This window comes from Cricetulus griseus (assembly GCF_003668045.3).
Source record: "Cricetulus griseus strain 17A/GY chromosome 1 unlocalized genomic scaffold, alternate assembly CriGri-PICRH-1.0 chr1_0, whole genome shotgun sequence".
Lineage (NCBI taxonomy): Eukaryota > Metazoa > Chordata > Mammalia > Rodentia > Cricetidae > Cricetulus > Cricetulus griseus.
The window spans coordinates 231,879,983-231,951,073 of NW_023276806.1; the positions used below are offsets into that span (position 1 = coordinate 231,879,983).

General features: G+C 47.3%; 2 protein-coding genes, 1 non-coding gene and 2 pseudogenes across 4 annotated transcripts; 4 read left to right on the plus strand and 1 right to left on the minus strand.

Annotated features, from left to right (window-relative positions):
* The first annotated feature begins 6,630 nt into the window (after positions 1–6,630).
* LOC103158895 (H-2 class I histocompatibility antigen, Q10 alpha chain-like) lies at positions 6,631–10,529 on the plus strand. 2 transcript variants are annotated; one of them, XM_027391811.2, is made up of 8 exons: positions 6,631–6,784; positions 6,990–7,259; positions 7,490–7,765; positions 9,163–9,438; positions 9,564–9,677; positions 9,850–9,882; positions 10,030–10,077; positions 10,223–10,529. In XM_027391811.2, exons 1-8 carry the CDS (start codon positions 6,712–6,714, stop codon positions 10,225–10,227), a joined length of 1,095 nt encoding a protein of 364 aa, XP_027247612.1. In that variant the 5' UTR covers positions 6,631–6,711; the 3' UTR covers positions 10,228–10,529. The 2 variants fall into 2 exon arrangements, with proteins under 2 accessions (XP_027247612.1, XP_027247613.1); XM_027391812.2 differs by lacking the exon at positions 10,030–10,077.
* Positions 10,530–29,322: 18,793 nt separating this feature from the next.
* Positions 29,323–30,740, minus strand: LOC100770417 (annotated as a pseudogene).
* An 899-nt stretch (positions 30,741–31,639) lies between these two features.
* LOC100770697 lies at positions 31,640–33,467 on the plus strand (annotated as a pseudogene).
* Positions 33,468–56,170: 22,703 nt separating this feature from the next.
* On the plus strand, positions 56,171–70,600 carry LOC100752504 (spliceosome RNA helicase DDX39B). Its single transcript, XM_035451249.1, is given in 10 exon segments — positions 56,171–56,296; positions 56,506–56,598; positions 56,853–57,036; positions 65,380–65,400; positions 65,403–65,497; positions 67,857–67,988; positions 69,394–69,503; positions 69,593–69,737; positions 69,860–69,998; positions 70,502–70,600. Coding segments are annotated over 10 exon segments (1,029 nt in total). The 5' UTR covers positions 56,171–56,203; the 3' UTR covers positions 70,519–70,600.
* LOC113832913 lies at positions 57,091–57,167 on the plus strand. Its single transcript, XR_003480406.1, has one exon. It is a non-coding gene; the product is annotated as a small nucleolar RNA SNORD83 (small nucleolar RNA).
* Positions 70,601–71,091: the final 491 nt, after the last annotated feature.

Genomic DNA, 71,091 nt, shown 5'->3' on the forward strand with positions numbered 1-71,091 from the left:
CATTTTTTGAGACAAAGTTCTGTGTAGCCACAGTTGTCCTGGAACTCCCTGTGTAGACCAGGGTGGCCTAGAGCTCACAAAGACCTGCCTGCCTCTGCCTCCCCGGTGCTCCACCCCAGTACTGAGATTAAAGGCATGGGCCGAGGTTGTAATAAAACTGACACCGGCTTTAATAATATTCTAACAGTTCTCGACCCTGACCTAGAATTCCTCAAATTGATCGTAACAATTTTCAAATGTCATGAAAGAGGCACAAATCATGTAGGTATACCTCTGTGACCAAGTCCCACAGACCAGGAGAGAGCCCCCTGCAGGCCGCCTGTGGAAATCCAGCCGCATTTGCAGACCTGTGAGGCAGCCCCCTGACACTCTGAAGGGCAGTGTTGAGGAAGCAAAGACAGTAACGACCAAAACCAGGGAAGCATGGAAGAGTGGTCATGATGTGATGTGACTGGGCCTATCACAGCAATACCCTACCCCTGGGACCAACTTCTGTCTTAGGGTTTTCTATTTTCTTTATTTAAAGATTGTTATTTATTTTTTATGTATACAACATTCTGCTTCCATGTGTATCTGCACACCAGAAGAGGGCACAAGATCTCATAAGCGATGGTTGTGAGCCACCATGTGGTTTCTGGGAATTGAACTCCGGACCTCTGGAAGAGCAGTCAGTGCTCTTAACCTCTGAGCCATCTCTCCAGCCCAGGTTTCCTTTCTTTTTTCTTTGTTTTTCTGAGACAGGGTTTCTCTGTGTATCCTGGGCTGTCTTGGAACTTGCTCAGTAAACCAAGCTGGCCTTGAAATCACAGATCGGCCTATCCGTGCCTCTGAAGTGCTGGAATTAAAGGTGTGTGCCACAACTGACTGGCTTAGTTAGGGTTTCTGTTGTTAAGAGACATCATGACCAGCACAACTCTGGGGTCAGACAGGAAAATCCCACTACAGAGTACTAGGGACTCACAGAAAAGGGTGTGTGTGGAAAGGAACAGAGGAACGAGGAGAAACATGACTGAGCACATTATATGCATAGGTGACAAGGTCACATGACGCTACTCTGCACAATATGCTAATGAGAGCAAATGCAGAGCAGAGCTGATGACCCTTGTGGTCACGAGCCTCATTCTCAAGTCTTAGGCTGTCATGAGTAGCAGGGCTGTTTTTCTCTCTTAACCTAGCTCATCCTAGAGCACAGGTTGAGGGTAATTTTCTCTATGGCATGGTCTTTATCAAGTTCTCACCGTGAAATGAGCTCCCTGCCCAAATTTCCCATCTGCTGGGCCAGGCTTCCCTGTGCTTTGGGTCTGAGGGAATCCACTCTGCATGTGCTCACATCCAGACCACACACTGGGCAGAAACGACACTGGTGGTCACAAGGCCAGAAAGGGTGCATACAGGTCATGGTATAGACTCAGTTGTTTTTCAGGCAACACTAACATCACCAGCGTCTTCAGACAAGGGAAGTTTTGGTTAATCCAAGGCTCTGGGCTTTCATCAGCTGCAAGAAACCACAGTGTAGAGGATGAAGAGTGTTTGTAAGGTTTTCAACAGTGCTGTGTGGCCAAGGCTTTAATAGAACTTGGCTTTCTGTCTTCTTACACTGACACCCTCTCAACCATGGGGACTCTGCTCATGGAGAATTGGATTTTGCCGATTAAAACATTTGGTATTTTATTTTAGGGGGCAGGACTGTAACTTTGGGAATTTTATGCTTTGGAGAGCTTGGTCTTGAGAGATTTCAATATTTGAGTCTCTAGTGTTCAGAAATGGGGCTCAGGATTATGAGTGTAGCATCCCACACTGTGCTCACACAGTCTGGGACTCTGCTTGCAGACACTTTATTGTAAAGCACATGAGAGGACACAGGACAGACTTATGACACCCCAGTGGTGGAGATGGGACTTGGGTCACAGCAGTCAGTGAATGGAGGGTTGGTGTTTACTGAGAACAGCTCTCCAGGAGCTCTCTTCCCCCACAGGACATCCCAGGGTTTCCTCAGCCTTTCCTGGGTCACTGTCACAGTCAGGATTCTCTAGCACAACAAAATTTATACACTGAATCTATCTAGATATGTATCCATCTGTGCATCTATGTATCCATCTGTGCACTATGTATCCATCTGTGCATCTATGTGTCCATCTGTGCATCTATGTGTCCATCTGTGCATCTATGTGTCCATCTGTGCATCTATGTGTCTATCTGTGCATCTATGTGTCCATCTGTGCATCTATGTGTCCATCTGTGCATCTATGTGTCCATCTGTGCATCTATGTGTCCATCTGTGCATCTATGTGTCCATCTGTGCATCTATGTGTCCATCTGTGCATCTATGTGTCCATCTGTGCATCTATGTGTCCATCTGTGCATCTATGTGTCCATCTGTGCATCTATGTATCCATCTGTACATCTATGTGTCCATCTGTGCATCTATGTATCCATCTGTGCATCTATGTATCCATCTGTGCATCTGTGTGTCCATCTATGCATCTATGTATCCATCTGTGCATCTGTGTGTCCATCTGTGCATCTATGTATCCATCTGTGCATCTATGTATCTCTCTGTGTATCTATGTATCTGTCTATGCATCTATGTATCCATCTGCAATTCTATGTATCTGTCTGTGCATCTATGTATCTATCTATAGAAAGGGGATTAATTAGAATAACTCACAGGCTGTGGTCCATCAAATCCAACAATGTCTGACTATAAAAAAAAAGTCCAAAAATCAAGTAGTTGCTCAGTCAGTCCACCAGGCTGGATGTCTCAGGTCTTAAGTATATGCTGGAATCCTGAAGAAGTCGGCTCTAATGCCAGGGAAGGAATGGACTTGCTAGTGAGGTAAGTTCTAGGCGGCCAAGAGAAAAATCTTGCTTCTTTCACGTCCTTGTATAGACTTCCAGCAGGTGTGGCCCAGATTAGAGGTGGCTTTCTCCAGCTCAAATGTTCTGGATTAGGGGTGTGTCTTCCCACCTCAAAGATCCAGATCAGAAATTGACCTTCTGACTTCAAATTAAGCAAACGTCCCTCACAGGGGTGTCCTCCATTTATTAGTGTTAGTTACTTTCACATGTGCTCAGGTTGACAACCAAGAATAGATGTCCTATTTTGTTTCAGAGTTCTGGAAACTTCCCTGGTTCCAAGCTTTTTAGGTCCTTTTGGCCCTCATGGCTCTGCCTCCTCCCTACCCTCTTTCAAGAAGTTTTCTCTCACGGGTGGAAAAGGATGGAAAGTTCCATCTGGCTGTAAGTTTGACAAGGGCAGGACAGCCTCAGACCCAAGACCCTTGGAGTTGTATAGACAGGAGCCTGTGGCAGCTCAGACACACATGGTCCTCCTTTAGCTTTATCTCATGTGGGCCCAGATCAGTCCTGTTTTTACCCAGTCCTGTTTTTTCCTGTTTCTATTGCCCTAGACTCTAAGGCTTCTCTTTCTTCTTAGAAAGGAGAGATACTGGATGGGCTGAAATGGGAGAGAAGATGAGGACGGGGACATCACTAGCTACAGGAACTTTCCGGATGTTCGGAATGTCGTAATCTGTTACAATTAGCATTCAAGTGACTGACTGGAGTTTGTCTTGTTCAGCAGCAATTAAAAACCAACTCAAGGCTCAAGTGCAAAGAGGAGCACATACGGTGTCTTCTTCCTGGAATGGGGTTGTGATTCACTGTGCACAGTAGGTCCATAAAATGACATCTTTCTGGGTTTTTAATTTTATACTATGTCCCGCGCGCGCGCGTGCTCTGTATTTCTCGCCAGCAAGAAATCATACACGGGACACTCGGATCCTTCTGCAGACAAGCTTTAATGCATCTTGAGAGGAGAGCATAAGCTTCCCAGAGCAGAGACTGAGCGGAGACACTAAACTAAGAAAACCATCCCTTATAAAGGCTGACCAGCCGCCTGGGACGTGTTACCCTATGAATGGCTTCAGCTCCTCAGGCAAAAATGAGCCACGGGATAGGCAGAGATCAAAGGAATGGAGATTACCCAGCGCCTGTGAAGTAATTTACAACTTGGTGTCTTCCGGCACCTATTATAGTAATGGATAATGTAGGAACCGGCTTCCTACAGCACAGTAGGTCCATAAAATGACATCTTTCTGGGTTTTTAATTTTATACTGTTTTGCTATTTTCATTTCAGGACAGTCTATTTCAGTCATCAGTGTCTGTCCTGTTCCAGCTGTGACTTCACTAACAGGTGATTCAATGTTGACTAAACAGGACTGTGCCCTCAGCCTGGGTGTCACACTCCAGACGTGTAGGAGAGGGAGAGGGAGCCATTGCAGCACTTTTCAAAATGTATTTTTAATTTATATTTTTATTAGGGGTGTGTGTGTGTGTGTGGTGTGTGTGTGTATGCAGGTGCACCAGGCACTGGATCCCATGGAACTGGAGTCACTGATGGTTGTGAAGCACCTCGTGGGTGATGGGAACTGAACCTGGATCCTGTAAACAGCAACAGTGCTCTTAACTCTAAGCCACCTCTCCAGCCCCTATTGGAATTTCACAGAAGGAAACCACACAGCCTGGCTCACAGCAAGATGGCTGACAAGATGGCTGATGACAGAACCTGGATGCAAAGGAAGAGACAGAGTCAGTGCAGAGCCAGAGTGAGAGGTGCTGGGCACTGAAGCATGAGGCCTGAGGAGACAGAGAAGGGCAGAGCAGGAGGTGACAGAATAAAGGGGGATCCTAATGGCCCTGCAGGGCATCTCACATTCCACACTGAATACTGTGATGTTTGAATGAGAAGGGCCACACAGGATCAGAGGTTCAGATACCTCAGTTCTAGTCAATGGAACTGTTTGGGGAGGATCAGGAGGTGTGGCCTTGCTGGAGGAGGTGTGTTGATGAGGAGCAAGTGAGATAGGTTATTAGCTGGTAATTTATTGGGGAGTTATCCTCACAGGAGGAGTCAGTAACCAGATTTGGCACTCTGAGAAGTCTGGTCCCAGATGCTTCCAAAGGCTGGCTGAACCCCGAGAGACAGGGAGCCCGGCTCTTCCTCACCCTTTATGCTACACCCTTCTACATACCTGGGAGCACACCTAGCCAGGTGTGGTCATCGGTACACGTATGGGTTCTCTTCCTACAGTGTGTCACTGAGGCTGGGCATTGAGGTTTTAATAAACTCCCACTATTCTCCATGTCTCTGACACTTGCAGATCAAGATGTGAGCTCTCAGCTGTTCCTGCCCCCACTCCTTTCCTCTGCCAAAATAGACTCAAACACTCTTAAAACTTAAGAACAAATTCATCGCTTCATCTTATATGTTTCTGGGGTCACAGTGTCTTATCACAGCCATAGGAAAGGAACTAAAGCCAGGTGTGGTGACAAAAACGTTTAATCCAATGACATGGGATGCAAATACAGGTGGATCTCTGTGAGTTCAAGGCCAGCCTGGTCTACACAGTAAGTTTCAGGACAGCCAGAGTGAAGAAGCCTGACCTTGTCTCAAACACAAAACAAAAACACCAGGAGAGATCCAAAGCCCAAAACAATTTATCCTCTCCTCATACTTCCTCTTCCTTCTTTTCTGAAGTCAGACCCTGGTTTCTTCTCAAATAAAGTCACTTTCAGGAATACAATGGCAACACTGGTGAGAGATGTTTCTCTTTAAGCAGAGGCTCTGGCTGGCAACCACCACACAGACTCCCATAGACACCAGGCTCCTGTGTCCACCTGCTGGGGTCCCAAACTGCCAAGCCTGATGCTCAGGCATCTCCTCTGTAAACAGAGACTTTGCTCTTCACTCAGGATCCTGTCTTCACAGCCTTGAGCTTACACTCAGACTCCTGGTGTTTCTTCCCAGATGACCATCTGCGGCTCCAGGTGGTTGTGTTTTTACACAGATCTTCATTCCATAGTCCTGAGATTGTCTGTGTGGACCTGGGTCATCGTCTCAGCACAGTGAACCCCTTCTCCACTGGGGAGAGACTAAGTGGAGAACGAAAACAGCAGGACACTGATCCTGTCTACACTCCATGTTTCCTGTGTCACACACTTCCATGGCACAGTTGCTTTAGTGAATAAACACAGTAAGAGAGGAACTGTAACTAACTATAAAGAAGAATAGTGATGTGTGGAATAAAACCAAACTTATAATTCTGTTGTTTCTGTGCATTTTGATTTGTGTCACAAATACAAGCCACACATAACTGAAGTAGAAAGTGAAAGCAGAGGGGAGTAGGGACTGCTTCCTGCACGGAGAGTCACATATGACACAGTGTGTCAGAAGGACTTGACCAGAGCTGTAAAACTCCAGTCACCTCCATGCAGTGTCCACGGCGGCCCCACGCACTCACCGGGACTGTGACAGCATCTGTTTCCGTGAACATTCATTTTAAGTTTGCGTGTATTTTACCGGAATCCTCAAGCTCTCAGGTTTCATCCTGACGAACCTGACCAGCATTGGCCTTGGGCGGTTCAGAGACACCGGGACAAACCGCGCTGTGTCCGCAGCACAGGGTCAGACAAAGTCTTAGTCCCAGGCGGTGAGGTCCGGGGTGGGGACGCCCAGCGCCAGGATCCCCTGTCCCCAGTTTCACTTCTCCAGCTCCTGACCTGTGTCAGCTCCTTCTGCCCGGACATTGATGACGACAACTAGGAGGTGCTCACCCCATTGGGTGTCGGGATCCCGGGGAACCAATCAGCGTCCGCGGGCACCGGGTATAAAGTCCGCAGACCGTGGAACAGGGACGCCCAGATCCGAGATGGGGGCGGTGGCCCCGCGCACGCTGCTCCTGCTGCTGGCGGCCGCCCTGGCCCCGACCCAGACCCGCGCGGGTGAGAGCGGGGTCGGGAGGGAAATGGGCTCTGCGGGGAGGGCGGGGGCGGCACCGGGGAAGCCGCGTCCCCGCATCGCCCAGCCGGACCCTCCCGCCCCGTCCCCACCCGCGTCCCGAGCCCCGCGCCCTGCTCCCCTCCCGGCCCGAGCGCCCGCCCGGGGTCCCGGGAGGAGGGTCGGGGTCTCATCGCGTGCCGCCCCCAGGCTCGCACTCGCTGAGGTATTTCTACACCACCGTGTTCCGGCCCGGCCTCGGGGAGCCCCGGTTCATCTATGTCGGCTACGTGGACGACACGCAGTTCGTGCGCTTCGACAGCGACGCCGAGAATCCGAGTATGGAGCCGCGGGCGCCGTGGATGGAGCGGGAGGGGCCGGAGTATTGGCAGAGGGAGACGCGGATCGCCAAGGACAGAGAGCAGATTTACCGAGTGAACCTGAGGACCCTGCTCGGCTACTACAACCAGAGCGAGGACAGTGAGTGACCCCGGGGCGGAGGTCACGACCTTCACGTCCCTACGCACGGGCCGGGGTCGCTTCGGGTCCCAAGTCCAAGGTCCGGGAGGAGGAGAGCTGGGACCTGGATTCGGTTTCCCTTTCGCTTTAGAGGATGCGGGGTGGGCGGGGCCGCGGGTGGGCGGAGCCTTAGAGCGGGACGGGTGACTAATCAGGTGGGCGGGGCTGACGGCGGGTTTCCCCCCCCCCAGGCTCTCACACCATCCAGAGTATGTACGGCTGTCACGTGGGGTCGGACGGGCGCCTCCTCCGCGGGTACAGTCAGATCGCCTACGATGGCAACGATTACATCGCCCTGAACGAGGACCTGAGGACGTGGACGGCGGCGGACACGGCGGCGCAGATCACCCAGCGCAAGTGGGAGCAGGCTGGTGATGCAGACAGATACAGGGCCTACCTGGAGGGCACGTGCGTGGAGTGGCTCCGCAGATACCTGGAGCACGGGAAGGACCAGCTGCTGCGCACAGGTGCAGGGGCCGCGGGCATCTCCTCCCTCTGCCCTCGGGCTGGGCTCAGTCCTGAGGAAGAAGAGACCCTCAGCTGGGGTCACGCCCCTGTCTCTGAGGGGACACAGTGTCCCTGGGGCTCCTGATCCAGCCTGGCAGGGGCTGCACTCATCTCCCAGGGCTCAGCCTTCTCCCTGGACGGTTCCAGATCTGTCTCAGGAGGGCGGGAGAGAAGATGCCCACATCCCCAGCAGTGGCTCCTCAGTCTGCAGCCCTCTGTCAGCCATGGCCTCTGCCAGGCCGGGTTCTCTGTCCACACCCGGTGACTGAGTGCGTCAGCCTTACACACCAGGACCGGAAGTCTCCTGTACCTGATGGAGACGTGGATGCCCCGACCCTAGGGTGGTCTCCCAGTTTCTAGAACTTTCCACAGAATACAATCTCCCAGATTCCTGTGGGTGAGGTTTGCATCCCTCCCTCACCCCAATTCTGTCTCTTCCTAGAGTGGTCTCGTGACACTCTTGGGGTGCCCTGAAAAACACTCGAAATTATAGGATTTTTTTCCTTTTTATCTTTTTCTTTTTTTGAGTTGTCATTTTCTTCTTCCCTGGGCGACTGCTAATCTGGATAATCACAGAAGTCAGTGTTCCCTTAAAGGAAAGAGTCCCATGAGCTTAGACTATTTTCTGCCAGAATTAACCATCCAAACCCCCACTGCTCTCCCTCTGCTGGAACAAGTTGCAGTGTTGCTCCTAGTGAATTAGGAGTTGAATTTTCTTGACTGATAAGAAAAATCCACACACCCCTGTGAGCACCGATTTCCCAGTGAGTGCTGCACTGGGCTCCACAGCTATTTCCAGGGATCCTGGGTGACAACACCTTGTATCTTGGCCCCCAGAGGCTGGGGTTAGGGAGTCCTTTTCTCTGGCTGAGTGTCAGAGTTTCACACCATTCCTGCTGCTCACTTTGGTGATGGCTGTTCACTTGGACAGACAGTTATGCTGGTCAGCAAGATGGCCACAGTGGTTGTACCTCAATGGTGGCAGCAGTAGTTGGTGGCACCCTTCATGTATGCCGTTCCTCTTAATTTCTTACTTTGATATGCATTTAATCATGTTTATAAATAAATTATTTTTCATTCCTTCTTCAATACTTTTACCACCTAACTTATGCTATACAACATCACATAGGGAAGACCATGTGACCTGCTGGTTCCTGAGATTCCCTCTTAGCTTCTGGGTCCCCCTGGAAAATGTACAGATCAGTGATGAGGGGGACCAGCGCCCCCTGCAGGTCACTAGTGTGATGACAGTCGGAAGTGTTCAGACGCACAGTTCAGTGTCATCATTGATTTAACTTTGTCTTTGCAGATTTCAGTTTACCTTGTTCTTGTGGGATTTCTTAAATCTTCCACACAGATCCCCCAAAGGCACATGTGACCCATCATCCTGGATCTAAAGGTGATGTCACCCTGAGGTGCTGGGCCCTGGGCTTCTACCCTGCTGACATCACCCTGACCTGGCAGAGGGAGGAGGAAGAACAGACTCAGGACATGGAGCTGGTGGAGACCAGACCTTCTGGGGATGGAACCTTCCAGAAGTGGGCATCTCTGGTGGTGCCTTCTGGGGAGGAGCAGAAATACACATGCCATTTGCACCATGAGGGGCTGCCTGAGCCCCTCACCCTGAGATGGGGTAAGGAGGGAGGGGTGCAGAGCTGGGGTCAGGGAAAGCTGGAGCCTTCTGCAGAGCCTGAGCAGGGTCAGGGCTGAGAGCTGGGGTCATGACCCTCACCTCCCTTCCCGTCCTTCCCTTCCCAGAGCCTCCTCCTCAGTCCACTGTCCTCATCATGGCAGTCATTGCTGCTCTGGTTCTCATTGGAGCTGTGATCATTGGAGCTGTGGTGTTTTTTGTGAGGAAGAGGAGAAACTCAGGTAGGAAAGGGCAGGGTCTGAGTTCTCTCTCAGCCATTTTAGAAGTGTGCTCTGCCTCATGGAAACACATCCACACCCCATAGCTCCTGTCTCTAACCTGGGTCTGCTGTTGGTTCAGGAAAAGTTCTAGGGTTGGCTCCTCCCTGGTCTCTCACAGCTTTTCTTCTTACAGGTGGAAAAGGAGGGAACTATGCTCCAACTCCAGGTAAGTGTGGGGAGCAGGATTGTCCCTGAGACCTGTGGGGTAAAGCTGGAGTAATTGGGGATCTGTAAATCCATAATATCACCTGCAGCAAAATCTTCTAGGGGCCATGTTTTTATCTTCCTATGAAAGTATATTTTTTAACCCTAGGCAGGGACAGTTCCCAGAGCTCGGATGTGTCTCTCTCAGATTGTAAAGGTGACACTCTGGGACCTGATTTGGGATGGGGGGGGGCAAAGTGGTCATGATTGGGTTTTAGGGATTCCCAGAATCACCTGTGAGTCAGTGGTGGGTTGTTGGGATGTTGTTTTCACAGTGATTGTTCATGACTCTTGTTCTGTAGCATGAAGACAGCTGTCTGGCATGGATGGAGTGACAAAGTGTTCAGCCCTCTCCTGTGACATCCACTGATGACTCTCAGCAACAGTGTCTGATGTTCCCTGTGATCCAATGGGCTCAATGTGAAGAACTGAGGAGCCCAGCCCAGCCCTGCACACCAGGACCCTGTCCCTGCACTGCCTGTGTTCCCTTCCATGGCCAACCCTTCCTGTTCCAGCAGACAGGAGGGGACATCTCTATCCTGTCACCTCCATGCTGCCCTGAGCTGCAGCCCCTGACTTCCCCTCTGTAAATAAGGATCTCAATTTGAACTTGATTGTTCTCATCCTTGATCTGACAGGTTGATTGTCTGTTAAATAAATTATTGAGATACTTAAGAGTTTGTGGAGGAAATAAGTGATAGTGTGGAGAATCTTCCAGAATCTGTGTTCATTGTGCTGTGTCCATCTTGGGATAGGATGGGATTGTAGGAGCTGAGTGAGAACAGGGCTGTGTCCAGGTGGAGCTCAGTCCATTGTTGGCTGTGACATGGTCACTCCTCAGCTCTGTGACCTCCAGGCTCTCTTCTCTTCATCACTTCAAACCACATGCTGAGATCTGTGGTCACAGAGACACAGGCATGGCCAGAGCAAAGTCCTGTCCCCAGAATTGTGAACAGCCAAGGTTACTGTGACAGGTCAGCCTGGGCTCTGACCTGGCTGTAGCTCTTTACGCCATATTCCCTGTTTATTGTTGACTTTTTAGTTTGTATGGAAGAATAGGCCTTTTTTGTTCCTGAGAGTGGAGCCTGCCTCCTTATATCTTGGTCTCCCTGAGTGACAGCATTAAAATCTGTTTTTTCATCCTTGTCCCCTCAAGGCCCCTGCACTCAGGAGACTGTAGGATGAGAACATGAACTTCAGTCTCCTGTGCTCCTGTCTCCTTTCAGGCCCCTCCCTGGAGGTTCTTTCTTTTCCCACCTTTTGAATCTAACCCGGGTTGTAGGATGGCAGAGAGGAGGGATCCACAGAGTCTCATCTCATATCTGTCCTGTTGGATCTGTATTTTGCCCAAGGTTCCCTCTTCCTCCCTGGCTCTGGGAATCCTGGTGCTGCCTCCAGTGGTGACTCCCGGATTTAAAGGCTGAGTCTACTTTGGATTTGTGTTTACTTAAAAGACATGATCCAGGGACTGGAGATGGCTCAGGGGTTGGGAGCACTTGCTGCTCTGGCAGAGGCACCAGGCTCTGATATCACCACCCACATGGTGGCTCACAGACATCCCTAATTCCTTTTCCATGGCTTCCAATACCCCCCAACACCGGAGAGATACCTGGTGCAAATACATACAGGCAAGAAAACACACAGATATAAAGTTAATTCTCTTAAAAATTGGTTGTGGGAACACCTGAGATGGAAATTACTTCATGCCCTGCTCCAGGTTCTGGCCCCTGTGTTTTCTCTTCTAGCCTTGTGACTTGAGTCAGGAGCTCCAAGAGCCTTAGCAGAGATGTCTGATGACCAAGGAGGTGATCATCTCTGTCATGATGCAGCCAACTTTGTCTTGTGAGGGATGATGACTTCCAGTGCCAGGAACTCTGAAAACATTCATACCCAATAGATGTTTGATGGATGAATTTTAAAAAAGATCATGGACCACAGACAGAAAGGCAGGTGGGGAGATGGAGGGAGGGCTTTGCTGAGGGGAAAGCTCAGGTGACCCTGACCTCAGTGTGAGGGGACCTGGGGCTGCACTTGACACACCAGCACTTGGCCTGAGGTTGTTTTAACAAAGGGAGCTGCTGTAGAAGAGGGAGGTGATGGTGTGAATTTCCCTCTAGACTGAAGGAGCGTCCCTGCTGGAGCCAGGAGGAGGATGATGAGGCTCATGAAACACAGGAAGCTACAGGTTCACAGAGCTGACACAATGTAGCACTTCCCTCTCAGGGTTAAACCAGCTGTGGTTCCTGAGGTAGAGGAAACTGTTGAGTGGAGCTGCTGGGAGCTGTGCTGGGGACTGCAGTGATACAGCTGTGTGAGTGACATGCACACTGGGGTGGGGTGTCAGTGGTTATCCCCGGACTCACCCGGGATCCTGTGATGACCAGTGAGCTCCGGGCTCACCAAGCTGGCCATGAATAGATGTTTTCCTTGGTCTGCTGTCACTGTCTCCATCAGCAGTGGAGGAAATCCACTCCTCAAGCAGGTAACATAGCTATGTGAAGTGTTATCTAAATTGTTCTATTATTAATAAGAACATGGGAGTCAGATATTGGGGTAAAAACCTGATAGATTATAAAAATAATAAATAAAGGAGTAACAAAGTGCTGACCCTCTCTCTCCATTCCTCCCAGATCACAAAGGACCATGGATCTTTCTAAACCGCTCCCTACTGTTTTCTGTGCCTCTCTATCACAAAGTATCCTGGGTCCTCCAAAACCCTTATGACTAATTCCAGTCACCTAGTTGTTGCCTCTGCCCCCTAATTCAAGGACAACATTATTAACAGTCTCAGGGTTAGGTGTCACAGAGATACTTAGAGTTTGAGATACTCAGAGTGTGGGGAGGAAATAAATGACAATATGGAGAACTCCCCAGAATCTGTGTTCAAATCCTGCAACATTTCCCCTTTTGTCTAAATAAGAAGGAAAGTTTTTAACTCTGACACAGTAAAACTATATAATGAGACCAATTACCAGGTGGTGGTGCACGCCTTAATTCCCATCACTCAGGGAGGCAGAGGCAGGGTGAGTTCCAGGACAACCAGGGTATACAAAGAAATCCTGTCTCAAAAAAAATTACAGGTATTGTCTAAATAAAAGGAAAGGTTTTAACTCTAACACAGTAAAAGCATATACAGTAAAATCAATTATCAGGGCCTGGAAAGATGGCTCAGAGGTTAAGAGCACTGATTGCTCTTTCAGAGATCCTGAGTTCAATTCCCAGCAACCACATGGTGGCTCACAACCATCCATTATGAGATCTAGTGCCCTCTTCTGCTGTGCAGATATACATGGGAGCAGAATGTTGTATACATAATAAGTAAATAAATAAATAATTTTTAATAAAACAATCAATTATCAGGTAAGAATTATATTCACCATGTCCAGTCCATTTGTATTTGTTAAATTTGGAGAATTGACTGTATTATCTATCCTTTCTTGATGAATCCAAAGTTTTATAGCAAACCACTTTCTGTCAAAACTTGTATAACTATTCTAAAAGTATCTTTTTAGACCTTAAAACATTTTCTTAGATAAACACCTTAAGCTTTTATGTCTCTCAACCTTACAGATTTTACATCTCATTTTAAGTTTCTTTTCTGAATTTGGTAACAAAGAAAATGGTATAACTATCAGGTCTTCAACCCCATCAGAGACCCAAGAAGGAAAAAACAATACCTGAGTATACAGGAAGTGCAGAGCAAACAACTTCCAAAACTCTACAAATGACAGAGACCTCTGACTGCCTGGACAGTCACCCAAGGTTCCTGCACAATTTTGGGGCATCCAACTTCAGCCTACAGGCCTAGCATATCTGACAGACATTTTTGTGAAGCAGGAATTTTGAAGGATTTGAGGTCAAGCCATGCAAAGAAGATAAAGGAAAATGTTAAAGTATTTTATGTATTTATTGTGTACTGTTATGTATTTGATGGGCAAATGAAGCATGACCCAGCCATGGTGTGTGTGTGTGTGTGTGTGTGTGTGTGTGTGTGTGTGTGTAAGACAGAAGAGTACTTTGGGGAGCCAGTTCTCTCTTCCCACTGTGGATTCTGGAGACTGAACTCACGTGGTCAAACTCGGTGACAAGCTCCTCTAACTACAGAGCCGACCCACCTGCCTGTCCTGTGTGCCACCACACTAGTTGTGGAGATGTTGAGAAATCGTACCCAGGCCTGGGGTGTACAAGGTGAGCACTCTGTTCACTGTGTAACATTCCCAGTGTGGGGAGAAAATCTCAAAGGACAGGGTTTGCTGTTATTTCAAAGGCTAGTACTAAAGCTTTGGGATAAAGACGTAATCAGAGGCTACACATTAAAAACAGGCACGGGTAGAGTGTAAGAAGCACTTTGACAACACACCCAGTTGATTTGGGGACCATCCAGGAGAAACTGTTGGTCTGGAAAGTTCCATGTGTGAGCTGTGTTAATGCTGTGTTTGTGTGGAGGACATGGGACCTTCCTGTTGAGTGTGACAGTAGGGACAGATGGGGAAACTCCTTCTCTTTGATCAGTGTGTACATGGCTTGCACTCTGTGACCCTGAGACCCCAGAGCTTCTGTTCAAACCCTCTCTGCAGGGGGCAAGGGTGGGTGGTGGCTCAGGTTCCGGGTGAGGCCCTGTGCTGCAGAGAAAAGAACCCCAGAAAACTCAGCATTAAAACAAAGCTGGTGTCACTTCCAGGACAAGCATGGAGCTGGAGAGATTGCTCAGGGCTGAAGAGCACTCATTGCTCTTCCAGAGGACCTGGTTTCGGTTCCCAGCTACACCCACCTGTAACTCCAGTCCATTCCACCCCACACCACACCGGCCCGGGATAGGGGATAGGCTGCCCTCTTCAGGCTGCCCTCGGCACTGCATTCACATGGTGCAGGGACATAACACCCTGGCCAAACACCCTTACACATAAAAATAAATATTTTTAAAAGAAAGGAAAATAAATGGAGGACAATAAGATTTCTGTAACAAACAAGATCCCTGAACAGTGTTGGGGGTCATTACAGCACGAGGGGATCTCCAAGGCCCTCCTACACCACTCTAGGGTCCCCTGCACTAGTGCACACTAGTGCAGGGGACTAGTACAGGGGTGAGTGAGGGAAGGAAAATTGACACAACTTCCCCTACAGAGTGGCCCCGGATGCTGCTGTAGGCTGTGAAGCCTGTGTGTTCATTTATGCTGTTTGTTTTATCTTGTTGTAGCCCTGGTTGGCCTTGATTCTTGATACTTCTGTCTCCTCTCAGCATGTCAAGTGCCAGATTGTGTGTGTGTGTGTGTGTGTGAGAGAGAGAGAGAGAGAGAGAGAGAGAGAGAGAGAGAGAGAGAGAGAGAGGAGAGAGAGAGGAAAAAGAGAGAGGAGAGGAAAGAGAGAGAGGAGAGGAAAGAGAGAGAGGAGAGGAAAGAGAGAGAGGGGGGAGAGAGACAGGAGAGAGGAGAGGAAAGAGAGAGGGGGGAGAGAGACAGGAGAGAGACAGGAGAGAGATAGAGAGAGAGAGAGAGAGAGAGAGGAGAGAGAGGAGGAGAGAGAGAGAGGGAGAGGAGAGAGAGAGAGAGAGAGAGAGAGAGAGAGAGAGAGAGAGAGAGAGAGAGAGAGAGAGAGAGAGAGAGACCACAATTGGAGAGAGTTCAGTAACAATTGAGGGAGGACCTTGAAATAGATCTTCCTCGCATCAGCCCGGGGATCGCAGGTCCCGTGCACACTGCAAAGCAGAGGCTCCAGGGCTGAAGAGAAAATCTCTCGCTGATTTGGGATGACGTGGACACAGGTGACAGCTCCCTGCCTTCCCCAGTTCACAGCAGCTCTGGTGAGCAGGGGCTCTGATCAGCTCCCACCCCTGGGTCCTGCAGCCCCCTGGCGGCCATCAGCGGCCTCGCGGCTTCCAAGGGTCCGGGATGGACAGGGAGCGCACAGTTAATTAATTTTCCATCAGACCGCAGGCTGCAGGGTTCTGGAGCCGCCCAGGCTGTCTGGGCCACACTGAGGAACCGCTGTCCCCTGCACAGCCCCTCACATCACAGCGTCAGTTCCCTTTCCTTCAGTTGCTGACGTTGCCCGGGATTTCATCCAGAGCTTCCTGTGTGTCGAGCATGTCCTGACTGACCACACCTCAGCCCCACTAGCTTAGTTTGGTGTAACCCACGCAAAGAAAGGCCCCGGTGTCTTTGAGACACCTGTAATCCCAGCCCTCAGCAGGCAGAGGCGGGGATCTCTGAGTTCCTGAGCACATAGCAAGTCCCAGGACAGCCGGGGTGTGAGGTGTGACCAGAACACGGGGATTCCTAAGACTGACACTGGAGGGGCGGTGCAGTAGGGGGTAAGGTGTGTCAGGACGGAAAGGGCCATGAAGGAGTCCCAGGCCGGGACTGGGGTGAGCCTGTGGCCACCGCCTAGAAGTGAGCCAGGTGAGCCTCAGGGAACCTGGAGCCAGAGCGAGCCTGGAAAAGCTGGAACTTGGCCCAAGGAGGAGAAAATAGCAGTGGACTGGGCGAGCTCCATAGGACAGCACTTGACCCCGCCCACAAGACCTATGGCCCAATTAAGAGCGGCTTTCAGAGTCTCCCTCCTTCTCTCCCTTCTCTGGGCTTCAACATGCCAGATCCTCAGGTGCTCGGCAAAGATGCCACTGGCCACGTACCTGAGAGTGAATGGGGTGGAGGAGATGACCTCAGGTGTGTATGTGTGTGTGAATGTGTGTGTGTGTGTGTGTGTGTGTGTGTGTGTGTGTGTCTGTGTGTGTGTGTGTGTGTGTCTGTGTGAATGTGTGAATGTGTGTGAATGTGTGTGTGTGAATGTGTGTGTGTCAATGTATGTGAGTGTGTGTGTCAATGTATGTGAGTGTGTGTGTCTGTGAATATGTGTGTGTGTGTATCTGTGTGTGTGTGTGCGTGTGTCTGTGTGTGTGAATGTGTGGGGTGTGTGTGTGTGTGTGTGTGTGAATGTGTCTGTGTGAATGTGTGTGAATGTGTGTGTGTGTGTGAATGTGCGTGTGAATCTGTGTGTGTGTGTGTGTGTGTGTGAATGTGTGTGTGTGTGTGTGGTGTGTGGATAGCACCTGAAATTTTCCCCCACATTGTGAACAGAACCTAGGGACTGCCATTCCACCTTGCAAGTTTCCTGCCTCTGAACTATGCTCCGCCCCTTTACTTTTTTTTCCTTTTTTAGATTTATTTAAGTATATAGTGTTCTATCTACATTCACACCTGCAGGCCAGAAGACGGCACCAGATCCTATTACAGATGGTTGTGAGCCCTCATGTGATGCTGGGAATAGAACTCAGGACCTCTGGAAAAGCAGCCAGTGCTCTTAATCCCTGAGCCCTCTCTCCAGCCCTCTCATGCCGCCCCCACCCCCCAGTGCCCTTTACTTTTAAGAACTGGTCCACGCTGGCCTTGAAAGTATTCTGTAACCCAAGCAGGCTCTCCATCCTGTGCCTCAGTCTCCCAATTAGCTGGGATTTCAGGTCTATAAACCATACTGGCTTTTAAGACTTGGCCAAGGTTGCTGGGTGGTGGTGGTGCACCCCTTTAATCCCAGCACTCAGGAGGCAGAGGCAGGAGGATCTCTGTGAGTTTGAGACCAGCCTGGTCTCCAGAGTGAGTGCCAGAACAGCCAGGGCTCCACACAGAAATCCTGGAACTGCTCCCCACCCCCCCTGCCCCAAAGGACTTGTTCCTTCACTCTAGAGCACTGGTTCTCAACCTGTGGGTCACAACCCCTTTGGGGGTTGAAGGACCCTTTCATATGGGTTGCTTAAAACCATCAGAAAACAGAGACATTTACATTATGATTCATAACAGTAGCAAAATTACAATTATGGAGTGGCAATGAAAATAACTTTATGGCTGGGGTCACCACAGCATGAGGAAATGTATTAAAGGGTGGCAGCATCAGAAAGGTTGAGAACCACTGCTCTTCAGTCTTCACTGGGCACATAAGCAGGGCCGCATGAAGGGTCTGAGTCAAATGTAAATGACAAGGTATGTGTTTTAGAGACAGTCTCACCCATCCCAATGTCTGGGTGCAGGTGTTGCAGGCCCTCCGTCCTCAGAGGAGTTGTGACAACCACTTAGAGGCTGAGACAGACAATCTCAGTCATGTGGTGTTTTCCCACGGTAACCCTCGGGGCAGGGCCCAAAGCTGTCCATGTTTCCAGGTCTGGTGACATGTGCCACCTTCCTGGAGAGCTACAAAGCAGTCCCCTCCCTAAGCAACCTAGCCACTGTTGGGTCAGAGCAGCGAGAGACCATAGGTTACCACCCTGCCTCCTTCCTGGAGTCCACCAGGGTGGGAACCAGAGAGGTCGACAGTAAGGAAATGCTGGAGAACTCAAAGGCCCCAGGACAAAGGAGAGGAAGCTGTCACAGCACATTAAGTACTTGTTATTGCCTACAGACAGACAGACAGACAGAGTGAGGTGATGGGTTAGTGTTCAAGTGGAGACTGCAGACCACCAAGCTACAGGAGAGTGGAGGCCGCCTCCACAGCTCTTCTAAGAGTTGAGACTCAGTCAGAGATGAAGCAGTGGGGGCTCTCACAGGTGTGAACCAACAGGGTGGCGGTGACAGGGATGGGAAAGTCACAAAGTCGCCTCAGAGGTCCAGGAAGAAGTGGCCTTGGACACACTCTCTTGAGGCTGAGTCCTGCAATGGAGGCCGGAGGAGGACTGTGGAAGCCTCAGGAAGGGAAGGGGACCTCATAATCTTTTTTAAAAAGACTTATTTACTTACTTACTTATGTATTTGACTGCTCTGTTGATTTTTTTTGCTATAGATCCCACTATAGATGGCTGTGAGACACCATGTGTTTGCTGGGAATTGAACTCAGGACCTCTGGAAGGACAGCCAGTGCTCTTAACCTCAGAGCCATCTCTCCAGTCCAACTATCATAATCTTATTGACTCAAAACATTTTAAATAACTGACCGAGTTTGCCATAGGGATAAGAGCACAATCCTATTCAGGAGTTTCTATTCATAATTAGGATTTATGACCTCGATGTTGGATCAGGAAATCCCAATGATACAGCAGTTAATAAGGTTCATTTGTTCAACATAAGAGGCCCCAAAATTTTATTAGGGAATGCCTACAGCTGAAAGACACCTTCAGTGATTGGCTGGATACAAGACTAAGAACAAAAAATCGGTAGCCCTCCTAAATACAATGACAAACACATTGTATTTAAAAACACATTGTATGAAAAAATCAGGAAAATGGCATCCTTCATAACAGCCTCAGAGAATATAAAATGTTTTGGGATAATTCTAACCAAGCAAGTGAAAGACTTGAGTGACAAAACTTCAAGTGTCTGAGGAAAAAGATTGGAGAAGATATCTGAAGATCTCCCATGCTCTTGGATAGGTAGGATTAACATAGTAAAAGTGGCCATGCTACCAGAAGCAATCTACAGATTCAATGACATCTCCATCAAAATTCCAACACAGGTATATACAGGCCTTGAAAGAAAACAACTCAACTTCAAATGAAGAAACAACAAATCCACCATAGCTAAGACTATTCTGAATGGGTTGGAGAGATGGCCCAGAGGTTAAGAGCACTGACTGCTTTTCCAGAGGTCCTGAGTTCAATTCCCAGCAACCACCTGGTGGCTCACAACCATCCGTTACAAGCTTCTGGTGTGCAGATATACATGGAAGCAGAACGTTGTATACATAATAAATAAATAAAATATTTTTTAAAAAGACTATTCTGAACAATAAAAGAACTTTGCTGAGGTATCACCATCTCTGATTTCAAGCTGTACTGCAGAGTTGTAATAATAACAACCACATGGTATTGTCATAAAAGCAAACACATTGATCCATGGAGTTGAATCAAAGCCCTAGACATAAATCCACACACCTATGGACACCTGCTTTTGATAAAGAAGCCAGAAATACACAATAAGAAAAAAAAAGCATCTTCAACAAATAGTGTTGGTCTAACTGCAGGTCTGCATGTAGAAGAATGCAAATAGATCCATAACTATCACCCTGCACAAAACTCAAGTCCAAGTAAAACAAAGACCTCAACGTTAAACCAGACACACTGAGCCTGACAGAAGAGAAAGTAGGGAAAGCCTTGTATGCATTTGAACAGGAGATACCTTCCTGAAGAGAACACTGACAGCCCAGGCACTAAGATCAACAATTAGTAAATGGGACCTCATGAAACCAAAAATCTTCTGTAAGGCAAAGGACACCATCATGAGGACAAAGCAACAACCCACAGAATGGGAAAAGATTATTATCAACTCAACATTCATAGAAGGCTATTATCCAAAATATATAAAGAACTCAGGATACTAGATATCAGAAAACCAAATAATCCAATCTTAAAAATGAGAGACATATTGAAACAGAATTCTCAGCAGAGGAATCTCACATGACTAAGGAGCACTTAAAGAAATGTTCAACGTCCTTAGCCATCAGGCATATGCAAATCAGAAGGATTCTGAGATGCCATCTTACACCTGTCAGTGTGGCCAGGATCAAAACCACAAGTGACAGCTCCTGCTGGAGAGGATGTGGAGCCAGGGGAACACTCCTCCATTGCTGATGGAAATGCAAACTTGTACAGCCACTATGGAAATCAATGGGGTTGTTCCCCAGAAAATAGGGAATCCATTTAACTCAAGACCCAGTTATGCCACTCTGGGCACATATCCAAGAGATGCCCCCATCCTACCCCAAGGACACTTGCTCAACTGTATTCATAGTGGCTTATTCATAACAATCAGAAACTGAGAACAACCAAGGTATCCCTTATCCAAAGAATGGATTTAAAAAAAACCTGATATATTTACACAATGGAGTCTTACACAGCTGTTAGAAAAAAATGACATCATGAAAATATTCCGAAAAATTCATGGAACTAGAAAAAAACATCATCCTGAATGTGGTATTCGAAACCCAGAAAAACAGACACATACTCACTCATAAATGGATATTAACTGTAAAGCAAAGGACAGCCATGCTACCATGCACAGTCCAAGAGAGGCTGAGTGCAGGAGGGGTCTGGGGGCAGCATGGATCTCCTTGGGAAGGGGAAACAGAACAGATCTTGTGTGTGGACAGGGTATGGTGGCAATGGGAAGAGGGGGGTCAGGTGGGGCAGGGAGGACTTGTGGAACTTTATTTTTACTGTGCAAAGTTGTTTCACATTTGTTTATGCTGTGGTATATCACTTTAACTGCATAAAGGCGTGTTACATTTCTTTATGCTGCATTGGTTTAACAATGTAAGGATGTGTGTTTAATTATTTAAAGATGTGTTACATTTGTTTCCTCTTGTCTGTCCAAGGCACCTGATTGGTCTAATGAAGATCTGAACAGCCAATAGCCAGGCAGAGGAGGGACAGGTGAGGCAGGCAGGCAGAGAGAGTAAATAGAAGGGAGAAGAAGAGGAAAGAATGAGAGAGAAAGGGAGGGACATGCCTGGGGCCAGAAGCCAGGCAGCTGCCAGCCAGACACGAGAAGCAATGAAACTAAGATATACAGAAAGAAATAAAAGGTCAAAAGCCCCGAGGTAAAAGGTAGATAAAGAGAAATAGGTTAATTTAAGTTAAAAGAGCTAGCCAGAAACAAGCCTAAGCTGGGCTAAGCATTCATAACTAATAAGAAGTCTCTGTGTTGTGATTTGGGAGCTGGTTGGTGGCCCCAAAAGACAATGCCTGGTAAATGGAGGGATGGAGGGAGCGAGAACTGGAAGAGACAACTGGAAGGAGGGCATTTGTAGGGCAAACTGTGGAAACATAGTGCAGTGGAAACTTCCTGGAACCTCTGAGGGTGACCCAAGCAAGGACTCCAAGTAACGGAGGATACGGAGCCTGAACCAGCCATCTTCAGTCACCTGACAAGGCTCCCAGTAGTGGGACCAGTAAACCAACTCAGCCACAAAACCTTTGTCTCACACCTATCCTGCCTGCAAGGTGTGCTGTGGCAATGGTGGCTCAGAGCTTATGGGAGTGGCCTAACTTGAGGCCCAGGTCACAAGAGGGAACCTAATGAGGAACACGACTGCAACCCAAGATAGGTTATTAACTGGTAACTTATTGGGAAATATGTAGTCACATGAGGAAGCAATAACCAGATTTGGCACTCTTAGAAGTCTGGTCTCAGATGCTTCCAAAGCTGGCTCTACCCGAGAGAGAGCAAACCTGGCTCTCTCGCCTTTTTCTACAACCTTCTAAGTACTTGTGACCATACCCACATGGGTGGGGTCACCAGGACAGGTAATCAGGGTCTCTCCCTACAAGAACCCATGTCTACCAATTCCCCGATGGCCAACCACCGGAAGCTGGATGACTCAGACCAGACCCCCGCCCCCCAAAAAAAGTCAATGGAAAGATTCCTAATGACATTCGGCTATACTCACAGCTCTGTGCTGAGTCCAGTCATCATCAGAGAGGCTTCATCCAGCATCCGATGGGAGCAGATACAGAGACCCACACCCAAACATTGTGCCAAGTTTGGGGACTCCTATGGAAGAGGGTCAGGTAGATTGCAGGAGCCAGAGGGGTGAAGACGACAAGAGAACACGGCCCACAGAATCAACTAAGCAGGGCTCATGGGGCTCCCGGAGACTGAAGTGACAATAATAGGGCCTCCTTGTGTCTGCACTAACTAGGTCCTCTGCATATAGTCTGTGATTGTTTGGCTTGGGGTTTTGTGACATCCTAACAGTGGGAGTGAGGTTGTCTCTGACTCCTGCCTGATCTTAGGATACTTTTCCTCCTACTGGGTCCTCCAGCCTTGAGAAGAGTGTTTGTGCCTGGTCTTATTGCATCTTGTTATGCCCTGTTTGGTTGATATCCCTGGGAGGCTGCTCTTTTTTGAGAGAAACAGAGGACCTGTGGGAGAAAGGGAACTGGGAGGGAGAGAGGCTGCAGTTTGGGTGTACTATATGAGAGAAGAATTAATTAAATACAGTAATTTTTAAAAGAAGAAGAATCATTCTCGAGGCTGTTGAACCAAGTTCCCTCCAGGCTGTGGGTGATGCAATCAGATGTGCTGAGGCAGGAGCATGGCTGTGTGTTCTGAGAAGAATCAGGAAGCAGATGCCTGGAGCAGAGCCACAGGCTGTCTGCACCATGAGGCCATGGAGAATGCTGGAACCCTCCAACTGTTCCATAGTAGTACCTGCTGAGTTGAAACCTTCCCTCTTGGAGGGAGAGGGAGGCCATGACACTCAGGAGGTAACACAAGGTCATGTGTCTGGGAGAACAGAAGTTGGAAGAGGGGCTGGAGAGCTGGCTCAGCAGGGAAGAGCACTGGCTGCTCTTCCAGAGCACAGGGTTTGATTCCCAGCTTCCAGGTGTCTGTAATGCCAGTTCTAGGGGATTCAAGCCCTTCCCTCACCTCAGCGGGCACTGCACACACATGGTGCAATACATACATGAACACCCAGGCATGTAAAATAAAATAATTTTATATAAAGAAACTCTGACTACTCTCTAGGAATCTTCCACAGCTGTGTGACAAGGAGTAACATGTCCTGGGGAAGCACCCTGACCATCCAGCTGTGGAGAGAATTCTCTGACCTTCCAGCTGTCCGGAAGCTGTGCAGAGAGCTCCAAGGAGGAAGTTCCAGGAGTTGTTTCCTGTCTTGGGATGGGCTTTTCAGTGATGCTGTCTGTGGGCTGTCAGTTATTCCTGCCCCTGTGAGTTACCCCTCTCCCACACTCCTGCTGGTGACCCCAATACAACTCACTGGCTCACCAGGCTGCGCACTGATGCAAAGGTTTCTTTCACAGCTGTGAGTTCCCTAACTGTGGTGAACTGGTGTGTGTGTGTGTGTGTGTGTGTGTGTGTGTGTGTGTGTGTGTGTGTGTGTGTGTGTCTTTCCAGGGAAAGTCTGTCACACAACACAGACCTGTCCTCACAGTGTGACAGGAGTTAGAGCAGTTGAACAGAGGCAACAGAGGCACAATTTCTTTTCTAACAGGATCTGCTGGAGGGAACTGTAGCAGGGGAGGAGCCGGGCAGACAGTGGGGACCTGGGGAAACCAGTGTCCTGCTCCTGAAGCACACTCCAGTGTCCTCCCCTGTGAGGTCTGGGGGATGGGAAGTGTGGCATCCTGGGTCCTCTCTGCAGATGACATCACAGCCCTTCCTCCTGGACTAACTGTGGGTGTGACAGGGAGGGGCTGGAGCAGCAGGCAGCACTGCAGACTGTCCTGGAGGAAGACAGAGTGGCCATAGGTGAGGAAGAGGAGGACTGTCAGGGATGCATGAGGAGGGCCGTGGAAGCCTCGGTAGGCGATGCTGAGCTGAGATGCCCACTAGAGATGCAGGGTGGGTGGGTTCTCAGACAGAGGGACAAAGGGGGACACTCTGAGGACATCTTTGTGCTGGAGAAGTCAGTGGGAGGTGACATCAGAGTCATAGTCTTTGAGAACTGATGAAGCACCCAGGATATGAGGGTCCAAGAGGATGGGGTCAAGTGTAACTGAGAGAGGCATTGGATGGTTTAATGATTTCTTCTCTTTTTGAGATGGGATCTCACTGTGTAGCCCAGGCTGGACTGGAACTCACTATGTAGACAAGGCTGGCCTCAAACATACAGGAACCTGCCTGTCTCTGCCTCCAGAGTACTGGGGATTAAAGGTGTGTGCCACCATTCCTGACTTATAATGTTAAATTATATGCATATATGGCCTGTGTGGGTGTGTGCCTGAGAATGCACGGATGTGGAGGCCAGAACATGGCATCACAGACCATTGTGAGTCACCTGACAGCTGACACTGAACACATGCTCTTAAGCAGAGTGGCCTCTCAGGCACCAGGAATTCATTGTGTTTCTTCTTTAAAATAAATTATCACTGTGTGTCATGTAGGCATGCGGCACACATGTGTTATGGCATGTTCATGGATGTCAGAGGACAACGTGTGGTAGTTGGCTCTCTCCTTCCCACAGGTGGGTTCCAGGGATGACACTCAGGGGTCAGGCCTGTGCAGCAAGTGTGTTAGCTGAAAAAGTGGGAAGAGGCCGGCAGAGGGCAGCAGAGAGCAGCAATGGCTTTGGCCCTCATCAGAGTTCTCCCAGGGACTCCCTGAAGGAATCCTCCCACAGCTTCCCTAGGATAGAGATGTCACCTCAGAACAAGGCCTTAGAATATCCAAGGAGCATCCAAGTCCACGTGACACAGAGAAAGGGAAGCTATGGAGAGCCAGACGAGCTTCTGACTTGGACATAGTTGGCTCCTCCTGCCCTTGGAAAGGCTTTTTAGTGACAGCACAAACAGATGAACAACAAACAGTCATGGCTGGCCGTGGGTGACACATGCCTTTAATACCAGAGCTCAGGAGGAAGAGGCAAGTGGAACTCTGTGAGTTCTAGTCCAACATGGTCTACAAAGTGAATTCTAGGACAACCAGAACTACAATAAGACCCTGTCTCAACCAAAACAAAATAATAGTCCTGATCCTAGAGAATGGGACACTTGAAATAAACCCTGGACGGAAGGGCAGGATCCCAAACCACTGACAAACCAAGGGTTTCATCAGGGTCGACACCCCCCGCCCCAGAAGTCATGCACAGCTCTTCAGGACAAACTCAGAGTGACCTGGCCCACTCCCAACCTCAGAGGGACTGTTTCCATTAGGTCAGGTCACAGAGTGGGGTTGATAAGGGAAGAAAGATTCCTGCCCTCTGGACAGCCCAAGCCAAGCTCTGCCCTCCTGGTGTCTCTCCTCCCTGGGGGACTTCCCAGTGTGACCAGCTCCGGAGACCCTGCTCCTGTCACCCCAAAGAAGACTTGTCCCACTGGAGTGTTGCACACAGGCTTTCTTCTTTTTCATAGAGAGCACCCAAAAGAGAAAACCCTAGGTGGAGTCACAGGTTTTAGGGTGCAGCTGGGGCTCCCTGGAATCTGCAGTTGGCATCACTCATTCACCAAGCCTTCAAGGCACCCCTAGCTTCCCTCCTGCTCTGACCTTAAATTCCTTTTCTTCCCTCCACTGTCCTTCCAGGATGACTGGTGCCACTGTGGATGCAGTAAAGACACAGAAACTCTGAGCCCCTGCAGAAGTGGCCAGGGAGGCGCCCAAAACCCCAGAGCTTCTCAGAGTCTGAATGTCCTGGGGTAACTTCAAGGGTGAGGGTCACAGACCTCATGACCCTGTACAGATCAAAGTGAAAGTCCTGGGTGGGACATGAATGGGGAGCACCTTCAAGCTTGGTTCTCACCCCTAGGGCAGCAGCTGTGAGCTTTGCACACAGTGGGTCAGCAGGTTCTGAAGTCTGAGACGGTCCCTGCACCATCCCTGCCTCATCACTAACCATGTAGCCCAGGGGAACCCTACCCATGCCAAATGCCATCCAGGGCTCAGGTTCTGAAAAATTCCATGCAGGGCTCAGGGTTAGCAGTAGAGGGAGCAGCTGCAGCTGACAGGAACCAATGGAGGAAAGAGACTCAACTGCAGGCATTGCAGGAGGAGGCTGATGTTGGCCCAAGTGTGACAGATCCATGGAACCAACCACAGATCCATCCTGTGATTCAGAAAATACTGAGTAAAGTCCTCAGCCTGTTTTTGGATTGACAGAGAGAGTAGAATATTACACCACAGGGTGTAGTAATACTTTGTTTATGACTAACAAATAAAGCTCATTTGAAGATCAGATTGCAGAGCTAAGCAACTAGTTAGCCATAGAGGCCAGGCAGTGGGGCACACACCTTTAATCCCAGCACACAGCACTAAGGCAGACAGAGCTCTGTGAGTTCAAAGCCACCCTGGGCTTCATGTATTTTAATCTGTCTAAAAGAGAAACAGAGCTCACACAAAGGTGATCCCAGCACTTGGGATGACACGCCTTTAATCCCAGCTCTAGAGAGGTAGAGACAGGAGGATACAGCTGGGCAAAGAGCAGAATATAAGGCAGGAGACAGGCAGTGTGAGGATGCAGTGTGAGGATGCAGTGTGAGGATGGAGTGTGAGGGTGCAGTGTGAGGGTGCAGTGTGAGAGTGCAGTGTGAGGGTGCAGTGTGAGGATGGAGTGTGAGGATGCAGTGTGAGGGTGCAGTGTGAGGTGCAGTGTGAGGATGCAGTGTCAGAATGCAGTGTGAGGATGCAGTGTGAGGGTGCAGTGTGAGGATGCAGTGTCAGAATGCTTTGTGAGGATGCAGTCTGAGGGTGCAGTGTGAGGATGGAGTGTGAGGATGGAGTGTGAGGGTGCAGTGTGAGGATGCAGAGTGAGGTGCAGTGTGAGGGTGCAGTGTGAGGATGCAGTGTGAGGGTGCAGTGTGAGGATGCAGTGTGAGGGTGCAGTGTGAGGGTGCAGTGTCAGAATGCAGTGTGAGGATGCAGTGTGAGGGTGCAGTGTGAGGGTGCAGTGTGAGGGTGCAGTGTGAGGATGGAGTGTGAGGATGCAGTGTGAGGGTGCAGTGTGAGGATGCAGTGTCAGATTGCAGTGTGAGGATGCAGTCTGAGGGTGCAGTGTGAGGATGCAGTGTGAGGGTGCAGTGTGAGGGTGCAGTGTGAGGGTGCAGTGTGAGGATGCAGTGTGAGGTGCAGTGTGAGGATGCAGTGTGAGGGTGCAGTGTGAGGGTGCAGTGTGAGGATGCAGTGTGAGGTGCAGTGTGAGGGTGCAGTGTGAGGATGCAGTGTGAGGATGGAGTGTGAGGGTGCAGTCTGAGGGTGCAGTGTGAGGATGCAGTGTCAGAATGCAGTGTGAGGATGCAATCTGAGGGTGCAGTGTGAGGATGCAGTGTGAGGGTGCAGTGTGAGGATGCAGTGTGAGGATGCAGTGTCAGAATGCAGTGTGAGGGTGCAGTGTGAGGGTGCAGTGTGAGGGTGCAGTGTGAGGGTGCAGTGTGAGGGTGCAGTGTGAGGGTGCAGTGTGAGGGTGCAGTGTGAAGTTTTGTAGAGAGAGCATTCAGTCTGAGTATTCATGGAGACAGGATCGCCCATTTGGTCTGAGGCAGAGGTAAGAGGTAAGAGGTAGTGACTGGCTGCTTTTGCTTCTCTAATTTTTCAGCTTTCATCCCCTAATATCTGCCACTGGGTTTTTATTATTAAGACCTATTAGATCATGTACTACAATAGGGAGCTGTCAGAAAAAATCACATCCTATCATCTGTGCCATCGTCACTGCAGGTGGCAATCTTGGTCTCAGTGATGTGAGCCAGGCACAGGAGCCATGGGGAACAGGAGGAGGTGACTTGGTCCCAGCACAGGGTCCAGGTTCCCCCTGTCACATTGTAGATCTGCATTTCTCCTAGGTTGGCCTTGGGGACTGTGTCATGGGTTCTTCACTCCTAGAGCTGGGGACATGCTGGGCACAGGGCTGGATGGGATAGTGATTCCTGTCTCAGGACATTTGGACTTGTAAAATTCCCAGATTCAAGGACATTGGTGCCTGCATTGATTAATATAGTGATATATTGACTGACTGACTGACTGATTGATAGATTGACTGACTGGTTGATTGATTGATTGCTTTACTATGACAGGGTCTCTCTGTGTAGTCATGGCTGCCTTGAATCTCTTTGTAGATCCAGCTCACCATGGACCTACACAGATCCACCTGCCTCTGCCTCCTGAGAGCTGGGATTTAAGAAAGCACCAACATGTCCTGCGCAGGTCCAAGGATTTTATAGACACATCTACAGAGTTTGGCAGAACAGCTTCCCCTTGTTATCTGACACATCTGTGGAGCAGCCTAAAGGTCACACTGCCAAGTTTCCCAGTAAACTGCGCAGAGCTTTGTGTAAACAGTTCATGGGAACAGGTAGTGCCTGAGTCCTGGTGAGGGTGGTAAACAGCTGAGGACTGCTGCAGGGTGACTGAATTAAAGTTCCTCCTTCTTATCTTAAAGCTTGCAGAGACACGCCATGCTGCCCTGGGACTCTGTGTGTTAGCTCTCTCTTATCAGAGGGTATATATTTCTACAGTTTAGTGACTTTAGTTAAGAAAGAAGCAAACATTGCAGGAAAAAATGACATACATGTTTTTTTTTCAGGAAATGTTATTGCATTTATTGAAAGACATGTAATTTAATTATATAAATTAAATGGCACATGACTAAGATTAAATTAAATTAATCTGAATTTATATGTACATTTTCATTTTCAGTCCAGAGCATTACATTCATGCAGTGGTACGAAGCACTGATTTTTTTTCAAATGTCCATCCTCTTGAGAAATACAAGAGTGTTCAGCTGAAGTTGTTACTTACTGTTTGAATTTATGTTGCCATAACAATTTAAGAAAGCCAAAGCCTAGGGAATTTAAATGTTATTTGTGATATATAAAACATATACAAATATATATACTAACGTGTGTGTATTAGTATTATATGTGTGTGTTTATTGTATGTAGTAGTTATATCTGGTTTTTGCCTATCTTTGAAACTTTCCAACATTTTGAACTGTCCAGATCTTGAGCCTATACACAAAGAGGATTGTGGCAACTTTAAGAGTCCGTTGATGTGTCAGGGGGCTCCTGCTCTTCTTGGATGTCAACTGTGGCATCTTCACACAGTTTGGCTGTAGAAAGTGTATCCCGTGAAGTAAGTGTGTCTTCTGAGTCTTCTTGTTGGCCTGCATCAGAAGGCTGCTGCTCTTCTGGGACATCAATCATGACGTCTTCACACAGCTTGGATGCAGCAGCCACATTCTGTGGAGTGAGCCTGTGTCCAAAGCCCTGATACTGGCCCAGGCGGGGGACGGCTTTGAACCTGCAGAAACTGCATCTTGTAACAATGGGAAAGCAGGCTTGCGTGTTCAGTGTGCTCCGGGTCTTCAGGAAAACATTTTTTTTTTCCAGATAATCTCGCATTGTTCTCCCAACGAATCTTACTTGTTCAGAAATATCATCTCTGATATCAGACACATCCCACAGAGCGAGGAAAGAGTCAAAGCATGAGCCTTCCTCTGCCTCCTGCACGCAGGGTTTATAGGAGGAGGGGTGATAGGCTATCACCGCAAAGAACACTTCCATGCGGATGAGGAAACCCTGCAAGCCTGTGGCCACCGCGTCTGCACTTTGCCATTCCCACGTACGCTTTTCTGAAATAACGCCAACCTTAACCAACAAAGCTGTAAGTACTGCTTGCCAGAATGAGACAAAGACCAAGAGTTTGATACAAAGAAATTTGCCAACGGGTTGTAGAGGGCTGAGTTCTTCCTTTAGCACTTTGTAAAACAGCAGGAGGCAGTACATGGCAAACAGTTGTGACAAATTATTTATTATAACCAAGTAAGTCCAAGCGTTGGAGAAACTAAAGTTCCCTTCATCGTAGACACCAACAATCTCACATATCAATGCTGTCACAGTGGCAATTGGTCTGACCACAGTGTACTGCAATACTCCTAGCTTGCAGCGAAGGAGCAGCATTTCTCCCATAGCCCACGGCGGACAGCAGCATAGTGGAGGGAGATGCTGTTGCTTGTCTTTAGCTTCCAGGTGTGACATCACGTTTGGGAATCGGATGGTTAGGTAGTTGTGAAGGAATACCATAAAGTTATAAATGATGTATCCTTCATAACACTCCCTCCAGGTATCCACGTATATGGCAATTTTGGGGTATTTCAAAGACAACCAACTATCCAAACTGTATTGGGACCATCCAAAGAATCCTTAAATAGGTTTTTGAAGTTTGGGTGGTGTGTCGTGCACCAAATGTTGCAGAATCCCCCAGAGGGACACAAGTATCGTCAACAGCAGAAAGATACCAGCAATAAACCATGCTTTAGTGTGTATTCCAACCTTCAGTTCTGAAGTTCCCCAATACACTAGGGAACAGAGATCAGGATGGAAACTACATAAATAAGTACGAGCAGGGGTCGGATCGATCGCCTCCAGTTGTTCTGGTTACACGCACAGGGCATTTTCATAAACAAATTAGCTTTCGACAGCCAAGAAAACGAAGTAAGCCGAGCTTTTGGCGCGTTCTCTCCTTGGGCTGTTTTCTTCTCTGGCACTCTACAGGGGAAAATTTAGCAGCTGCTGGCTCGGCGTCCTTGGGTCCCTCTGTGGTTGAGGCTGCAGCAGCAGAGGCTGCTCCAGATGCTCGCAGGTGCGATGCGGGCTGCATCCCCAGCCTGGAGCCTTGGCTGCACCATGGCTGGGAGGACAGCCAGGGTGACCTGGGGGCTGGGACCTGCAGCTGGAAGCTGCCCACTGCCTCCCTCCTGCTCTGGCTGGCAAGTCTCCGGCCCCTGGAAGACCCGGCCCGGGACTTCCTCACTCATGCTTACACGTTTTATATGGTTTTATATAAACTTTCAGACATACATGCTTTATATGTTTTTTTTCTGACAATGGAAGAAGCTTCTGTCCCCAGTCTGCTGCCCTGGTGTGAGAACTGTCCTCTGTCCAGTGTCCTCACTGTCCTCTATCTATCTATCTATCTATCTATCTATCTATCTATCTATCTATCTATCTTTCTTTCTTTCTATCTATCTACCTACCTATCTACCTATCTATCTATCTATCTATCTATCTATCTATCTATCTATCTATCTATCTGTCTATGATATTTTAGAATGACTTATATGTTGTTAGCTAATCCAACAATGGCTGCCTGTGAACAGAAAGTCCAAGAATCCAGTAGTTGTTCAGTCCCTGAGGCTGGATGTCTCAGCTGGTTTGCAGTATATGCTGGAATCCTGAAGCAGTCGGCTCTAATTTCAGTGAAGGAACTGACCTGCTAGCAAGAACAAGAGCAGCAGGTTTGGACAGCAAGCTTCCTTCTTCCATGTGCTTGTACAGGCTGCCAGCAGAAGGCATGGCTCAGGTTAGAGGTGGTTTCTCCAGACTCAAGATCTGGATTAAGGAGGACGGCCTGGAGGAGGGAGATGCCGGGGAGGGGACCCGCAGCACTGTAGGGCGCGGCTCGGCACCCCGTGGGAGGCCTGGAGGAGGGAGATGCCGGGGAGGGGACCCGCAGCACTGTAGGGCGCGGCTCGGCACCCCGTGGGAGTGACTGAGAGGAGTAGGCAACTTGGAAGGGAGCTTGCCCACTGGGCAGTCACCACGGTCCTGCAGGTGCCAGAGAAGGAACTGAAGTGTGCGGCTTCCTCCCTGCCCGTAGACACCCAGCATGTTGGCGGCCCCGCTGCGGAGGGAGAGGACGCCCAGCGCAGCCCCAGCGCAGCCCCAGCACAGCCCCAGCACAGCCCCAGCACAGCCCCAGCGCAGCCCCAGCTCAGCCCCAGCACAGCCCCAGCGCAGCCAGTGTCCAAGAAGGAGCCCGAGATGCGGGACCCAGGGACGAGAGTGAGGAGGAAGAGGACGACGACGAGGAGGAAGAAAAAGAAAAGAGTCTCATTGTGGAAGGCAAGAGAGAAAAGAAGAAAGTAGAAAGATTGACAACGCAAGTGTCTTCCTTACAAAGAGAGCCATTTACAATTCCACAAGGGAAGGGCCAGAAACTTTGTGAAACTGAAAGGACACATTTCTTTCTGAGTAAGAAAAAACAGATGATCTTAGAAATCTACACCGACTGCTTTACAAAAGACCAGGCACAGTGTCCTCATTAAAGAGTGTGGGTCAGTTCTGTGGCTTTCCATTTGAAAAGGACAAAAGAAGGAAGAAATGCTGAAGAAGTTTAGAAATGCCATGTAAAGAGCATCTGAGGTTCTTGATTTAGAGTGATCAGGTGTGAACAGCAAACTATTGAAGAGGATCTTGAATTTCTTAAGGCATCCAAAGTCTTCTGGCAAACCATTGCCAAAATTCAAAATATCTTCAAGCAAAAGTAGTAAAAAGGAACGGAACAGTTCTGGAACAACAAGGAAGTCAAAGCAAAACAAATGTCCTGAAATTTTGTCAGATGAATCTAGTACTGATGAAGATGAGAAGAAAAATAAGGAAGAGTCTTCAGAAGATAAAGAGAAAGAAAGTGAGCGACCACCAAAAAAGACATCTAAAAAAGAAAAAGCAAAACAGAAAGCTGCTGCTAAAAGTACTGTAAAATCTGTAAAAAGTACTAATGTTAAGAAGGCACGCCTTTAATCCCAGCAATCGGGAGGCAGAGACAGGCAGATCTCCGTGAGTTCGAGGCCAGCCTGGTCTACAAGAGCTAGTTCCAGGACAGCCTCCAAAAGCCACAGAGAAACTCTGTCTCAAAGAAGAAGAAGAAGAAGAAGAAGAAGAAGAAGAAGAAGAAGAAGAAGAAGAAGAAGAAGAAGAAGAAGAAGAGAGAGGAGGAGGAGGAGGAGGAGGAGGAGGAGGAGGAGGAGGAGGAAGAAGAAGAAGGCAGATAGTAGCACCACCAAGAAGAATCAAAACAGTTCCAAAAAAAAGAGTCTGAATCTGAAGATAGTTCTGATGATGAACCATTAATTAAAAAATTGAAAAAACTACCTACAGATGAAGAGTTAAAGAAGACAGTAAAGAAATTTCTGGCTAATGTTAACTTGGAAGAAGTCACAATGAAGCAGATTTGCAAAGAGGTATATGAAAATTATCCTGCTTATGATTTAACTAAGCAGAAAGATTTCATTAAAACAACTGTAAAAGAGCTAATCTCTTAAGCTAGAGGACAGATGGCTTGTTCTCAGACTTGAAGATCTGATTTATACCAGCAAAGAGAATGTATTTTCTTTTTTAAGTCTATTGTTTTAGAACTCACTGCTGACCCTTTTCAGTGTTACATATATTTGAGCTTGCTGTTTTAAATCACATTTCCTTGCAGTTTTCAGTCTTGCATGACAAAATTGTTCCTTGCTTTCTAAAGTTGTACAATTTGGATTTCTTTATTGTAAGGTCAGATTTCTGAACTATTGTTAATTTTAGTGCACTTAATGTTAGCTTAAGATACTTTTAATTAATCAAACAAAAACTATAACCAGCATTTATACATGCAGAGACTATTGCAGTATGTAGTATATGAAATATTTTGAATACATCTTCTGTCAGTGTGAAAACTTAGTGGCAGTTTGCCCATCATTTTAGAGCAAAAACCAATTTGTTGTATATAATTTTTCTTATATTATATATAATATTATGTTATTATATTATATTATATGTTGTATATAATATTTCTTATATTATAGAAGTTGGAGTGTGCTTTGTGGGGAGCACATTAGCTTCCAGTGGTTTTGCATAGTCGATATAATATATATCTGTTAATGCTGAATCGCCTCCTCTAATTATAGAAGGACTGGTCTACCTTCTTAGTTAGCTGTGTGGGTAAACTGGGATCACTACCTCCTTATAGAATCTTATTTAAAGGACTTAAATCATCATTAGATGCCTGCAAAAAGTACTCAACCATTGAATAGTTTTCAGCAACTTCTAAAAATCTCACTCAAAGATTGCAAACTATCTTTTCTAATTGCTATCTATTAAGCTTTAATTTCTTTAGGATACAACCTATGTCCCAAACAATTTTTGAGATTTACTTAAAGTTTCTGAGCAGCCTTTTCTAATTTAACCTTTGAAGCTGACAAGCTGATAAGACCTCATTTGCATTTTAACTGACCTGGCCTAATTTGCATCCACACAGACACATTCAGGCTGTGAATCTCACATGTGAACTTCTCATAACCCTTTACGAAATCACCCATCAACTTTTACTCTCTAGATTTTCCTTTTTTAACCAAAAAAATTTAGGGGGATCTGTATCCTCTCCTCTGCCAAATTTTACAGAATTATCCACAGATTCCTCATGCCCCTAAGCTAATGCTATAGGCTTTTGATATCTTTTTTATTGACTATCTCCTACAGCTCAAATCATTAATTTTTCCTGTTAAGACATTGACTGACTGACTGACTGGTGATTTTGGTAGTTTTTTAAACTATATCCGAAAGAATGTAAGTATCTCTCTAATCATATCCAAGGCAATTTAAGCAGTTAATTTTGTCAGCATTCATGAATTCACAATCATACATATATCAAGCATTCATGTGTGGCCACACCAAACATTCATAACTTGCATACATCTCACATTTCTCCTTTTGCCTAGGTTATGATCAGTTTGTTGCAAGGAAAAAATCCTTGATTGAAATTTCTCCTAACACAGTAGCTATATAGTCAATCCTTGGTCTCAAAACAGTTTCTGACTGGCTGTATCAATAGCATTATATACTGACTGGCCATTAGCCATGGCGGCAGTTCCCAAGTCTGAAAGTTACCCCAAGGAGCTCCAGACTGTCTGCCACCACCCCGTCAGCCGCTCTGTCGAGCCCACCATGGACGCTGGGCAGAGGTGGCACCGTGTAGCTGGCTGAGGGCAGACAGCGGCCACCGCCAGGACTCACCTTGGCCTTAGCTTGACTATGCCCTCTGGGCCACTGGAAAACTGTGGCTGTATTTCGGGCACAAACCTGATCCCCTATTTTCTCTCCTGTGGGGACTCTATCTGACCCGGTGCCCTTCCTGATCATGTCCAAAGCAACCCCTAGAAGGCTCTGTGCATTTCTTCCTCCCTGTGCCTTGCTTTCTCTGTGGGAATAACATATTTTTAACTGAAGTTCCTGTAAGGCAGCCGCCATTTTTAATCTCTGAGTGTAAGCTAGGTCCAATATCTGAAAAAATCTTAATGAACTCGCCTACATCAGTCCTCTTCCTGTGAGGCATTAACGTGTGCTGGCATGCAGTACCAGCATTCTCATAAGTTAGCAGTTTCACTAAGTTCCAAAACCTGTGTCTCTAACCTTTTTTGGATAATGTCCACATAGGCCTAGAAACAAATTCTGAACTAACTCCCTAGGTCCCTGCCTGCCTTCTATAACAAATAATCTCCTCCTGACTGGCAGGCCTTGGCTACCTGCTTTCAGTATTTTAGGGGCGAGGCTTCTACAGCAATATTCCCTACCAGCCTCTGGGTAAAAATCGCTGTTGGTCCATACTGGACACAAGCCATCTTTAGTCCTTGAGCAGTTTGAATGGTATTGGCGCATGCATGCTTATGTTCCCCTGAGCCTCTCTCTCTCTCTGATCCGAGGAAACCTGTAACTTTACCATCTCCTCTAAGCAATTTCACTAAAATTTTCAAGACTCTTAGCTCCTGCTGAATTTTACCATTGAGTATTTGTCTTTCTGTATTCCCAGTTTAAAATGAAGGAGGTAAAGACTCTCCATCTTGGTGTTTATTAACTCTCTCTCCCTGCTCATCCCAATCATTTGTCCTGTATATTCTTTACCATCCAGCCGCCTCTTAGTAGGTGCGGAGTTTTCTGTTCTCCATTACATTCCTAGATATCTCCCGAGATCCTGCGCATATGAGAGGCTCCACCTGTGTCTTCCCAAACCCCGGTGCAAATCAAAATGCTGACAGAGTCACGGTGGTGGCTTTTGCAAGCAGAAGGATCCTTTTAAAACTGTTAAAACTCTAGAGGCTGGAGAGATGGCTCAGAAGTTAAGAGCACTGGCTGCTCTTCCAGAGGTCCTGAGTTCAATTCCTAGCAACCACATGGTGGCTCATAACCATCTGTAATGAGATCTGGTGTGCAGGAATATATGCAGACAGAACACTGCATACATAATAAATAAATCTTTAAAAAAAACCACTTAAAACTCTAAAATCTCCTGTATTTGCTTTTGCTTTGTCTCAGCTCTCTTGGCTATTAAACTATACCCAAGTAAATAAATATACAATCATCTGACTAACAATTATCTGCCTGATTTCTCTAACTATATACATTTTTCCTTTCAAGGCTAACTTACTTCTCTTTACCACCTGGCTAAGGTTCCTGTTTCATATTTACAATCACCTGCATTTTTCACCCCGGTGTCTAACTCACCACATTTTACTACTTTATCATCTGACTGACATTTCCGTTTCATATCCACTGTGTGCATCTTCTGTTGCTTTAAGGGTTAAATAACCCACTTTACCCTTTTTTGTCAGCTGCTGGCTGACATTTTCAACTTATATATACTTTTGTGCACATTTCTGCTTTAAGGGTTAAATAACCCAATTTACCATTTTTGGTCGGCTGCTTGCTGACGTCTTCCTGTTTCATATTACAAATATCTGTTTCCTATTTGTACAATTATATACAGCTTTATTCCTGGCTTAACGCTGTTCACTTACCACGTTTAGCCACTTCTTTCTTCTTTTTTCTGCTCACGCTTCTCTGACCCATTCACCCTGGACGACTATCTCTTTGAAGTGTCCACGCCTCTGCCTTGTACATTGCTTCTTTGGTGTCCCTTTCTTTGTGGTGTACATGGCTTCTTACCCCGTTCTCAGGCCCCGTGTCCAGGCACCAGTTTGTCGTGGCCCAGCATGTCACAGCCCCAAGCCACGGTAGCCATGAGGTTTGGCCTGAGTGGGGGAGAGGGGACTTGGAAATTCCTAGCAACCCAATGGTCTGCTCATGGAAACACATCCACACCCCCCACTGCGCCTGTGTCTAACCTGGGTCTGCTGTCAGTTCTGGAAAATTCCTAGGGTTGGCTCCTCCCTGGTCTCTCACAGCTTCTCACAGGTGGAAAAGGAGGGAACTATGCTCCAGCTCCAGGTAAGTGTGGGGAGCAGGATTGTCCCTGAGACCCTTACTGTGGACCTGGAGTGTTTGTGGACTCTGCCGAACCATGCTATCTCCTCCAGCAAAATCTTCTAGGGGCCATGTTTTTACCTTCTTAGGAATACACACACACACACACACACACACACACACACACACACACACACACACACCACACACAGTTCCCAGAGCTAGGATGTATCTCGCCCAGGCTGTGAAGGTGACACTCTGGGACTTTATTTGGGATGGGGGGGGCAAAGTCGACTTGATTGGGTTTCAGGGACTCCCAGAATCACCTGTGAGTGAGTGGTGGATTGTTGGGATGTTGTCTTCACAGTGATTGTTCATGACTCTCGTTCTGTAGCATGAAGACAGCTTCCTGACATGGATGGAATGACAGACAATGTGTTGAGGCCTCTCCTGTGACATCCACTGATGACTCTCAGCAACAGTGTCTGATGTTCCCTGTGATCCTATGGGCTCAATGAGGAGCCCAGCCCAGCCCTGCACACCAGGACCCTGTCCCTGCACTGCCTGTGTTCCCTTCCGTGGCCAACCCTTCCTGTTCCAGCAGACAGGAGGGGACATCTCCATCCTGTCACCTCCATGCTGCCCTGAGCTGCACCCCTGACTTCCCCCCTGAAAATAAGGATCTCAATTTGAACTTGATTGTTCTCATCCTTGATCTGACAGGTTGATTGTCTGTTAAATAAATTATTGAGATACTTAAGAGTTTGTGGAGGAAATAAGTGATAGCGTGGAGAACCTTCCAGAATCTGTGTTCATTGTGCTGTGTGCATCTGGTGTGATAAGATGAGACTGTGGAAGCTGAGTGTGCACAGGGCTGTGTCCAGGTGGAGCTCAATGTGTTGTTGGCTGTGACATGGTCACTCCTCAGCTCTTCCTGGCTGTGTTTTCTTCATCACTTAGAACCACATGCTGAGATCTGTGGTCACAGGGACACAGGGATGGCCAGAGCCCCAGGATTGTGAGCAGCCAGGGCAGCTGGGACAGGCAGCCTGGGCTCTGACCTGGCTGTAGCTCTTTACCCCATATTCACTGTTAGTCTTGACTTTTTGGTTTGTGCAGAGGACTAGGCCTGTTTTTGTTCCTGTCAGTGGAGCCTGCTCCTTATCCCTTGTGTTCCCCGAGTGACAGCATTAAAATGTGTTTTTCCATCCTTGTCCCCTCAGGACCCAGCTAGGCCCCAGCACTCAGGAGACTGTGGCCTGAGAACGTGAACTTCAGTCTCCTGAGCTCCTGCTTCCTTCTGGTCCCCTACCTGGAGGTTCTCTCATTCTTTCCCATCTTTCAGAATCTAACCCGGGTTGTAGGATGGCAGAGAGGAGGGATCCACAGAGTCTCATCTCAGACCTGTCCTGTTGGATCTGTGTTCTGTGTTCTGCCCAAGGTCCCCTCCCCTCTCCTGGTGCTGCCCTCAGTGGTGACTCCAGAATTTACAGGCTGAGTCTTCAGATTTGTGTTTATTTAAAATATCTATTTTGTCTTGTTGCCTATGTCCTTTTCTTACAGAAGCTTCTCAAGTTTCAGGAGGTCCCGTTTATTATTTGTCAATCTCAGTGTCTGTGCTACTGGGGTTATGTTCAGGAAGTGGTCTCCTGTATCAATTAACTCAAGGGTATTTCCCACTTTCTCTTCTAAGGGGTTCAGTGTGGCTAGATTTATCTTAAGGTCTTTGATCCATTTGGACTTAAGTTTTGTGCATGATGATAGAGAAGGATCTATCTGCAGTCTTCTACATGTCAGCATCCAGTTATGCCAGCATCATTTGTTGGAGATGCTTTCTTTTTCCCATTGTATAAGTTTAGCTTCTTTGTCAAAATAATGTGTGTGGGTTAGTATCAGGGTTTTCAACTCTATTCCATTGGTCTACCTGTCTCTTTTTGTGCCAATACCAAGCTGTTTTCAGGACTATATCTCTATAATAGAGATTGAAGTCAGGGAAGGTGATGCCTCCGGAAGTTCCTTTATTGCACAGGGTTGTTTTGGCTATCCTTGTTTTTTTTTTTTCATATAAAGTTGAGTATTGTTCTTTCAAGGTCTTTGAAGCAAGGCAAAACTGCAGCCCACAAAATGGGAAAAGATCTTCACCAACCCCATATCTGACAGAGGGCTGATTTCCAAAAATACGAGGAGCTCAAGTAGCTAGTCAACAAAACACCAGATAATCCAATTAAAAAGTGGCATACAGAACTAAATAGACAATTCTCAACAGAAGAATCTAAAATGGCTGAAAGACACATAAGAAAGTGTTCAACATCCTTAGCCATCAGGGAAATGCAAATCAAAACAATTCTGAGATACTGTCTTACACCTGCCAAAACACGAATGAGTTTATGTTGGAGAGGATGTGGAGAAAGGGGACCACTCCTCCATTGCTGGTGGGAGTGCAAACCTGTGTGGCCACTTTGGAAATCAGTATATCGGTTTCTCAGGAAAATGGGAATCAGTCTACCACAAGATCCAGCAATTCCACTCTTGGGCATATACCCAAAGGATGCACATTCATACAACAGGGACATCTGTTCAGCTATGTTTGAAGCAGCATTGTTTGTAATAGCCAAACCTGGAAGCAACCTAGATGCCCCTCAACCAAAGAATGGCTGGAGATAATGTCATACATTTACACCATGGAGTATTACTCAGTGGGGAGGGGGGAGGGGGGAGGGTAATGAAATCTTGAAATTCCCAGGCAAATGGGCAAAACTGGAAGAAACCATCCTGAGTGAGGCAACCCAGTCACAGAAAGACAAGCGTGGTATGTCCTCACTCTTACACAGGTATTAGACATAGAGACTACCAGCCTACAATCCATACCTCCAGAGAAGCTAGGAAACAAGGAGGACCCTAAGAGGGACATGCATGGTCCCCCAGAGAAGAGGAAAAGGACAAGAACTCCTAAGCAAATTGGGAACACAGCGGGGCCAGGGGTGAGGTGATAGGAAACAGAGAAGAGGAGACGAGGAGCAGGGAGGAGGACATGAGGGAGCAGGAAGACTGAGTTCAGGGAAGAATAGAGGAGAGCAAGAAAGAGAAACCTTAATAGAGGGAGGCATTATAGGCTTAAAGAGAAATCTGGCGCTGTGGAAATGTCCAGAGATCCACAAGGATGACCCCAGTTAGGAATCTAAGCAATAGTGGCGAGGCTACATTAGATGCCCTTCCACTGTAATGAGATTGATAACTACTTTAACTTCTATTCTAGAGCCTTCATCCAGTAGCTAATGGAAGCAGACACCCACAGCTAAGCACTGAGCCTTTCTCCTGGGATCCAGTTGTAGACAGGGAGGAGGGATGAGCCAAGGGGTCAAGATCCTGCTGAAATCTGCAAAAACAGGTGTGTAGGGAGACACTGTAGCCACGCCTCCTAGGAGCTAGCTACAGATGTGCTTGACTCCACCCATCAGGGCGCGGTCAGGGGAGGTTCAGGATGACACGGTGGGGGGGGGGTTTCTTAAGGGGCGGCAGACGTGGGGAGCTCTCTCTCTCTGGCCTCCCTAGCCTGCTGCCTCTGGGCATGCTCTGGCTTGTGCTTGGCTGGTATTACTTGAATAAAGATCTCCTAACCTGTAACTTCTCGTAATACAGCTGACCTGACCAAGTGAGAATACACGGACCCCAGTCTTAAAGCTCGGGAACCAGCACTGAGCTGATCCAAGCCCTCCGAGTGTGGGTGTTAGGAGGACTGGGCAGTCTATGGGGCCTCTGACAGTGGAACCAGCATTTATCCCTAGTGCAGAAATGGACTTTGGTGGCACATTCCCCATGGAGGGATGCTCCTTCAGTCCAGATACATAGAGGAGGGCCTAGGGCCCGAAAATTGTTTGACAGACTCTGGTATCCCCCATGGAAGGCTTCGCCCTCCCAGGGGAGTGGATGGGGGGTGGGATGGGGGAATCGTGGGGGGCATTGGAGGATGGGAGAGAGAGGGAACTGGGATTGATATGTAAAATAAGATTGCTTCCAAATTATATAAATATTTTTTTTGAAAAGACATGATGCAGGGACTGAAGAGATGGCTCAGGGATTGAGAGCACTTGCTGCTCTTGCAGAGGAACCAGGCTCAGACACCAGCACCTACACAGTGACTCACAACCACCTACAACTCCCATTCCATAGCATCAAATGCCCCTGTGGACACCAGATAGACACATGGTACAAATACATACAGGCAAGAAAACACTCATAGATATAAAATTCATAAACCTTTAAAATATAGGTTGTGGGAACAGCAGAGATGGAAATTACTTCATCTCCTGCTCCAGGCTCTGACCCTGTGGTTTCTCTTCTAGCCTTGAATCTTCAAGTCAGGAGCTCCAGGAGCCTCAGCAGAGATGCCTGATGACCAAGGAGGTGATCACCTCTGTCAGGGTGCAGCCATCTTTGTTTTGTGAGGGATGATGACTTCCAGTGCCAGGGACTCTGCAAACACTAATAACCAATAAATGTTTTAATGAACTAAAAAAATACGATAAAGGATCACAGACAGAAGGGCAGGTGAGATGGAGATGCCCTTCTGTGTATATGTTTCTCTTATTGGTTGATGAATAAAATACTGTTTGGTCAATAGCCAGGCACGGCTACTGCCACGGACCGCCTCTCGTGGAGACCACCGACCGAGGGAGAACAAGGGAGAAGGCTCAAGGAGAAATCAGGAATCAGCGAGGAAATGACAGACAGACACACTCAATGTAGTTGAATATGCTGCTGCAATTTTACTTCATCTCAAGCAGTGCTTATATACTGTTACAATCAGGGAACTTGGCAAGGGGGATCAGGGAACTTGGCAAGGGGGCTACATCACCAGATCATAAAACAGAAAGAAAAAGAACAGCATAATTATTTTTAGATGATCTATTCTAAGCATCAGATTGCGGTCATTGCCCAAGGACATGATCTAAGAGTTCTCCAAATCTGTCTCATACCATCAACCACGTCTCTACCCATTTCCTGATTCTCAGGACCTAGATATCGTTAGGTCCCAGGGTCTAAGTCTCCTGTAAAATAAGCCTCAAAATCTTTCCATAAAGTCACCCAGTATTTTAATGCTGGCTTCATGTTTTCTAATACTTCTTTTCTCTCTTCTTTATCCAATATACACCAGGGCTTTCTAGATCTAGCTAATCTTTCCAGGAAAGGCAAGTCTTTCCAAAGTTGTCTTTTTCCCTCATGATTTACCCATCTATTCCCTGAACTGGCCACTTCAGCAAAGGCTTTGATAAACGGTGGGGCAGAGTTCAGCATGTCCTCAGATGCTCCTTTATCATCAGCGCAGTTTGCTGGCAAGATACAAGAAATACATAGAACAAAAAGACAAGGAAGAAGAGGCTGCAGTGGCACCAAAGACAGCGACTTCGAGTTGACTCATCCGGGCATCATGCTCGCAGCTGATTGCCAGGGAACCGCCTGGGGCTCATCTCCAGGGAGCGCAGACCCCAACCCATCGGCCTTAGCCCACCTTAGTGGCATCTTCTGCTACACCGGCGTGACCGCTGTGGGCGTAGCAGGCTACAAAAAAATACAGACTCCAGAATATTTTTGCTTCTCTCTGTAATTTTGAATGTGCTAATTGCGTTCTTTCCCTAGAAGCTATGGAAATCCCCCACCGCCTGTATCGTGTGTGTGTGTGTGTGTGTGTGTGTGTGTGTGTGTGTGTGTCTCATGAGTACATTCCCATCTACTAGACATTTTTATCTGTGGATTGTCAAGAATGTGGCTTCTTGTTAGTTGTATTGTCCAGTTGATATTAATAATATTAGCCTATAGAATTTTGATGAATAAAATAAACACAAAGAGATGCTACCCAAAGTCAGGGGTTATAGGTTCCCATTAATAACTACTTTGAACCAGGCAGTGGTGGCAGAGACCTTTGATCCCAGATCTCTTTAAGTTCAAGGCCAGCTATAGAGAAGCTATAGAGAAACACTGACTCAAAAAAAAAAAAGAAAAGAAAGAAAGAAAGAAAAAGGAAAAAAAAGAACTGCTTTGGCTGCTGCTGAGGGCCATGTCTGGGTCCATGGTCTAGCTACAGTTGGGGTCTCTGTGTGTGTCTGTGCCACCTCAGGAGACCCTAGGAACCATGTAAGATGACATCAGAGGGCCTTACTGAACCGGCCTGGCCGTCTCTGGCCCTGGGAAAGCTGGCCTTGCCTCTCACTGCACACTACAGTCAGAGAGCTGGCCCCTGCATATTGGAGAGGTGGCCCCCACCCCTCACCACAGGCCAGGGTGAACTCACCCTGAGGGCATGCATGAGGGAGCTGACTCCACCCACTCACCCAAGCTGGGTGGCCCCAGGAGCCCTGACTGACCAACTTGGCTACTACTATCCAGGCACTGGGTTCACCCACCCTAGAATCTACCCCATCTAGAACCTGCTGGAGCTAGTGAGGGACTGGTCCTGTGGAATGATACCTACAAGATCTCCAAGACTCAGGGTGGTCACAGGATACCCCACGGGAGATCTGGTGAGGATCCCGTGAGGATGGTGCACCGGAAGCCAGAGGTTTTGAACCAGACCAATGACTCATTGCAATAGACATTTGCCAGAAAAACTGACGGACAGAGAGGGACACTACATGACATGCCGAAGCCTCCATTGCACCAGGATAACGAAGAGGTGTTGGAGAGGCAGGAGAGGAGGAGAAGCAGAGAGATTTCTCTGTTGTGGTGGTTTCTGTTTTGTTTTGTTTTGGGTTTTTTTTGTTTTTGTTTTTCTGCTTTTGCTGGCTTGCTTGGTTACTTTGATTTGTTTCCTTAGGTGGGGGCGTGGTAGGGGTGAGGGGAGTGTATGGGGGGACTGGGAGGTGAACAGAAATGGGTGCATGATGGGAAACTCCCAAAGGGTCAATAAGGAAGTTATTTCTAAAAAAGGAAGGAAGGAAGGGAGGGAGGGAGAGAGGGAGGAAGGGAGGGAGGGAGGGAGGAGGGAGGGAAGGAAGGGTGAGCTGCCTTGGGCATGGAGACATGGCTCAGTGTTTAAGAGCACGAACTGCTCTTCGAGAGGACCTGGGCACAATTCCCAGCACCACATTGCAGCTCACAACTGTCTGTAACTTCAGTCCTAGGAGATTTGACACCTTCACACCAATGTACATAAAGTTTACAAAAACAACAAAAAGTAAATATAGGAATAAAAACTTAAAAAAAAACAGCAGCCTTGGAACACAGCTAAGAACACAGCTGTATTTTTGAAGCTGCCATGACAGCTGATTTAAAACTTACAAGTAGCTTTAGATTAGACCAGGTGCCTTGCTAATGGGTTTTAATATAAACTATTCCCAGAAAAATACAATCTTATTTACAAGGACATATAGGCAGCTGTCTGGTTTGTTGAGCCAAGGTAAAAGGTGTGAAACTACTTAATTACGGTGCCAGTGCTGGCTGATTATTGAGGACAGTGATAAACTCTGCACAAATCCTTATTTTTTTGTGTGTTCTTTCCTTCTATTCCAGCATGCATGAGTGCTGACATGTCTGCCTGTGAGTCTTTATTGAGCATCATGATACAACTGAGATTGCACAAAATTAAATGGATCTGCACAAATTCTTAACCTTAGTTTTATGGCCTTTGTTCAGACACCACAAGGAAAGATTCTCACACTGCCCAGGGCTACAAAAACTAAACTAACTTCATAGCCCCAAGAAAGAGTTACAAGTTTCCCTTTTTTATGGTCAACGGTTACATGCAGGACAGAAATATATATTTTAAGATTTAAAATACTTTCAATGCCACTGTGTCTTGGAGAGTACCGAATGAGCTCATGGCTTCACCCTCTGCCCTGCAGCTCATGCTGGAGAGGCCTCTCAGTCAAAGCTCTGTGTAAACAGTCTGCAGTCTGAGAAAGCTGGATTTGATGACCACTAACCACAAAATGTTTAAGATGTTTATGACACGTAGGATATAGCACACAATTTTATTTTTCTCAGATTCCTCAGTAGTTTAGTTTTATAGGGTTCCCTCTATAGATAAGACAACATGAAGACCTCAGTCTGCAGCCGCCCAGTAATTAGGGAGTTAAGTGAGATACAGTGCTCCTTCCTTGCTGTGTGACAATTTATCTGCATTTATTGCATTGTGAGCTGTTGGAATGACTCTGTTTTTTATCATTTACTTAAGAAATGCTATGTGACCTTCAAATGTAACGTTTAAAGTATTTTATAGCAGATGCAGAGATCCACAGTCATGCACTGGGCTGAGCTTCAGGAGTCCAGATGAAGAGAGGGAGGAGGGATCATATGAGCAAGGGGGTGGGGTCAAGATCCTGATGGGGAATCTACAGAGACAGCTAACAGGAGCCCATGGATTCCAGACTGACAGCTGGAGCCTGCATGGAACTGTCCTAGGTGCTGTGCATGTGGGTTCAAGTCCTGTAGCTTGGTCTGATTGTGGGGCCCCTAGCAGTGGGCCCAGGGTCTGTCCCAGGCACATGAGCTCACTTTTTGGAACCTATTCCCTATGGTGTGATGCCTCATTCAGCCTTGATGAAGGGGGAGGAGCTTGGTCCTGCCTCAGTGTGATCTGACAGGATTTGTTGACTCCCATGGGTGGCCTCACCCTTTCTGAGGAGTGGGTGGCGGAATAAGTGAGGTGGGGGAGAGAAGGGGAGGAGAACAGGGAGGGAAAACTGTGGTTGGTATGTAAAACAAATAAAAATGTAATTTAAAAAAGATTGTCTCCCAGGGCACACTTGGAAACCTTTAGACTGTTTATTCCCATCTGGAGCAGGTCAGTTTTATCCCTAAGTGATCTGTGTCATTCACTGTGTTCTGAGATACTAAAACAGGTTGATTTTATCACACAGCCCATTCCTTTTGTCAGTCAGTTTACCCAGCGATGCTGAGAGCAACAGACCAGCATCATCATTTTCCTTATTTTCCCACACTGCCAAAAGTTTTATATATAGAGAGAGCCAACAGACTTGTTGTGATCCACAATTGATAAATCAGGATAATCAAATGCTAATCTGGATATTTAAAAAAATTCATCCTTTTATTTCTGTTGCTCCAGAACTACTTGTCTTATAAAAATCTGTATTGGTCTGGGTACTCTAGAGTAACCGAAATGATTTAGAATATCTATCTATCTGTCTGTCTGTGTGTCTGTCTGTCTCTCTATCTGTCTGTCTGTCTGTCTGTCTATGATATTTTAGAATGACTTATATGCTGTGATCTAGCTAATCCAACAATGGCTGCCTGTGAACAGAAAGTCCAAGAATCCAGTAGTTGTTCAGTCCCTGAGGCTGGATGTCTCAGCTGGTCTGCAGTATGTGCTGGAATCCTGAAGCAGTCGGCTCTAATCCAGTGAAGGAACTGACCTGGTAGCAAGAGCAAGAGCAGCAGGCTTGGAGTCAAGCTCCCTTCTTCCATGTCTTGTACAGGCTGCCAGCAGAAGGCATGGCTCAGGTTAGAGGTGGTTTCTCCAGACTCAAGATCTGGATTAAAGGTTGTTGTTTCCTCCTCAAAGATCCGGGAAGAAGTTGATCTTCCCACTTCAAATTGAGCAAATTACCTCAAATCAAGCAGTTAATTCCGCACGTGGTCAGGTTGACAACCAAGAACAGACACCAGTCTGTCTCAGAGTTCCGGAAAGTTCCCTGGGTCCAGGCTTCGCAGCCTCCTTTGGTTTTCATGGCTCTGCCTCCAACCTGGAAAAAAAAAAAAAGAAAACAGGATGTTTTCTTCTCACAGCTGGAAAGGGATAGAAAGTTCCTTGTGGCTGAAAGTTTGATGAGGGCAGGACAGCCCGAGACCCTTGGAAATGTGTGGCCAGGAGCCTGTGTGACAGCCCAGGCAGCCATGGTTCCCCCTTTAGCCTCATCCTCTGTGGGCTCATGTTGTTGGTTGTTTTTTATCTTTGTTCTTTACTCTAGCACACCCCTCCCAGATAAATCACACTGAGGCTTATTATTTCTTATAAATGCCCGGCCTTAGCTTGGCTTATTTCTTGACAACTTTTCTTAACTTAAATTATCCCAACTACCTTTGCCTCTGGGCTTTTATCTTTCTCTAGTCTATAATCTTTGTTTACTCCTTACTCCAGGCTTGCTGTGTGGCTGGGTGGCTGGGTGGCCCCTGATGTCCTCTCTCCTTCTTTATCTTTCCTTGATCTTCTCTTCCCTGTTTCTATTCCTGTTTGCTCTGGGAGGTCCTTCTTCTGTATGCTGTGAATATACGTTTCTCTTATTGGTTGATGAGTAAAGCTGTTTCAGCCAATGGACAGGCAGGACATAGCCAGGCAGGAAGTGTAGGCGGGGCTACCAGACGAGGAGAAGAAGAGGAAGAGGAAAGGAGGAGATGCCATGTAGCTGCCGAGGAAGCAAGAGGTTTGGGCATCTCCAATAAGCCAAGACCATGTGGAGACACACAGATGAATAGAAATGGGTTCATGGTTCAGAGAGAGCTAGCCAATAAGAAGCCTGAGCCATCAGCCAAACAGTTTACAATTAATATAAGCCTCTGTGTGTTTATTTGGAACTAAACAGCTGTGGGACCAGTCGGGACAGAAACCTGTGACTATACCTATTTATTCTCTCTGCTGTCCCTCTCCTGTCTAGGTATTGGCCGTTCAGGTCTTTATTTGAGCAATCAGGTTTTTTAGACACGCAAAAAACCACAGCTTCACAGAGTTAAACAAATGCAACATAAAAGAATGAAACATTAAAAAAAAAAGAATGCAACACGTCTTTGCATCACTCAACAAATGTTCCACAGCATAAACAATTGTAACTCATCTTAAAATAATATTCCACTCGTCAACACTCGCCGCCAGAGTCTAAGGGGTTTGGGCTCTCAGCTGTGAGATTTGACCGCAATGCTGTGGTTGTTCCGGGTCGCTTCTCAGGCCTGGGCTCGAATCCCTGGATCCAGGGTACTCAACTTGCTGGCCCGGCCAACGGAGAGCTCGCAGCCGGGGGTTAGCGCGGGTCTCCTAGATCCCATGGTGTGCAAGCAGCAGGTGGAGATGGGAGGGAAGCTCCTGCCAAGAAAGACGTGAAGGGCTCCTACGTCTCCATCCACAGCTCCTCCATCCACAGCTCCGGCTTTCGAGACTTCCTGCTCAAGCCAGAGTTGCTCCAGGCCATCGTGGACTGTGGCTTTGAGCATCTGTCAGAGGGTACATTTTATTGTTGGGCATAGGGACCTCATTATGCATCTTAAAGATGGGATTTGTGTTTAGGGTATATAGGCCAGGCAATGAGAATGTACCCAGATGTTAGCACTAGAAGATGCTTGTTAGCTTTGATCAGACTGGATGCTGTTCGTCCTGTGCCCAGCTTTTCTTGATGCTTGGTCTTCTTCTTTCTGGATGTTTGGCCTTTCAGAGATGGCCGGGCTAGAGTTTTAGATCCTGTCTTTTGGGCCAGACCAGCTGAAGTCTTAGTGATTGCTCTAAAAGTGCTGGCTTCTGGGGCAAGTACCAACTCCTTCATTTTGTCTGAGGTTATAGGGTTACATAACCCAAAAGCATGGCAACCTATGTAGGAGAAATGGCCTGTGTTAGGCATTCAGGTTCATGGATTGTTAGGAAAGTTAAGACAGCCAGGCACATGGAAGGTGAGCTGTTGGTAGGTGCAAGAGAGTTTTTAGAAGCACCAGGAGACCTGAAGCTAGGACACAGTTGAGACTTGATTTGGGTGTAAATGTGACTAAGGGGACAGAGAGAGAGGATGGGTCAGTCTGAAAAGTGATTCTGGAGAATCAACTGGAGGAAAGGGGTTTGGTATGGTGCATAAAGTCTCTCTTGTAGGGGAAGCTGTAGCCACGCCTTCTTAGGGGCTGGCTACAGGAGTACCTGAGAGCTTGTAAGGGCGTGGTCAGAGTGAGTAGGGGGACTGCATTTCGTTTTCGGTTGCTCTTTGCTTCTTGCTGTACAGACTACCACCAGCTGGCTGGTTCGCTCTGTAAGTAAGGCTTTTCCCTATTAAATACCCTTATATTTCTACCTGACTCCGTATTGGTAATTTCCTACTATATCTGGTGTCAGAAGTGGGATATTGGAAACCCACACCCCATTTGGGACAGGCTGTGGGTTCCATCGGTCCCGTGGCCTAGGCCCGGAAAGCGCCCTCTCTCCACAGGCGTTCCCGGCTAGCAGCAGACCTGCTGCCGCTGAGTTGCTCAGAACCATCCACCCAGCTCGGAGAAACTGGCCGCTGCTTCGGGAAAGCCGCAAAGCTGTATACTCTCTAAGATAAGCGCAGCCGCTTTTGTGACCTCTCTCCACCGCTGACCAACTGCTGCCAAACGCCTCGGAATAACTGAAGACCTGTGCTACCTGCTGGTCAAATATATTTACTGCATCTGGAGTAGAAATCAGGTAAAATTATGGCGGAATATTTATCATTTGCTAAAATTGGTAATGTTTTTGCTTATTACGTGAATTCACTGTTTGAGGAGGATGCTAATTTGCCAATTACTGGCCTATATGCTGTCATGGCAGTTAGCTTGCTGGTACAAATAATATTACTAGCCAGAGGACTCAGGAACAGGGACAGAAATAACCTCACCACCTCTTGCAGGAAATAACAGCTTTACGCAATGAGGTTTTGGAAAACAGATTAGGTCAGACCACAATTGTGCAGCAAGTGGAACAGAAATTGGATGATAAGCTTGGCTCTGTGTCCAATACACTAAAGACAGAGCTGGCTGATGAGATGCAGCGTATTTATGATAAGATAAACACAGAGAGATCCTCCATGTCTGAGGCCTTAGAGGCTAGGCTGTCAGAAGACCATGACCAGCTAAAGAATATCTGTAGCCAGCTAGAAACTCAGATAGGCAATGTTACTCATCAACTAGATGCAACGGTGCAAAATACCCAGCATAGGGTTGAAGAATTGGACAATGCCATTCAATCAGTCATTGAAGCATCCAAGGTAGCAGATCAGAAATTTGAGTCTAGATTTGAATGTTTGGAAGATAATTTACAGTACAGGGCTGACAGATTACATAGGGCCATACGGTCGATTGCTGAGGACTCAAAATCAGCAAATCATGACCTGGAATCTAGACTCCAATACCTAGAAGGCAGTTTCCATGCCATCCAGATGCTGTCTAAGGATGATGGTATGAAAGACCTAGAAAAACATGTAGATGAGCAGTTAGAGCAATTTACAGATTCACTAAGGTGCTTGGAATCTTTTATGATTAAGGAGATTGAAACTATTCAAAAGGATATCATTGCTAGGCTTAAAGATCATTGGGATACCTCAGAAGCAGAATCACTCCAATCCCAGGCACCTACTCCACCCAGGTATCGTGACTATTCTTCTAAGGTTGTTACTCGTACACCATTAGTGTACCCAGCTACCATGGTAGAAAAGCCAGCTTCTAAGAAACACCCTCATGGACGAATGGTTTATGAATGGCAACCTATACAGCCGAAGGATCTTAAGAATATTAAAGAATCAGTTGTCTCATATGGTCTCCATAGCCCATACGTAAAACAGCTATTACATTCATGGGCAACCTTTAACAGGGTGACACCCACAGATTGGGAACGATTGGTAGCAGCTGTACTTGAGAATTCATGCCAAATCCAGTGGAAGGCATTGGTAAGGGAAGAGGCAAAGCTCCTTGAGCGTCAGGGCATAAAGGAAGGTTTTGAAGCCCCTCTAGATAAGCTTCTTGGTCAGGGTATTTATGCTGACCCACAGGTTCAGGCTGAATATGATGACGATATACTGTCTCTATGCAGGAAAGCAGCATTAAATGCCTGGGATAAGGTTCGTGAGCCAGGAGAACACCTAGAAGCTTATACCAGAATAGAACAGGGACCTACAGAACAGTTCCAGGACTTCTTACAAAGGTTAACTAGGGCAGTAGAATTACAGGTAACAGATCCAGAAACAAGACAATCAATTATATATACAATAGCTTATGAAAATGCAAACCCTATATGCAAAAGAATACTTTTGCCTTTAAAGATCAGATCAGCTCCGCTAGAAGAATGGGTTTTGTATGCAGCCAACATTGACTATAATGTGCAAGATACTGGAGCTTGGGTAGGAGAAGCCATCTCCAAAGGTTTAAAACGGCAACAGGAAATTAAAAGTTCTAGAGGTGAGGATGTAAGGGCTTGGCAAGGAGAAGCACCTTACAGAGGTCAACATAGGTACCAAGAGGCTAGAGGTTACTACTACTATGAACCAGAACCTTGGGGAGGAAGAGCCTTCCCCTGGAGACCACGAAGGCTCCAGGAACCTAGATGTTTCAACTGTGGTAAAATGGGACATACTAAGAGAAATTGTAGACAAATGAATTCTAACAATGCCTCATATGGAAGGCCACTGCCTTCTGGATTGTGTAGAAGATGTGGTAAGGGCAGACACTGGACCAATGAATGTAGATCGACCAGGGACATACAAGGAAACCCCTTAAGGTCGGGAAACCCCGAGGGGGGCCTCAAGAAGGCCCCCACATCGAGAAAGGTCAGGTCATTCCCAATAGCAGTGGAAGACAATCTCTCACAGGAACAATAGATAGTTCTTTGCCTATTGTGAAAAAAGATATTGCTCTAGATGGTAGTTTGAATAGTGATGAAGAATCAAGTGTGAATGGACAAAATGAGAAACGCATATTTTGGCAAGTGAAAATTAATAATAAAGTTATTTCTGGCTTAGTGGACACTGGGGCAGATGTAACTATTATTACTCAAAAGTCTTGGCCTCAGAAATGGCCTCTTAGAGAGGCAAATGTACAATTTTTAGGAATTGGAACTCTATCTAGAGTTCGACAGAGTGTTAACTCAGTGGTCTGCATTGGACCGGAAGGACAGAAAGGGATACTGAAACCATACGTGGCAGATATAGCTATAAATCTCTGGGGTCGTGATCTCTTACAGCAATGGAATACTCAGATTAATATTCCTCCAGTGTCAGATACAAATTATGTACAATCTTTAGATAGTAGAAAAGATCTGGTAAGACGCTATGGAAAACGGTTACCAACCATCCATGCTGTACAGAAACTAGGTACAAATGATGGACCTTCAGAGGAGCCAAAGGCCCTGCCATTGAAGTGGCTTACAGATGAACCAGTTTGGGTAGGACAATGGCCTATGACCTTTGAGAAGTTAGAGGCTTTAGAAAAGTTAGTACAGGAACAGCTAGATGCTGAACACATAGAGGAATCTACCAGTTCTTGGAATTCTCCTGTATTTGTCATCAAAAAGAAGTCAGGTAAGTGGAGAATGCTGACAGACCTGAGAGCTATAAATAAGGTAATTCAACCAATGGGCTCTCTGCAACCTGGAATGCCATTGCCTTCCTTAATACCTAAAGGTTGGCCTATCATAGTCATTGATCTAAAAGACTGTTTTTTCACAATACCGTTACAGGAAAATGATAGAGAAAAATTTGCATTTACTGTACCAACTCTTAATAATTCACAGCCAGTTAGGAGATATCAAAGGAGGGTTTTGCCACAAGGAATGCTAAATAGCCCTACTTTGTGTCAACACTTTGTACAGCAACCTTTGGGAATAATTCGTAAGAAATTTTCACAATCTCTTGTTTATCATTACATGGATGATATTCTTTTATCAGATTCTAATAAGGAAACTTTGGAACGTATGTTTGAAATGGTGAAGGAAGTTCTGCCTCGTTGGGGATTACAGATTGCACCAGAAAAGATACAAAGAGGAAATTCTATTAACTATTTAGGTTACAAGATAGACTTACAGAGAATCAGACCTCAAAAGGTACAAATTAGGAGAGATCGGTATCAAACTCTTAATTCTCTTCAGAAATTATTAGGGGAAATTTCTCAATTACAGACAATTATTGGTGTAGAAGGACATGACTTAAAGCATTTAAAAATGGCCCTTAAAGGTGATAAGGACCTAAACAGTCCTAGAATATTATCTGATGAGGCAGAAAAAGAGTTACAATGGGTAGAAAACAGAATATTGAATGCACATGTAGATCGGATAAACCTTGATTTATACTGTATTCTGGTTATCTTGCCATCCAGAGAATACCCTTCTGGAATTCTGATGCAGAGGGAAGACACTATATTGGAATGGATATTTCTGCCACATAAACAGAATAAAAAGTTAAAGACATATATAGAAAAGATTTCTGATTTGATTTTAAAGGGTAAATTAAGACTTCGCCAGCTGACTGGAAAAGATCCAGCAGAAATTATAGTACCTTTAACTAATGAAGAAATTTCTTCCTTATGGAAAGATAATGAATATTGGCAAATAGCTCTTACTGACTTTTTGGGAACAATTAGCAACAACTATCCCAAAACTGACAGAATTAAATTCATAAAAAAGACAGTCTGGATTCTTCCACGTATTGTAAGACAAACTCCCATTTCTGGAGTTCTTACCTTCTACACTGATGCCAACAAATCAGGTAAGGCAGGTTATAAAGCAGGTGAGGTAAGTAAAGTAGTTCAAAGTCCATATACATCTGTACAGAAGGCAGAATTATATGCAATTCTCATGGTACTTAAGGATTTTACAGAACCTCTTAATATAGTTACTGATTCCCAATATGCAGAGAGAGTCATGTTACACATTGAGACTGCAGAATTTGTTCCTGATAATACAGAATTAACTTCTCTGTTTTTACGATTACAGGAAACTATCAGAAACAGAAGTAATCCTATGTATATTACACATATCAGATCCCATATGGGTCTGCCTGGCCCACTAGCACAAGGCAATGATGAGATTGATCGTTTATTAATTGGAAGTGTGCTAGAAGCCTCAGATTTTCATAACAAATATCATGTAAATAGCAAAGGTTTGAAAAAGGACTTCTCCATCACTTGGCAACAAGCCAAGGAGATAGTGAAAAACTGTCCTACTTGTTCCTTTTATAATCAAACTCCATTGCCAGCAGGTTGTAATCCTAAGGGCATTCGGAGAAATGAGGTTTGGCAGATGGATGTCTTTCACTTTGCAGAGTTTGGAAATTTGAAATATGTGCATCATACCATAGACACATTCTCAGGGTTCCAATGGGCTACTGCTCTTAACTCTGAAAAAGCTGATTCTGTTATTATACACCTGCTAGAGGTGATGGCAGTTATGGGTATACCTGCACAAATAAAAACTGACAATGCTCCAGCATATGTCTCTACGAAATTGGAACAATTTTTCAAATATTATAACATAAAGCATGTTACTGGTATACCACACAATCCTACAGGACAAGCAGTGGTTGAGCGATCTAATAGAACACTTAAGGAGATGCTCAACAAACAAGCTTGGAAGACTAAACCCCCCAAACATAGGTTGCATAATGCTTTATTAACACTAAACTTTCTTAATGCCAATGAAAAAGGACAAACAGCTGCAGAAAGACACTGGACTACGGAAAAAACTGCTGAACTCAATCAGCCAGTATACTTCAAAGATGTACTAACCTCTGTATGGAAACCAGGACATGTGTTACGTTGGGGTAGGGGTTTTGCATTGGTTTCTACAGGAGAAGAAAAACTTTGGATACCATCAAAGTTGATCAAGATTCTACTGGAAAAGGAAAAACCTCTCGACGAGGACAAATGACAGGTATTCTACTAAGGTATATCTTATAAACTAAATAGAAACCCCCCAAAGGAAAGGGAAGTATTTTGCTTTTATCTTCACAGGCAAACTCATCTTCAGAAGGCAAAGGACACTGCATGGGTAGATGCTTAAGAAGAGAAGGTAGCTATAACCATCAAATAGAAGGAATGTGCCATATGGTAAACTTTACAGCTGTCTCTCAAAAAACTCTATTTTTCTTTATTTCCTAGTCCCTATTCAATTAAACCAATGCTGGATTTAGAGGTGGATTTGGCTTTCCTCCTCTAAAATCCAAGCACATTATTTAACTAAGCTTTAGTGTTTCTGTATTGTATCAAGAAGCCAATTGATGTAATACAGAATAAAAGAAGAATTTGGGGACTGTCTTTGTCTTTTCTTGGATCTTTCTCTCAAGGTGTACACCCTTTCATAATTGTTATGCTCTCATGGTTGCATTCCCTAGCATGTGTACATACACAAGCAAGCATTTCTCTGCTGTTTATGTTTGAGTCCCACACAGTCAATGAAGACCTGCCTGACAGCAATCCCTGGACACCCTGGAAAGAAAATGGGCCACACCTCCTCGACTGCACTGGATCCAACTTGCTCCATTTCAACTGACACTCCGGCCAGAGGTTCGGGTACTGACTTCAATCAAGTTGAGGATTTCAAGCGAGATCTTCAATCAAGTGAATCCCATCTAACATGGACTGGATACTAACATTTTCTTCCTACAGGACCCCACATGACTATCATCGTCCCATTTCAGCAGGAAGTAACTTGGAGGATGCTACGCCCCCTTTCCCCATTGTTGTCACTTAGGATAGTGCATATACCTAGTTAGGGATAGCTTCCTATTGTTTATGGTTCGGTTTGGAAGGGGGTGTTCAGGCTTGGACACCTCTTTCAGATGACTTTAGGGTTTAGTTAAAATAGATAGTTAGGAGGTGACATAAGCAGACTGTTGTATCTTCTTATATTTTACCTTTATAATGTTAAGTCTTAATCCTCTTTTAGACTAAAAGGGGAATTGTAGGGGAAGCTGTAGCCACGCCTTCTTAGGGGCTGGCTACAGGAGTACCTGAGGGCTTGTGAGGGCGTGGTCAGAGTGAGTAGGGGGACTGCGTTTCGTTTTTGGCTGCTCTTTGCTTCTTGCTGTACAGACTACCACCGGCTGGCTGGTTTGCTCTGTAAGTAAGGCTTTTCCCTATTAAATACCCTTATATTTCTACCTGACTCCGTATTGGTAATTTCCTACTATACTCTCTCTTTCTCCCCTTTCTCCTTCTAGTCCAGCATGAATGCATCCCTCAGGCCATTCTGGGGATGGATGTCCTGTGCCAGGCCAAGTCAGGCATGGGGAAGACAGTAGTGTTTGTCCTGGCCACACTGCAGCAGCTGGAGCCAATCACTGGGCAGGTGTGTTTGAGGCAGTGCTGCAGAGGGCTTTGAGGCCGATACACTGAAGGCTGTTTGTGGCTACATAATGCTTACAGCAGCAAGGCTTACTGGTATAAACCTCAGATTTGATGTCACCAACAATTTGGCAGATGCTGCTGTTGACAGACACTCTGGAGAGAGGGTGACAAAGGACTGATAGGGTGTTGTCTCCATTTGTTCCCTTGAAGGTGTCTGTGCTGGTGATGTGTCACACTAGGGAGTTGGCTTTTCAGATCAGCAAGGAATACGAGCGCTTCTCAAAGTACATGCCGAATGTCAAGGTAAGGGTGAGGAGCCTGGGACAGCGGAGGTCCTGGGAGCTTGTGGGGTAACAGTTGACTGTCCTGAGGCATGGAGCCGCTGTAGTTGATGAGTTCCTGAAGGCTGCATAGGAGCCTTTAGTACAGTGACAGGCTCTTCTGATCCACAAAGTCAGTTCAGGGGGCCTGGGCTACTCAGTGAGAGGAAGAAAAGGAGACTCTGCAGGAGACTGGATCCTTGCCCTTTCCTGTGACACTTTGCTGTTGGCTGACAGGTGGCAGTGTTTTTTGGCGGTCTGTCTATCAAGAAGGATGAAGAGGTGCTGAAGAAGAACTGCCCACACATCGTGGTGGGGACTCCTGGCCGAATTCTAGCCCTGGCTCGAAATAAGAGCCTGAACCTCAAGCACATTAAACACTTTATCTTGGACGAATGTGACAAGATGCTTGAACAGCTCGGTGAGTGGCAGTGCTCCGCCTGGGCTCAGGTGCTTTGGGGAGCTGCCCCTTGGAGCCCAATGATGTTTGTTTGACACAGGAGCACTTGCGTGCAAGGACGACTCGTGACCTATCACCCATGACTGATGGCTCTGGACAGCAGTGGTTCCACCTTTCTAATGACATAACCCTCCTAGGGTTGTGCTGACCCCAACCATAGATTATTTTTGCTGCTATTTCATAGCTAATTTTGCTACTGTTACAAGTCACATGTAAATATCTGATATGGGGCCCTTGGGAAAGGGTTGTTTGACCTCCACCCACCCAAGGGGCCTCGACCCACAGGTTGGGAACCTCTGCAGTATAGCCTGTGTGGTCAGAATTGATAAGTGAGCAGGTTTCTAGAGTTCAATTCTGCAATTCATCTGGTGAGTCATGTGTTCTGGTGGTGTAGTGTGCCAAGTGGGGTTAAAAGAGAATATTAAGAATTTTGTTGGGGGCCGGGTGGTGGTGGTGCACAGCTTTAGTCCCAGCACTGGGGAGGCAGAGGCAGATGGATCTCTGAGTTTGAGACCAGCCTGGTTTTAAAGAGTGAGTACAGGAAAGCCTCAAAGCCATAGAAAACCTGTTTGGAAAAACAAAAACAAAAATAAAGAATTTTGTTGGGGGCTGGAAAGATGGCTGATAGGTTAAGAGCACTGGCTGCTCTTCCAGAGTTCACAAGTTCAATTCCCAGCAACCACATGTGGTGGCTCATAGCCACCAGTAGTGAGATATGGTACCCACTTCTGGCCTATGGGCATAAATGCAGGCTGAACACTATACATAGTAAATATTTTTTTAAAAAAATGAATTTTGGGGGCGTCACTGAAGGAATGGCTCATCCGCAAGAGCACTGGCTGCTTTCAGAGGATCTGGGTTTGATGCCAGCACCAACATGGCAGCTCATAACAGTCTATTCCTCTTGGGCTCCATGGGCACCATATAAAACAGCACAGACCCCAAAATGTGGGCAAAATGCCCATGCATATTAAACAAATATTTTCATGGGCTAAGAACTGGAGAGATAGCTCAGCGATTAGAGAACTGGCTGTCTTCCAGAGGACCTGGTTTTCATCCCAACACATCCCTCAGGGAAATGTGTAACTGTGTAACTCCAGTTCCTGGGGACTCAAACCTTCCTGTGCTTTCTTTGAGCACTAGGCACATGGCCAGTACATGGACATAACATGCAGGCAGAACACCTACACACATAATAAAGGCTCAAGAGAACTTAGTGGTGGTGTACACCTTTGTAGGGAGCCGTCCCTGCATTCTCCATTACAAGATGGCGCCTGCATCCGGCAGGCACCGAATGTAAACAAGATTATTGCGCAGGCGCTGGGTAAATTTCCATTCCTTGATCTCTGCCTATTCCGTGGCGTCATATGGCCGGATGAGCTGCAGCCAATCATGGGGTGACATGTCCAAGGCGGCAGTTGCCCTCCTTTATTAGGGGACGGGCTTCTTGGTTCAGGGTCTCCGCTCTGGTAAGCTTATGCTCTCCTCTCAAGACGCATTAAAGCTTTCCTGCAGAAGGATCCGAGTGTCCTGCGTATGATTTCTTGCTGGCGAGAAATACAGAGCGCGCGGGACAAATGGTGCCGAAACCCGGGAATTGTTAACATCTCCAGCATCACGGAGACCCCTCTAACAGGGCGGATTCAGAACTGCAGGGTGGTAAGTTCGGAGAGGTATGCTTCATTCTGACACCTTCCCTTTTGACTTTGCTTTTAATTTGCCACCACTATGGGATGGAAAAGCCTTAATTCTAGTCTTTATTCTAATTTTGTTCACATTGGTCTTATATTATGCCCACCGTGGCTGGTGTTCCAGTTCGAGACCAAGCTTACCCCAGGTAGCCTCCAGCATTATGGGCTCTTCAAAACAGAGAGACCTAATTAAAAATTGTATAGAGATTGAGGCTTGCCGTCCCATGGTAGCAGAGAGTCAAAAAATGCTTAAAGAGGTACAGGATAATATATCAGAAACCGAACGAGATGAGAGAATAGGAGCTCGAAAAAGGAAGGACATGTCCAAGGAAAAAGGCCCTCCCCAGGATATAAAAAAAGGGGGAGAGAAAATAGGGAATAACCGGTCACACCCCGGTGAATTTAAGAGAAATAAAGACTTAAAACCTAGCCTCTGCCCTACAACGAAACTAGAGGTCTTGGAGCAGAGCAGCTCAGACTCTGAGATTTTAGACTCTAGCAAGGAAGCAGAGCTAGAGGAGGAGCTGCCAAAAATAAAGGCAAATATGAGGCCACCGCCTGTTAATCCAGCGGGTGTGCTTCCATCAGCACCCCCATTATATGGTACTGACTCTTTTTTACCACTAGAGGAGCGAAGGAAATTGCAGATGGCTTTCCCAGTCTTTGAAAATGAGGGGGCAAGAGTACATGCTCCCGTAGATTATAATCAGATTAAAGAATTGGCTGAATCAGTCCGGAAGTATGGGGTCAATGCCAATTTTACAACAATACAAGTAGAAAGACTAGCAAACTATGCTATGACACCCACTGATTGGGAGACAACAGTAAAAGCAGTGCTCCCCAATATGGGACAATATATGGAGTGGAAGGCTCTTTTTTATGATGCAGCCCAGGCACAGGCAAAGGCCAATGTCACAGCAGAAAATGAAAATCAGAGACAATGGACCTTTGAAATGCTGACAGGACAGGGGCCACATGCCCTCAATCAAACTAATTACATTTGGGGCGTATATGCCCAGATATCAGCTGCCGCCATTAAAGCATGGAAGGCATTGACAAAAAGAGATGAATCAGGTGGACATCTTACAAAGATAGTCCAGGGGCCCCAGGAGCCATTCTCAGACTTTGTGGCCAGAATGACAGAGGCTGCTAGCCGGATATTCGGTGATGCAGAACAAGCCATGCCTCTGATTGAACAATTAGTCTTTGAACAAGCAACTCAAGAATGCCGAGCAGCCATAGCTCCACGGAAAAGTAAAGGTTTACAGGACTGGTTAAAGATCTGCAGAGAACTCGGAGGGCCACTTACTAATGCAGGCTTGGCCGCAGCCATCTTACAAACCCAAAGGCGCCGAAATACATCTGCCTGCTTTAACTGTGGAAAAACAGGGCACCTTAAAAAGGACTGTAGAGCCCCTGAAAGGATGAGAGAAGTGGAGTTGTGCAGGCGCTGTGGAAAAGGTTATCATAGGGCCAGCGAATGCAAATCTGTGCGGGACATAAAAGGTAGGCTTTTACCCCCTAGGGAGGAACCTAAAGCGTCCCAACCAAAAAACGGGCTGCGGGGCCCATGGTCCCAGGGCCCTCAGAAATATGGGAACCAGTTCCGGAAAAGCAACTCAGAGAAGGAAGGGACTCCCGAGGACACTCCGGAGTGGACCTGTGTGCCGCCTCCGACTTCTTATTAATGCCCCAAATGAATGTTCAGCCGGTCCCAATCCAGTCTCCGGGGCCTTTACCCCCCGCTACCATTGGGCTTATTTTGGGCCGAGGTTCCTTGACCTTACAAGGACTCATTGTGTATCCTGGAATCGTAGATCCATATCATAAGGAAGAATTCCAGGTCCTCTGCTCCAGCCCTCGGGGCGTGTTCTCCATAAAGCAGGGAGATAAGATCGCACAATTAGTGCTATTGCCCTCCCCTGGGGATAGAGAGAATTGCACCTCCCGAAAAAGAGCCTTGGGCTCTACCGGTAATGATTCAGCATATCTGGCCATACCCCTAGATGAGAGACCAACTATGAAATTATTGGTTAATGGAAAAGAATTTGAGGGGATTACAGATACAGGGGCTGACAAAAGCATCATTTCATTGCATTGGTGGCCGAAATCCTGGCCTACTGTGACTTCATCACATTCTCTTCAAGGCCTTGGATATCAATCCTCTCCAGCTGTTAGTGCTGTCGCCTTGGTCTGGCGGAGCACCGAGGGCAGGCAGGGACGCTTTACCCCCTATGTCTTGCCCCTCCCAGTAAATCTGTGGGGGCGAGATGTGTTACAAGCCATGGGCATGACCCTGACCAATGAGTATTCCCCTCAGGCATCAGCTATTATGACAAAAATGGGCTATGTACCAGGAAGGGGCCTGGGCAGAAGGGAGCAAGGTAGAATAGAGCCCATTGAACAAAAAGGGAATCAAAGTAGAATAGGACTGGGTTTTATTTAGGGGCCATTGAGGCTTCACGACCCATACCATGGAATACAGAGGACCCGGTATGGGTCTCTCAATGGCCATTATCCTCTGAAAAGCTGGAAGCAGTCACAAGACTTATACAGGAGCAAGAACAGTTGGGGCATTTAGAAAGTTCTACTTCTCCCTGGAACAGCCCAATTTTCATTATAAAAAAGAAATCTGGAAAATGGAGGTTGCTCCATGACCTGCGGGCTATTAATAACCAAATGCGCCCTCTGGGCCCTGTCCAGAGAGGCCTCCCTTTGCTTTCTGCGCTACCCCAAAATTGGAAGCTTATTATTATAGATATTAAGGACTGTTTTTTCTCCATCCCCCTCTTTCCTCGGGACCGGCAGAGGTTTGCCTTTACTGTTCCCTCACTCAATCACATGGAACCAGACAAGAGGTACCAATGGAGGGTGCTCCCACAGGGCATGGCCAATAGTCCAACTATATGCCAATTGTATGTCCAAAAGGCATTGGAACCTGTTAGGAAGCAGTTTACATCCATGATTATGATTCACTATATGGATGATATTCTTATCTGCCATAGGAAGATAGAGGTCCTGCAACAAGCCTTCCCCATGCTGGTAGCTGAGTTAAAACAATGGGGACTGGAGATAGCATCAGAGAAGGTCCAGGTCTCAGATACCGGTCTCTTCCTGGGCTCAGTAATTACCCCAACAAAAATAATCCCACAAAAAATAGAAATACGCAAGGATCATCTGAGAACCTTAAATGACTTCCAGAAACTCTTGGGGGATATAAATTGGCTGAGACCCTTTTTAAAGATCCCCTCTGCAGATTTAAAACCCCTTTTTGACATCCTGGAAGGTGAGCCTCATATTTCTTCCCCCAGAAGCTTTACTCCGGCTGCTTGTCAAGCCCTACAAAAAGTGGAAAAGGCCTTGCAGGATGCACAATTGCATCGCATAGATGAGACATTGCCATTCAGCCTATGTGTCTTTAAAACGGCTAAGTTACCGACCGCCGTCTTGTGGCAGCATGGGCCGTTGCTTTGGGTTCACCCAAATGCTTCCCCCGCTAAGATCATTGATTGGTATCCGGATGCTGTCGCGCAGCTCGCACTTCGGGGAATAAAAGCAGCTGTCGCTCATTTTGGCAGGGACCCTCATCTCTTGATTGTACCTTACACCGCTGCACAAATTCAGACTCTGACAGCTACATCTAATGACTGGGCGGTGTTGGTTACCTCCTTTTCAGGGAAAATTGATAATCATTTCCCAAAACATCCAATCCTACAATTTACACAAAATCAGGCTATAGTGTTTCCACAGATGACAGCAAAGCATCCAATCCCGAATGGGACGGTGGTTTATACTGATGGTTCCAAAACCGGTGTAGGGGCTTATGTTATAGGAAATAAGGTAGTTTCTAAACAATTCAATGAAACCTCACCCCAGATCGTTGAATGCCAAGTGGTGCTGGAAGTCCTTGAGGCCTTTCCGGGGCCACTTAATATTGTATCAGATTCCTCCTATGTGGTTAATGCAGTCAACCTCCTTGAAACTGCTGGTATAATACGACCCTCCAGCAGAGTTGCAGGTATCTTTCAAAAAATACAAATTACCCTATCAAACAGGAGGTTCCCTGTTTTTGTCACCCATGTTCGAGCACATTCGGGGCTCCCAGGACCTATGTCCTCTGGGAATGATTTGGCAGACCGGGCCACAAAGCTGATGGCTGCCGCCTTGTCCACCCAGATACAAGCTGCACAAGAATTTCATCAGCGCTTTCATGTGACGGCTGAAACCTTACGCCGTCGATTTGCTTTGACAAAGCAGGAGGCTAGACAAATCGTTACTCAATGTAAAAACTGCTGTGAATTTTTACCTGCACCTCATGTAGGAATAAATCCGCGCGGCATTAGGCCGCTGCAGATGTGGCAAATGGATGTTACACATGTTGCCTCCTTTGGAAAGCTCCAATATGTTCATGTCTCAGTGGACACCTGCTCAGGCATAATTTGTGCCACGCCTTTGACAGGGGAAAAGGCCGCGCATGTGATTCAACACTGTTTAGAGGCTTGGGGTGCCTGGGGCAAACCTCATATCCTAAAAACAGATAATGGGCCGGCTTATACCTCTCAAAAGTTCCAGCACTTCTGCAGACAGATGGAAATTACCCATCTAACTGGCCTACCTTATAATCCTCAAGGACAAGGCATTGTGGAACGTGCCCATCGCACACTTAAGTCTTATTTAATCAAACAAAAGGAGGGAATGGGAGCATCCTTACCCTCGGTGCCAAGAGTTGCAATATCCATGGCACTCTTTACCCTTAATTTTCTAAACACCGACGTTCAGGGCCATACAGCGGCCAAGCGTCATACCTCAGAACCTGATAGATCTAAGGAGATGGTAAAATGGAAAGATGTCTTAACTGGTCTTTGGAGAGGCCCGGATCCTATTCTCATAAGATCCAGGGGAGCGATATGTGTTTTTCCACAGGATGAAGAGAATCCCCTGTGGATCCCGGAAAGACTCACCCGAAGAGCCCCTTTGGACCCTCAAAAGTCGGAACTCCACCCTCTCCCCGGGAGTTGAGAGCCGCTATTATCCAGATTAACTCCTGTCCTTGACGGAGGGACTGTCATCATGGATTGCTTCAGCTGTCTCCTATTTTAAGGAAATGGGTAGAGGTGGGATTGTTTGGTGCAGCCGTTTGCTGCGGATTGATGTTGCTTCTCTGGCTGGTCTGTAAGCTCAGGGCTCAAACTAAGAGAGACAAGGTGGTTATCGCCCAAGCGCTTGTAGCTTTGGAACAAGGAAGCAATAGGCCGCTGGCCAGACAGCTCTTGCACACCCGGAGCCTAGGCTCATTGCACAGGGTAGAGTGCCTGGCTTGAGCAGCCCATGAGGGATGTCGAGCAAGGCATCGCACAGAGAGTTGCACAATATGCAGGCTTCTCTGGGAGGCATGTTGTCCTGCATAAGGGTTGCCTGCCCTAGTCTCCCTTTCCCAGAAAAACGGCAGAGGACAGGTCGAGAGTGCTTCGGGTCAAGCTAACAGCCTAGTTGCGACTCCCGTACACAGTCTTAATGTTTGATTTTGGGAAGGTTCAACCTCTGCCTCTATCCCTCAACATATGGGTGACCTATTTGCTTGTAAAAATATAAAGCCTTATCATTAATTAATAAAAAAAGGGGGATCTGTAGGGAGCCGTCCCTGCATTCTCCATTACAAGATGGCGCCTGCATCCGGCAGGCACCGAATGTAAACAAGATTATTGCGCAGGCGCTGGGTAAATTTCCATTCCTTGATCTCTGCCTATTCCGTGGCGTCATATGGCCGGATGAGCTGCAGCCAATCATGGGGTGACATGTCCAAGGCGGCGGTTGCCCTCCTTTATTAGGGGACGGGCTTCTTGGTTCAGGGTCTCCGCTCTGGTAAGCTTATGCTCTCCTCTCAAGACGCATTAAAGCTTTCCTGCAGAAGGATCCGAGTGTCCTGCGTATGATTTCTTGCTGGCGAGAAATACAGAGCGCGCGGGACACACCTTCAATCCCAGATTAATGTAAGATTGTGGGTCTCTAAGTTGGAGGACAGCCTGGTGAACAGAGCAAGTTCAAGGACAGTCAGGACTAAACACTGACACTCTGTCTCTAAAAACAAAACAGCTTTCGTGCCTTTAATCCCAGGTGGATCTTTATGAATTACATGTCAGCAAGGGCTACATAAAGCCTGGTACAAGCTCTAAGTTTATTAATTTTAATTTTGTGGGTGCTTCCATAGAGGCCAGCAGCATTGAGTTTCCCATGGAGCTCTAAGTTACAGACAATTGTGGGAGCTGCAAACCTAACCCGGGTCTTCTGGGCCTCTCTCTCTAGCCTCATAACTTGTGTTTGAGGGCTACTGTTCCTGAAACTATGGTAGATTTTATCCCCATTTTATTAGTTTTGACTTTGGGTCCAGTGACATTTCTTGAATGGTTTCAAAAGTCAATACATAGCTTCTGATCCCCCTGCCTCCACCTCCTAGTGCTGGGATTACAGGATCGTCCCACCAAGCCTGCCTGGTTCCTGTAGGTAATGGAGAGAAGGGGCCCACTTTTCCAGAGTGACTTCTGGATTATCACTGGCTGTGGCCTCAGGGCACTGAAATCACAGACGCGTTTCCTCCTGTGACTCTACCCTGCAGACATGCGTCGGGATGTCCAGGAAATTTTCGCATGACCCCCCATGAGAAGCAGGTCATGATGTTCAGTGCTACCTTGAGCAAAGAGATCCGGCCAGTCTGCCGCAAGTTCATGCAAGATGTAAATACCCTTCTACCTTCTCTCCCTCCACTCCCCGCCCGATGCCTCCTCCCCCTCCTCGCCCTCTTCCTTCAGACTCCCTTGTCCTTCAAGCACCAAGAAGGGAGCTTATGTCCATCTGGGAGTGACGACTCCTTGAAGAAAAACAGAGAGGCAGAGACAGTTAGCGATAGGGGCTGTGCGCGTGCCAGGGACACTCCGGAAGACTTGGTCGGGCTAACGTGAGAGCGGGTAGCATTTGACATTTTTGAATCACATGTTTGAGCCTCTTCTCCCTACCCAGGGGTAGGGCAAGATTTTGTGCCCTATCGCCTGCCCATCAACTCCACACACCCCACAGCCACACCCCCTCCAGGTGGCATGGAGCCTTCAGCTGGAGCTTCTGTTCCCCGAAACTCAGACATGTCAGTGGCAGGAGAGCAAGACAGGGACAGTCAGTCAGGTGGCAGGGCCTGTCCAGAAGAAGAACAGACAAACAGCACCATGAACCCACCAGTCCCCACCTCCAAGGGCGGGGGCCTTTGGCACCTCAGCCCCGCAGCCCCCCACTCCTTCCTGTCCATACCTCCTTGCACCCATCGGAGCCTTGGTTGATGAGAGCTGACAGCAGAGAAGCACTGAGGCACGACGGGAGAATTCAGACCTACGAGCCGTGGATGGCAGCAGCGGAGGCCACGGGGAGCCTGACCAGGATGCTGAGGACCAAGCCAGCCTCTTTTCCTGTGCCCGGTTTTTTCCTGAACCTAATGTGCTGTACCCCGTTTTCCCCATACCTGTTGGGAGGGTGTCTTGAGTGGGGTGGTGGATTTTTTTCCTTTTTGTTTTTTATGATGGGAAGAGACAAAAGACAAGTTGTACTGAGATGTAACAAGTGGGTCTCGGTGCCGAGACTGAGCAGGGGGTGGGGTGTCCTTCCCTCCCTGACCCTTTCCTTCCCTTGAGAAGATGCTTTGCTCTTGGGCCAGGCGAGGGGCTAGAATTAGGAGGAGGCTGTGAGACTTTATTTGGGGAGTTTCCTCGCCAGGCTGCTTTCTGGGAGAGACTTCTGTGACACCCACTTAGTCCCTTGCTCTATGTGAACTGTCTCAGACAGGATGGAGAGTGGGGAAAGTCTGTCCTGCAGTTAACTGGTGTCTGTCCATGGTTGATGTCCTTCTTCCCTTCAAGGGTTAGGGGTGGGTGCATAGTTTTTGTAAAATGTAAGGTCCATTCCTTTCTATTGTCCTTTTCCCTTTGATGCAGAAACCTCACTGTATTATTAGATATTCAGAGAAAAAGAACAGGGCAGGGAAGCTGTAAATCTCACAGCTGCTGGGAGGAGGGAGCAGGAGGAGAGGAGGAGAGAAGCCATGCCCTTAGAGTCCAGGAAAGCGGACATCTGCAGGGGTGAGGGCTCCAGAGAAATGGAAGGTGTTGAGGGTTGGTCAGGAGTTAGAGCTCAGAAGGTGCAGGTTCTGTTGTGGGTGTGGGAAAGAGCCTGTACTTCTGTTGGCCAGCACAGTGTGTTCATCCCTCACCTCCCAAGTATAGACGGTTTGACTCTGAATTTAGAAAACTCTCTTCTAAAGCTGAGTAGTGTGTTGAGTACAAGGTGTCTCCCAGCTTGAGCAATGTGTGCTTCTCTTTAATAACTTCTACCTCAACCACCCGAGAGCTGGGATCACAGCATGCCACTAAGGCCCAGGTTTTGAATGGCGTTTTTGGCTGTGTCCATTGCAACCTTCTGGTCTTGGACATTTGCTGAAGTACAGAGAGGACAGTTGAGTGGGGCAGTCAGCCCTGGCCTGTTGTGGTGTCGATGCCCAGGCCGGTTCACTGCTGCCTCTGCTGTGTGTTCTGACTATGCTGTCCCCTGGAATACCATCTCCATAGCTAACTCTCCCCTGGAGTACCATCTCCATAGCTAACTCTCCCCTGGAGTACCATCTCCATAGCTAACTCTCCCCTGGAGTACCATCTCCATCGCAACTCTCCCCTTGAGTACCATCTCCATTGCTAATTCTCCCCTGGAGTACCATCTCCATAGCTAACTCTCCCCTGGAGTACCATCTCCATAGCTAATGCTCCCCCATCAGCTCTGACACTGGCACCTTGCAGCTGGAAGCTTCACCACTCTGTGCAGAGTTCCTTTCTCCTCTGACCATTCTCAGTTGAGCTTAAAATTCAGCTGCTGCAGATACTGCCGTACCTAACTGGAAAGGGACCTCAGTACAGAGCGTTCTTGTGATGGGGAGGGCTTTTCAGTCTTCTCTCTACTCCCCATCAGTCCATGGGGTGTATTGGAGACCATCACCCTCCACCCCCCCAGGTTTAACCCCCCACTCTGCCCTCCTCCTGCCCCCACCCCTCCTTCCCTCAGCCTATGGAGATCTTCGTGGATGATGAGACCAAGTTGACGCTGCACGGGTTGCAGCAATACTACGTGAAACTGAAGGACAACGAGAAGAACCGGAAGCTCTTTGACCTTCTCGATGTCCTTGAGTTCAACCAGGTCAATATTGAGGGTCTGTGTGGTCTTGAGCAGTGGGCATCCCCAGCCGTGGCAGAAGCCTGTGGAGAAGTAGCCTGTGATTGAGGAGCCAAGGGTGTGAAGGTGTGAGAGACAGCTGAGGTAGAGTCCGTGATGACTTCAGTGAGTGGAGGAACGCATTGAGCTGGGTACTGACGTGGTGGCTCTGCTGTCGTCTCTTACAGTCACCCAGGAGGAGCAGTGTCAGCCTGTGCTCAGCTGGCTGCAGAGCCTGTGGGGCTCTTAGTGTTTCCAGAGGCTCATCTGGTTTTCTAGACTGTAGTTCACATCCTACCATCTTCCTGAGGGCGCCTCACACGTGTGTGTGCCAGTTTGAGGTCTTGTGTCCATGGCAGCTCACACATCAGGCTGTTGAGAAATCTTGGCCTAGGCACAGGCGTTAAGTTCCAGAGAGGAAAAGGACATTTGTGAAGGGACATTTGAGACAGAAAAGGGCCTGAGGAACTCGTTAGAAATTCTGCCAGGGTGGGTTAGTGGTGCCACCCACCTTTAATCTCAGCTCTTGGAGGCAGAGGCAGGCAAGCCTCTTGAGTTCTAGGCCAACCTGGTCTACAGAGTGAGCTCTAGGACCGTCAGGGCTACACAGAGAAACCAAAGAAACAACCAAACAAAAATTCACCAGGTGTGCTAGTATGGGAGTCTTAAATCCCAAGCTGACTCTGTGTAGTCAGAGCCAGGTGGATCTCTGAGATCAAGTGTGGGGTCAGAATCGTTTATATAATGTGTTTGAGGATGACTGGACCTCAAACGCCCTGCTCTTCAGAGGATCCACACCCCCTCCCTCCCACCGATGCCTGTAATTGGCCCCAGCAGATAAAGATACAGATACAAATACAGCACACCCTTCTGGCCTTGAAGGACACCTGTATATACCTGCATACATTCACACAAACACATATATATATATATATAGATTTATCAGTAGTGATACCACTGGGGCTGGGCTGAAGGAGTGGCTCAGAGCCCTGTGAGGATGGCTCAAGCCTTGAATCCCAGCACTCTGGAGGCAGAAGCAGTCAGAACTTTGTGAGTTCAAGGCCAGCCTCATGTACAGATCAAGTTCCTGGACAGCCAGGTTTACACAGAGAAACCCTGTCTCAAAAAACAAAACAGTGACTCAGAGGTTAAGAGCACTCTTGTTCTTCAGGGCTCCCCAATTCTCCATAGCATGTCAGTTCCTAATCATGTGACTGCAGTTGGCATGTGAGGAGGGTCCAGTGTCCTCGTTTGGCTCTGCATAGGCGTCAGACATGAATGTGCCTACACTTACATGCGTGCAAATCACCCACACACATAAACTTTAAAAACCATTGAAAGTTGAGATGACTGTGGAAACTTGTATGTTCATCACTCCCGTGCTCCGCAGGTGGTGATCTTTGTGAAGTCCATGCAGCGGTGCATCGCCCTGGCCCAGCTTCTGGTGGAGCAGAACTTCCCCGCCATTGCTATCCACCGCAGCATGCCCCAGGAGGAGAGGTGAGTGAGAAACAAGGGATTTGTGCTCTGGGGAGGAAGGGGTGTGGTGAGAAGGGAATCTCAAGCTTCTCCTCTCCTTCCTCACAAAGGCTCTCTCGGTATCAGCAGTTCAAGGATTTCCAGCGGAGGATTCTTGTGGCCACCAACCTGTTTGGTCGAGGCATGGACATTGAGCGTGTGAACATCGCCTTCAACTATGACATGCCAGAGGATTCGGACACCTACCTGCACCGGGTAAGCTGCCCGCCCTCCCCCCACTTCCTCTGTGTGTGCCTGCGCTCATGCACACGCTGTCCCCTTCCCTTTTTTCTCTGTCTCCCCTGTGAACTCGTGATCTTCTCATTGTCTCCTCCCAGGTGGCCAGAGCAGGCACCAAGTGCTTGGCCATCACATTTGTGTCAGATGAGAACGATGCTAAGATCCTCAATGACGTGCAGGACCGCTTTGAGGTCAACATCAGTGAGCTCCCCGATGAGATCGACATCTCCTCCTACAGTGAGTGCACCCCCACCATCCTGCCTGCTGCGTGCGTGCGTGTGTGTGTGTGTGTGTGTGTGTGTGTGTGTGTGTGTGTGTGTGTGTGTGTACATACCACAGCATGTAGAGATCAGAGGATACTATTGGCTGTCTGTCCTCCACCCTGTGGGTTTTCGGCGTGAACTCAGGTTGTCAGTTTTAGTGACAGCACCTTTGCCCTCTGAAGCATCTTGTTGAATCCTGCTCCCTCTTTCCTTGTTAGTGCCTCATGTAAACCTCTGGGTAGAGGCCTCTGGTGCTGAATGGCCCTTGGTTGCTGGCTCCCCTCCTGGAGTTTCCATGCTCTGGTGAGGGACCCTTGTGTGGGTTCTTTCTCCGCCTCTTTAATCCAGCAACAGGGAGTGTTCCTACTCCCAAGAGTATCCTCTGAACCTAGGACACAGCTGTGAGGAGAGAAAGGGAGGGAGGGAGAGAAATTTAAATTTCCCCTCTTGAGTCTTATTATGGCGTTTTTTCTTCAGTTGAACAGACACGGTAGAGGAGAGGAATGACCCGCTCTGGACTGTGGCCGTCTCTCTCATTAGAAGAAGATACCAGGGATCAGGGTGGAGACGGCCCTGCCCTCGGCCCCAGTCAGCCCTCATCCTGTCCATGCTTCCCTCTGCATCACCACCACTCCTAAACCTGTTCCTGATTTATCATGTTTGTTTGTTTGTTTGTTTTTTAAACAAAACTCAGAATTGAAGTAACTGTGTCTGTGGTGTTTGTAAGTGCTCCGTGTGTTATATTGAGGGCTTGACTGGGAGCCTTGTTGTGGGCAGGGTCACAGTGAGGATGGCCCAGACCCAAGAGGCTGTGGCTTCCCAGTGGCATTCTCTTCCTGGTGTCCCTTCCACTCTAAAGTGGCTGTGGAAGTGGGGAATGGGACAGTGCATGGGGTCAGAGGTTCAGAGAACAAGGTCCATGTCACTGCATCTCATCTGCTCCTTGAGCTTCTGGGTGTCGGGTACCAGGGCTGTGCCTCCCAGGCGTCCTGCTCTTCTAAGCAGGGCCTGGTGCAGCTCCAGCATCTCCTCCCTGAGCCAGCTTAGCTGTGTAGAGAGGGTGGGGT

Bases quoted from the DNA above. Each gene is read 5' to 3' on its own strand.
- LOC103158895 (XM_027391811.2), top strand. From the start codon at position 6,712: ATGGGGGCGGTGGCCCCGCGCACGCTGCTCCTGCTGCTGGCGGCCGCC. The intron at 6,785-6,989 runs GTGAGAGCGGGG...TGCCGCCCCCAG, and splicing joins CCCGACCCAGACCCGCGCGG to GCTCGCACTCGCTGAGGTAT. The intron at 9,439-9,563 runs GTAAGGAGGGAG...TTCCCTTCCCAG, and splicing joins GCCCCTCACCCTGAGATGGG to AGCCTCCTCCTCAGTCCACT.